The sequence below is a fragment of the Falco peregrinus genome, chromosome 1, assembly GCF_023634155.1.
Source record: "Falco peregrinus isolate bFalPer1 chromosome 1, bFalPer1.pri, whole genome shotgun sequence".
NCBI classification, from domain to species: domain Eukaryota; kingdom Metazoa; phylum Chordata; class Aves; order Falconiformes; family Falconidae; genus Falco; species Falco peregrinus.
The window spans coordinates 96,393,136-96,463,998 of record NC_073721.1 but is presented as its reverse complement, the minus strand read 5'-3'; the positions used below and the strand labels follow the sequence as shown (position 1 = coordinate 96,463,998).

The following is a 70,863-nucleotide window of genomic DNA, read 5'->3' as shown; positions in this document are numbered from 1 at the left end:
AGGACGGAGACTGCACCACTCTTTGGGCAACCCACCCCAGCACTTGACTGTCCTCATGGTGAAAAATGTTTCTTTGTTGCTGGTCTGAACCTCTCACTTAAACTCCTGCCACCACCCAGCTTGCAGCAATAGGAGCTGGTGTTTGTGTTAGGACACAGTCTCCACCACCAGCAGGAAGCTTTCCTCTTTAAACCCAAGCTGTAATTTCCCCCTGCTTCACACAGAGGATGCCAGCTCCAGCCTAAATACCACTGGGAGACAGTGAGTAACAGAGTAAGGCACAGCAGGTACCCGCCACCTACCCAGCCTCCCCCCAGCAGCCAACCCTGAACCACTGAAATAGCTCATCCTCCCTAGGACACCTCTCCTAGCTCAGAGAAACGAGTCATTCCGCAGAGCATGACATTAAACGCTTACGGCAGACACATGCTCCAGCTCCTCTGGATGAGCTTCCTCCCACCACAAAAGCCTAACGCGAGTGTCTCCTCGCCAGGGCCACTGTCCCGTTCACGCTGCTCCCCGCGGCAGCAGCAGCTTTTTTCCTCTGCCCCCTCCAGCAGAACTCTGGGGGATGCACACGGGGCTGCAGCAGAGAAGTTATCTGGTTTAAAGATAGGGAAGCGATAGGGAGATGTGTATTATGCCACCATTAATGCCAAGCACAACAATTCCAGTGATTGATGGCACAGCTTGATGCAGGAGTTCTAGGGTTAAGTGCTACAAGAACTCCCTCCCCTAATCACCACAAGAACATGAATCTGCGAGAGCAGGTAAGATCTTGCACAGACAACAGAAGTAGGACCTGAAATGAAACCCAAAGGCGTGCTGGCTGACTTCTGAGCACGGCCCTTCCCTGCTGAGTGCCATGAGAAAGTTGGAAAGAGGACAGAAACACAGGCATTGCTATTTTATCTCCCAATCTCTCATTCAGCAGGGAGGGTACCCTTTGGAAAGTGATATTACAGAGCCGAAGCGTACATATATATATACACCGACTATCCCTTTTTACTTATCTAGGTGTAACTTAACTTTACCCTAAGCTATGATCAGCCGCACAGGGAATACAAAGTCGCCATTCTTCTGCCTTCACCGTCATTAAATGGGTCAACTCAGCCGGGAGATCACGAAGTACTTGCTCCCAACAGCGCGCTGCCTCGGTGCACACAGCTTCCAGCGCTGCATCTCCCACACACCTGATTCTGCAGGCGAGATGATCAAAAAAACTTCACCCTGCCATTAGCAGCTTAACGAGCGTGTGTATGCACGTGCATTTCTAGATCAGTTAACTCAAATCCTCCCGAATTGTGAGAGCAGAGGGAAAAGTTATGGCTGATCCTCCCACTGCAACTACCTTGGAAATGGATTTGGGAAACCCGGGCTGATACAAAGCGAAGCGCAAGCGCCGTGTCTATATAGCCATCGGCCCTCTTCCCAGCATGACCTTTAGAACCACAGCCTCTGCCTGTGCACGAGCGTGCATGGACCCAGGGGTGGGTGACGCCTGGGGAGCAGCCGGCCAGCGAGCACAGAGTTCCCCGCTCTCAGCCTCACAGATACCTGCCCCCGCCCACAGAGTGCGTCCCGACACAAGGCCGCTCCAGATCTTTCTCCAGATGTCTTGGGGTAAGCACCCCACCTCGTGTCATGCAGTGACAGTTAACCTGGCACCATGCTCTAGCTGATTAGAAGCTTCTGTTAAAGTTGCAACTTGCATTTCTTGATATGGAAAGGATATCTTGATATGATAAGGAAAAATATTTATGGTAAGTTTTGTCCTTACTTAGATGCCTAAGGGCTCTTACTACACACAGGCTCAGGACTATCAACATCTCACCCTCTGGACAGCGCAGAGAGGCTGGAAACGGGCTGGCCAGTGAATCCATGCCTCCACACACAAGGGGGCCTGACCTTGCTTGGAGAATTGAGCCGTCTGCCTTCAAAACAGCAGTCCAGAACTAACATATCCTACATTGTCGATCTACCTCTGCACATCCTCCCCGCTCTGCAAGATCCCTGGAACAGTTTTTCACAACTACTCCCATAAGAATTATAGAATAATGTAGGTAAGTATCACTTGTTGGATTCTGGCCCCCCCCCCCCCCCAAAAAAAAAAAATTCAAATACATTTTTTGGGTCTGCAGGGCAGTCCACAACTAACATAATAGGATCAGCACACCCATGTCTTCATCTCTACCAATGCAAAACAGTTGCAAGAGACAAATCATTCGAGAAATCCAGAGGAGAAGACAACCCCCTAGCCAAACACGTAAGATAAAGCACTGGCCAGACATTGTATCATTTCTTCTATTAACAGATGTAAGGATTCCATTTGGTGTGCAGTCTAAGAGGAGCTTGCTTTCTAAGCCTTGAAGTGGATAAATATTTTTGTTTCCACTTGTTACTGCTCACTGCTGCCATTTTTACCTTCCTGGAAGGCTGAAGGTGTGAGCAAAGGCAGCAGCACTGGCCAGCTCAGTGTGAACCATTCTGCAGGCCACTATATACAAAGAATGTAAACATCGTGATGAGCGATGCCCAAACTTTGTAGTTCACGCAGCTGCCAAGCCCTGGAGTTTCTCAGTTATCCACCCTGCCCCATCAAACTCCTGACAAGCGTATGAAAACATTGGTTTGTGGGTCACTTACCACATCCACGAGTCAACCCAGCACGGGAATTGTCCAGAGCCAGGAAAAACGCACACCACACTCTTCACAGGTAAAAAAAAATTAAGCCCCATTCCTCCTCTAGAACAAGCAAGATCACATTACTTTTTTTCCTCTTAACAGGGCATTTATGTGAACAGGCAATACCCGAGGCTGATATGCTACAATATCGCAATGGTCGCATCCACATTTAATATGACTTATGCACAAGCTGCAAAAATTCACAAAAGGAAGAGGAAAAACACTCACAGAAGTCAAGTAATTCTGATTTTATATTCAGTCTTTGCAAATCAAGGATGTCCTATTTTTACTATTCATTCAAGGCAAAAGTCTACACAAGCATGCCAAAAGCAGTAATTGAAAAACAGTGAACACCACAGTCTTGAAAATACGTTTAATGTCTAATCTTATACAAAAGTGACAGCATTTTCAAAAAAATATCAAATCCTGTATTTATAGCTTCTCACTATCATACAGCAATATTTGTTTCATCTAAAGAAAATACAGCAGCAGGTGATAATCTATACTTTAAAGATGTGATTGCTTATATTTCATATTGTAAACAAATGCAGTATGTCAATCTCAAAGCACAAGTCAAAACGAACTTCTCAGCAATTTAACTCAAACGATGCATAGAAATGTACAAATTCCATTGCAAAAGCTTCAGGCCAGAAGTTGCTCACACTTGACATAACATGTGATAAAGTTACTACACGGTATATAGTGACAACTTGAGTTTTTACACGATAGATTAACAGGTATACCCTTTTCACTGCTATGCAAAGAACTTTGCTCACAAAAACAAAGGGGTTATGAAACAGGTTTTATGATCTCAAGAAATACGAATATACATTGAAAAACATCCCATATATACTGAATTTTAGCCTAAATGTTCCAGTAATAAATCCTGCCTATTTCAGGAAGAACCTAGAAGTCTAGTTACTTTTACAAATCCCCTTGCCAAAAATCATTACTTGCTACACTTGCTTTATCCTTTCCTACCTCTTCCCATTCCCTGCAAAGACATACGGCCAGTGCAATTTCAAACTGGAGTGCTGCTACTGCACGATCCGTTCATTTGGAATAAATGTTTTTTCATTACATTGATTTATCATCTAAGGCTGCAGGTATCAAAAAAAGCACTTGAGCAAATGTAGTCAATGTTCTCTTGTGTTAATTTTTAATTAGTCTTGCCAAGATCTAAGCCAAGTCTGTTTGGGGGGCAACTGGGGCTTATTTAAGGTTAGTAAAGACTCACTTTTTGTTCCTATTTCTAGGGTTACAGATGCCAGGTTTTAAGCTGAAACGTTAAGTATTTTTGTTCAGCTTCAGTACTGTCTCCCTAAAACAAAAAAATACACATACTTCTGCTATTAGCTTTCGTGACATTAGAGTAAAACAGGCACAGCTAAGATGACTGCCGCCTTCTGCAAAAATATTGCAGGACTTTGCCGTAAAGGCTAGGACTACTAACACGCATCACCACCAGGTCACCCCATTTGTTTTTAAGATAGTCCATCACATGCATGCAGGAAGCCACGATAAGGTACTGGAAGAGAATTAACTCGCTTTCACAGTTCCATGATACAAAGACTCCCATGGTAGTTAACAAACTACCATGTTAAGCAAAATTTGTTCTTAATTCTACTTACAGCGGCTAAGTTAGGATATCCCCAGCTGGGGATGAAACAAACTGTCCATGGTCAAAGCCTAGGCTATGAAGTACCACAAAGAGTGCCAGAACTTCTCACAGACACATGGCTGTGTGTCTCAATAACACTAAACTAGCATTGCAGCAAATCCCTTGCATGCTCTTTGCACAGATATGGCAAGAATATGAAAACTTACTGTAGTGTCCCTTCAGAGGGGGGAGGAGGGGGGACAGCTACACAGCAGTGCACAGGCTTTTAAACATTCAATTACTCCCAAATTACACTTACTCAGTGAGGTATGCAGACACACAGCTGAGAACAGAGGACTCTTCCCCATTATGATACTCAACAGAGCCCCAATGAGACCTCCTCGTTCTCAACTGTGGCAATAAGGATCTTTGTAGCCGATGGAACTAAACACCATGCCAGAAACTGCCGGGAAGGGAATTATGAGGTTGGGTTTTTTGATCTTTTAAGCTCAAGTTCAGTTTCCAGGGACTCTGAAAAAGTCTGCTGAGTTCACGCAACTCAGCAGCAAAGTCAAATATTAAATGACTAGAACCCAGGTTAGAAATAGGGAAGTACCTTACCTAAGTGGGAATCAGTTTCTCTTTACATAGACCAAGCCAAACTTCCAACCACCACAGAATGAGAACTGGCAAAATGATGTCCTCATTTGCATGCATAAAACTCACATTTGTCGATTCAAAGTTAACTGCACATTCAGGTTATTAAATTTGCACATAAATGCCTGTTTGTGAACACGAACAGTGTGCTGACAAGTCAGACCAAGTATTTCAAATGCGCATCTTCTCTTCCGTAGTCCCAGACTGAGCAATTGTTTTAAATATATACAAAATGCTGAGAAAACCTTCAAGTTCTCATGCTCTGTCTCTTTAGTTTGAATTACTGTAGCATGTTCAAAAATTACATTTCTTGAATAAAACCTTGAAACACTTTTTATTGACATTTTAGAATAACCTGAAAACAGACAAAATATGACTATCCATCCATTCAGTGACCAGTACAAGTCTGGCAACAAGACTTAAAGCATCCATGGAAACTTAAGAATTAACTTTTTTTTTTAAGTCCTTGGGCCAGATTCTTTATAATCCTTACTTGGCAACTCCCGTCTTTTCAAGGAATACTTGCCAACATAAGAACTACAGATGTTAGTTTTATGTATGTTCTTCGTAATTCACTTTGAAACCAAATGATTATGCCAGCATATGAGCAAGGTAAATTTACGCAAACTGCTCCTTCATACCTCAAATGCACATACAGAAGGCAAGTATTCTTCATAGCCCCAAACATTACTGAAACAAAAACTGTAAAAATCTCTGTAAGTAGTGGATGAAGGTGGAAAACTACAGTATTTTGTTGCCCAGAATGTATTCAACGGTAAGGCTGCAAGAGACAATAATTCATGGTCAATACAGGCTTTTCACAAAGCAGTTAATTCACAATTACAGAAGTTCTTAATTAAAACCAAATTAATCTTTATAATTTATTATTCCTTCCCTATGTGCCTTAGAAGCAATCTCACTAGATTACAGAGAACAGAGTATTTTCTCTTTCAGAAATTACTACAAGGCTTCCCCTCCTGCCCCGCCCCCCCCTTTCTTTTTGGCCTTTTAGAGAAGGCTTTCTACAGAGTGGAAGACCACTGTAATGTGATGCTTAAATTATATCAAGTTGGAGTGTGTCTAACATTCTAGTATGTTTAGTTAAGCATTTAAGAAGTTGGCTATTATTCCACTCACTACAGGAATAAACCAGATGTGCTGAAATCCCTTACCTGCACTAATAGGTCTTATGCTACTCAATTTCCACACTTAAAAGTATTACATTTTAGAGTAATTTGAGACCAAAATTAATACTCACATGGGGACCGCCAGGCATTGATGGAGCACCAGCAGGACCAGATGGCACTTGAAAAGGATTAGGGGGCGTAGGATAGAGTCCTGGAGCTGGATATGATCCTGTGGGTGGAGGGAATGGACCCGGCGGTGAAGGTCCCCATGTTCCAGGTGGGACCGTACCCCATGGTACTGTCGGTGCAGCCCCTGGAGTCTGGGTAGGAGCGGAATATGGCCCTGGGGGTGGATATGGCATGCTAGGTGCAGGATACTGCCCTCCCATTGTTGGTCCCCATGCTCCAGAGGGCATGGATCCCCATGGCCCAACCGGAGCAGGAGGTGCAGCTGGCTCTGTTGGACCACCATAAGGTCTTGGAAGCTCTGGAAAGGGCATATTTGGTGGAGGATACTGCCCTGGTGGGACAGGACCTGGCACAGTTGGGGGTGGATATGGACCACCAGGAGGAGGGCAAGAGGGTCCAGTAGGAGGAGGAGGAAATGGAGCAGGCGGTCCAGGGGGCATTGAAGGATACATTCCTGTTGGTGGAGGTCCAAATGGCACACTGGAAGCAGACGTATTTGGTGGCAGTCCGGTTGGCGCCATAGGGGGAGCACTTGGGTTGTTCCAAGGATTCGAAGCTGGCCAGCCCTGCGGTGGCTGACCAGGCTGTTGGCCAGGTTTTGTACTGCTCACTTTGGAGGTTTTAGCAGGTGACTGATCTGGTAAAGCATCTGCCAACTAAAAGATAAAGCATCAGTGAGAATGTAAAATGTTTACTGGACTTACTAGTTGCAGACATCCACCCACTACGAGTATATGTTTCAGTTGCCAAAACGGGAGGAGAAGAGCTCTTTGTTGCTGCACAGACACGATTACATTAATTTTTGTGCAGCTTCTATCATTAAGGTAGAAGAGGCATTCTGACATGCTGCAGTTAGAAAACCAAAGATAAAAGGCAAGCGACCACACAAAGCAATAAGCAAGTTCTGTGCAAATCTGAAAAGATTTTCATAGATTTCCATTACAGCTATTCTGACCCTATTAAAGCACAACTCCTTTGCTAATAGCACAGCAGGAGAGACCACAAGGCACCTAGCAGCTTTGTATGTTTAACCCAGACTGCTATATCTGCCCAAAAGGAAAACACCACAACTGCAGTAGTGGAGAATTAGCCTCTCACACTGTAAGCTCCCCTTCATCTTGAAAAAGGTTGTCAACTTTTAGAATGAAGTACCAGAACTGGCTGACCTTCAGGAAAGAAAAACTGTGACTTACCGAAAATTCATCAGTTCCAGACATTTTGCTGAAAAGTAAGGCAAAATAAAGTGAAAATTGTTGAAAATAATAAAAGTATTTCAAGCAAGAGTTCATGAGACACTCTACATTTGTCTCAAACCACAGGAAGTACTGAACTGGCAGTGCCTCTTCGCAGTGGCTTGTTTTAATGACTCTGGCCCACACAGGTACATGCCACCCATATACTTTCCTCTTGATAAAGTTCTCATGAAAATGAAAGTCTTCAGCCTCTACCCATCTCAGACAGGACCAACACATAACATAAATGGGTCACATTACACTAAAAAAATATTTCAAGTTTTCATACTGAGTAGGCAGCCTACCCAGACAGTGACGCCTGTAAAGCAGTCACACTTTTCTAAACTGGGACTCAGAAAAGGTACAGCAGGCTGCTTGCAGGTGAAGTTAACGCATCAAAAGCAAAACATGATTAAATCCCCATGCAGACCTTATTGTCAGAAATAAAAGAACTATACTTGGCTGATGCTTTAGCCTCCAATTACTTCCGAACATACTAACGGTAGCGGAAGCTCTTACTTATGTTCACTGACTCCAGCTAGCTAGCCTTAACTGAACGTAGACATTGCAAAGGTGTCATTAATGTGTACCTAACTTCTAACCTTTCAACCCTTACAAGAAACATCGAATATAGGGACCAGTGAGTCATGCTATCTTTTTATGAAGGCAACTACAGCACTTAGAGCTTTCCAGAGCTTCACCACAATGAATGTTGACTGGCTTTGTCATCCATACAAAAGGGCAGCTGAAGTTATAGTCAGTTTGATTAACAACAAATACTGACTAGAGGTGAAGAACTGTTAACAGACAACCACAAGCAAGTGAAATAGGTGCACATGTCCCAGGGCAGCCAGAAGGTTTTAAGGAAGAGCGTGGGAGAAGGAGAAGAACATAAGAGGAGGAAAAATACCAAATATAAGTCAAGAGTACAAATACTACTGTCAAGCTGACCCCTATGAAAAACAATCCTTGTTTTTTCTTGTTGAAGGTGAAGACCTCACTTTTAACACAGAGATCGGTCTCAAGGACAGATGTTTGTATAGATAGCCTATGACAAACAAGTGTATAAGCTTCATTAGGTTATAAATTACATAATGCAAATAATGCACATGTAAACTAGAGTAATAAACTTGTACAGTTTCAGGGAAGACTATCTACACCATTTCCTAATCTTAGGACAGTACTGATTCAGAACAAGGGGCCATTTAGCTCAGCATCCCATCTTATCTTCAACAATGACCAGTAGGGAATAACAAGAACTGATACTTCAACAGTTCCAAGCTCAGAGTCTTCCAAAATTGTAGGCAATTTCTATGGAATAATAAACCTCAAATAATTTCTTTTCCACAAACACATCCAGTTGTACCACTCATACCTACAACATCCATTAGCAAGGAACTCCGCAGGGCTGCTATCTGTTATACAAAAAAGCACCTTCTTTCTGTTCTAACCTGGGATCTTACTAGTTTCAGTTGTTGCGCCTTCATTCTTGCAGCTGAGGAAATCAGTAAGTCTATTCTTATCCACACTGTCCATGCTGATTATTATTCTACAGATTTTTACCATTTTCTTTCAGCTGTTCCTTCTCCAAGCTGAGCTCTATCTTATTTCATTGACCTTTGTGCAGCAGCTATTCCATACTTTTGATTACTCTCACTGCCTCTCTGAGGCTTTTCCAATTCTTTTATACCTTTTGAGATGAATGACAAGAAGAACCACGCAGAATTCAAGGTGCAGGATAATCACTGATTTATACAGTTCCACAATTATGTTCTGGTTCGTCTTCTATTTCCTTCCTAATACTTCTTAATGTTTCATCTGCTTTTTGATGACTATCAAACTGACACTTTTGTAGCAATATCTCACTCCTCAGTGTTAAGGGTCAGCCCATCATTTTATATATGAAATTATATGCACCACCACTATACATTTATCTACTCTGAATTACATCAGATTTATCAACATTGAATTGTACCTGTCATTTATTACCTAATCCTTACTTTCCTGAATGGCTTCATATCAACAAGACACCACTCATCTCATTTCCCAAGTTATTTATGACCACACTGAGCAGCCTAGACCCCGGTGGAAACACAGTGAACTTCGACGTTACACTTAATAATTTAAATAAACCTTTTAAGAAATACGTATCTACAAAGGTAGCATCCTGGTGGAAATCACTGCCTAACTGTATGAATCTGAAGGTTAGTTAAAGCTTCAACATTAGCTTACAACAGCAGTAGTTCCTTCAAGTAAGTACAAATACCTAAGTCAGATGGGGTACACTGATCAAATTGGAATCATAGATTGGTTTGGTATGGGGGGGGACCTTAAAGACCATCTAGTTCCAAGCCCCTGCCACGGGCAGGGACACCTCCCACCAGCCCACGTTGCTCCCAGCCCCATCCAGCCTGGCCCTGAGCACTCCCAGGGATGGGGCATCCACAGCTGCTCTGGGCAGCCTGTGCCAGCGCCTCGCTGCCCTCACAGTAAAGAACTTCTTCCTACTGTCTAACCTAAATCTGCCTTCTTTTAGTTTAAAAATATTCCCCCTTGTCCTGCACTCCAGGCCCCTGTAAAAAGCCCCTCCCCAGCTTCCATGTCGGCCCCTTTGGGCACTGGCAGGTGCTGTCAGGTCTCCCCGCAGCCTTCTCTTCTCCAGGCTGAACAGCCCCAACTCCCTCAGCCTGTCTCCACAGCAGAGGGGCTCCAGCCCTCTGAGCATCTCCGTGGCCTCCTCTGGACTCGCTCCAGCAGGTCCGTGTTCCCCTGATACTGGGGGCCCCAGACTGGACACAGCACTGCAGGAGGGGTCTCACCAGAGCGGAGCAGAGGGGCAGAATCCCCTCCCTGGACCCGCTGGCCACGCCGCTGGTGATGCAGCGCAGGGTACGGTTGGCTTTCCGGGCTGGGCCATGCTGAGCTCCTCGTCCACCAACACCCCCGAGCCTTCCTCCTCAGGGCTGCTCTCGATCCGTTCTCTGCCCAGCCCATTATTTGTGCTCAATGATCAATGACTACTTGTTTAAAGTTGAGAAACCAACTGATCTACTTCTGGAAGGTAGATTTTGCTCCCATTATTAACAGCTCAGCTGTTCAAGAGACATCTACCAAAATAAGTTCAATTTCTCATCAATAGATACCTCTTACATTAAAATTCATTATTTTTTGCAATGAACCATACTCAATAATAATCACAAGTTGGTATGTGCTTTTTAGTGGCATTGTACTTCAATTTACCTATACAGACACAGAAACTAATATAATCCAAAAATATAGGTAATCAATCATTAATATAGAGACAAGAACAAAAATAACTTTTTACAGAGGTATGCATGTAAATGTATTCATAAGAAAAAAGAAAAAAAAAAACCACAAACCCAGGTTAACAAAAAGTAACACCAGAACAGGCCACAAGAACCATCCTTTTTTTGGGCAGATGGAGAGATGGGATAAGACCAACTGAAAAACAGATCCACAAGAGATTGAAAAAAGCCCACAGAAGAAGTTAGAACATATGCTGCAAGGGACAGAAGGAAGAAAAGAACAGACCTACAGGCGAATGCAGAAGAAAATCCCATGATCTGTCAGAAAAGTGACAGGGAGTAGTAAATCCAAGTCAAAGCTGTGAATGAATACAGTTGAAACAGGCCTGCTTACAAAATATCAACAAATAACCCCAATATTTGTCAGCAGATTTCTGTGTCATGAAAATTAAGGAGACAATTCTGCTGCGCGACTTATTAAAAAAAAAGCGTAGTTAAGCATAGCTTATAGTGAGATTTAGTGGCTTTTTTGCTTTGGCAAGCAGACAAGAGCAACATTTGTTGGCAACATTTGGCATTACTGAGCCAATGCCAAGCATGTCAAGGATCCTCTCGCAGACAGGATGGCCTACTTCAGGGACGTTTTTTAAGCACACATTTCATCTGGGTACTGCCACCTTCAATTAGTAAATAGGAAACTGAAAATTACCATTAGACATTTTCAGACAATATATGAACTAATTTGTACTTAAATCCAGAATCTACAACACTAGTATAAAGAATTTCAATCAAAACCTTACAGAAATATCAATTATATTTGTAAGAATATTGCCGAAGGCATTCAGATGCTTGCAAACTGGACTTGAGAGACACTGTCAGACAGAAGACCTCCAAGTAACTCCATTTTAACGTACCTACTCATCATGCACGGGCTCAAGATTTTAGAAAAATGTACTGAATGGCTCTTGACTAGAGTTTTAGTGTCAGTACAGTTAACAAATCGACTCCCATTTTCTATTCAAGCTTTCCTAGAAGCACCGATACAAGCAGAGAAAAGCTGATTCATGTCACAGACGTCTGTTTTGCCACATCTAAACTTTACTTCAAATTATTCTTTCCTGGAGCTGAGGGAAGTAAAGAGTGAGTGGAAGGAGAAGGCTTCAGGAATTTAAGTAATCTGGCAGGGAGTAGAAAGACTACAGAACTGGCAGCACTCAAACCGAAGTCCTGCTCACATCCACTGTGCCGTAAGATACGATTTCCTTTGTTTTCTGAAGGCCACCGCCCCTGGTAACATCCCCTACTTTCCAGAAGTGCAGAGCCTGCCAGCTCCCAACCACTGGTCAGGGCACTATTTCCCAGCCACCTCTGAGAACGCATATGGCCAGAAGTGTCAAACTGAAGCCAGGGATAGACAGAGATCACCGATGTCTGCAAAAAAGGCATCCAGGAGCAGAAACTCTCTAATCCTTTATCCTCAAGAGTGATGAAAGGGCATGAAGGACTTCCATTGCACCTACCCAGAAAGCACACACAGCAAAATCTTCAAACCACAGTCCAGGCTCTCCTGGACACATGAGTTGCTCCCAAAAATTAACAGCAGGTAGGTGAGACAAGCAAGTGTACCAAGCTCCACGCCACAGGCTGGAGAAAGGTTGGGAAGCACCCCTCCAACACAGCACCGGCTGGCTAGTTCTACCAACAGGGTTCAAGACCAACTGGTGATTTTCAGAGAGGTCTGTGAAAGCCCTGGAAAGTTTCTGGAAGTGTGGTGTTACGTGTGGCATACTAAAGCTGTCCTACTAAACAGCTTCCACAGTAAGACAGCTCCACAGTGTTTAAGCTCTAAACTCTCCCTGATCACATCCAGCCCAACTGAAAGGGATGGATGTAGTAGTACTTTTTCTCATACTCTTGCCTTTCCTGACTTTTATCCATCATCAGTCCTTAGGGACCCTCATTAGAAAGAGCTGTCCAAATCACTTTCTTTTAATAAAGCTCTCCAAAACTAAGCATCAACTGCTTTCATTTTTTTTAGTTGTATGACATTTTCCAAACACTTGATGTGCCAGATTTAGTTCCCGTCTCCAAGATCATTTTTCAAACACAGAAAAAATGCTTTTTAGATGCAACAGGCTCTGCTGCATTTCCACTGGGTGGCATGGCTCTATCAGGAAAGAGGTTCTTTTGTCACTCTAACATGACTAATACCTACCAGCATAACCTCATCTACAAGATTTCTGCCCACATAAGTATAACTACCCAACATAGCTATACAGATAAAATGGAAGAGAGACCAAATCTTAGACAGCTTCTAAATGTTTCCTAAAATATGCAAATTCCTGCAGCTTCTACCTTCAGGCATTAAACATCAACATTTTATAGCTGGCCTTTCCCTATCTTTAATGCCTTCTCAGCAGCCACACTGATGCGCTTGCGTACCACGCAATCATTTAATTTGACCTGCATGTTTATTCACTGGGAGAATAAAGACAACTGGTAAACAGACAGAAGGAGGGGAAAAAATAAACAAAATAAACGGTTATATCATTAGTAGCTAGATGAGATTTGGTGATCTTTTTGCCCCTTCCCATGTCTGTTTTGACTAACAAAAAGGACAGTAGTCAGCTTTTTAGTTTTCACGTTTTCAGGACAGATTTAATTATGACCAGACAACTAAAATGTTGCATTTGCTATAAATTATCAACTACCAGAAAAAAAAAAAATCTTCAAAATAGAAGTCTTATCAGTTTCCAAGACCTGTAAAATACAAAGCCATAAAAGACTGTAATCTGTTCCAGTTTTCCACCCGTGACAGGCCATTCAGTTTCACAGCTGCCTCCCTACCAAGACCAGACCTAATCACTTCAGATGGTCACCACATCACAAGCAGATGGTTCTAAACCCAGCAGACATATATCACTTCTGAGGTGGATTGTTCATGTGCCAGCTGTGATACAGAATCAGCGGAGAACAGTGAGTCTCCACTACGCAAGATTATTCCTGTCCGCACCATCCTACCCCATGAATCTTGCAAAAGATTATTACTCCAGCAGCTCAGAACAATTAAAACATAACTTCCATAGTTGCCTCTAAACTTTGTTTAGCACTACAGACCCCATGCTCATCACGTTATCCAGCTTCCAATTATCAATTCTTACGAAGTCTTCCTGAACTAGCTATAAAAACTATTTAAAGAATACCTGTGTTCTCCTCCTATCAAAGCTATATACTCAGGAATTATCAGCTTACTTACTTTTATTTGTTTTGGATGAAATAAACACACTGACCCCAAGAGTAAGTGACTATCTGCTATCTTCACTGGAGGGTTTTTGGCGCATGTGTGCCCCCCACCAATAAAACCACCAAAACTGCATGTCATATTCCAGTTCTAGCATCAATGTGACAAAGTCACAAAGCTTTTTGCTTCTGAACAGAGGCTCAGAGCTTTTCCAGGATACAGTAATAACTGCTTTTCAGGCTCCAAACCCACTGCATGGATATGGCTGGCATCTTTCACATGCTGATCTGGCACTGTTAAAACATACTTGAATGAACTCAAGTTTCAAGAATATCAAAAGAGGTTTCTAGGCCTGGCTTGATATTTACCTCAAATTTTTGCATCAGCCACTGGTCTCCATAGGTCTAGGAGAGGGTAGTTTCAAGGTGTATCAGTGTTTTTTTTTAAAAAAGCTACCTTTGGTTTTACATCCACTGACAATAAGGTTGAACAGCATCAGAGCAACACTGTCTTCTATGGAATCTACCTAGAAACAAGTTCCCTCTCAGAGATAAAAACCTGTCAGATATCTCTCCAAGCAATGCGCCCTTTAATACCACACAGTGCTAGCTTCCCCAGTAAGTAGCTACCTTAAGTATATTAACATTTGATAAAATGAATCAACTTCTCATAAACTATGAAAAATCGACTTGCCTGAGACCTTCTTTAACGAAGAACCTTTGAGTTAAACAGTCATTTATGTGCGATCCGCATTCATTTTTAGTCATTTACGGATGACGATCATCTAGCATCAATAAAGCCAACAAAACATTTTGCCCAGTCAAGACACAGTAGCTACCACTGTTACAGCGTAAACCAGATCTTCTACAAAGGAACCTCCTTTGCTCTGCAGCATCAGCGAAGCCAGCCCCACGGCACGGAGAGCGGCGGCAACCACTAGGCCGCCACCGGCCCCGCGAAGCGATCGGCCCTCCCCAGGCGGCGGGTCTCCGGGCGGGGAAGGCTACCTGCTGGGAGGCCTGCCACCCCCCGGTACCACCCCTCCGCAGCTCGCCGGGGCCGGGAGAGGAGGCGGCACCTCCCCACCCGCCTCTCCCGAGGCTTTGAAGGGGGAAGAGCCAGCTGAGGCCCGGCAGTCCCCGGGGGACGGCCCCGCCGCCGAGGTGGGGGATGGAACCCCCTCCCCTTCCTCCCCACACAGCGGCCCGGCCCTCCCTCCCGTTGGCTAAGGGGCCGGGCGGGCAGCAGCCCGCCGTTGCGCGGCGGCGGGTACCTGGGCGGGAGGAGCGCGGCGCGGCGCAGACCAGGAGCGAGGCAGCAGGCGGCGGCCCGCAGCACCACCGCCACCCCGACGCCCAGGCGGAAGCGGAACTACGTCACAGGCCCCACCTCCCCGCCGTCCGGAAGCTCCCGCGCTTGGCCCCACCCCCGAGGAGCGCCCGCGCCCTCCCCGCCCGCCCCGCTGCGGGCCACGTGACACACACCCCCTACCCCCCCCCCACCAGCCGCCGCCGCGCGGCCTCGCGGTCACGTGGAGCTTTCCCGCCCCCGCGCGCCGGGGGTTGGCAGCGGCGCTGACAGGATCCGCCCGGCGCCGGCCACAGCCCGGGCCCCCGCAGGGACAGGCGGCCCCTCCCCGGCCCGGCACCGGCCTCGGGGCACCGGGCGGCGGGGCCACTTGGCAACAGGCGTCCCACCGCCCGCCGAAAGGTGTCTGCAGCGGCGGGAGGGTGACCTCGAGCCCTTTGCTGGCTTGGCTGGCCGCTTTCCCCCTCAGCTAGCACAAAATCCCACCAAGGTTTATGTAAAGTTACCCAAAACGTACAGTTTTAGCATTAGACCTAAGGGTTGGGCGGCACACCTGATAACTTGGCGGGTTTTCGCAGATAACGACATCTCCCTGCTTACCTTCATGTCCTCAGACCCTTGTAGTAAGGAGAACTAAATATACAGCATCGTTTTCCTGCCCTGCCCCTCCAAGCTATGACACTAATCCTGCAAGCGTTTGCATACACAGATTATTCCGTTAAACTCAGCAGAAACGCGGGCATGGGCGATGCCGAGCAGATGCCAAGCACATGCCAACGGTTATGCCCCATGTGCTGGCGCCCTTCCCCTTGTGACTGCACATCTATTTGTACTTCTCAAGGTCGTTATTCTGCCATTTCTGAAGCAACTGGGAAAAAGCAGCAGCAGGGGCAGGCCCCAGGCAGCTATGGTAGCTGCAACAGGCATGAAACTGTAACGTTTTTACTTATTTCTTTGCATAAATCATCACTACTAAAACTAAATGGGCGTTCACTACAGACCCAGTCCCATGACGGCATGGTAACTTGGTTAATCAGCTCCCTCCAAATTTAATTAAACACCATGGAAAATTTAGGCTGATGTCACAACCGCCTTCCTGAGCACAGCGATCACTGGGAGTTTGTGTAGAAACAGCATATCTTGTGTGGCCCTGTTGGAAGAAACAAACAAGTAAGAATGAAATCAATCTTTCTCACACAGCAGTTCAGCTCACCTTCACTTTTCCATCCTAGAAAGGGCTCCACCGCGGGCAGTTGCTGCTGGGTCCTGGTTTGCCAGCGGTGACAGCAGGAGTCCCCAGAGCATGATGTTTCTTCCTGAGCAATCTGGTAGTTAGAAACCTTAATTAATGAGCAAACATACGGCCGATGACGGTGATGTTGCCTCACTTTAAATCTCAAACTGGGACGGCAATAGCACTTTTAATCAATAACCTTACCAGCCAGCCTTCACATTAGGATCACCTGATGTGTAATAAATGTCACCCCCCTTTCTGCAGAAGCAGAAAGGATGATGAATTTTTGCACAAACATTTATTTGTTTCACAGCTTTCCCCTCCTTCGGGCAAAGGCAGCTCTTCATCTGTGTGTACGTATATACTTAAAGCTGTAAAAAGAGCTGCAGACATGACTTTACATAATTTGTGTGCAATTGATCCGTCTTAGTGCCAGGAATTGGACTCAGGGGGCCTAATGTCAAGCCCTGGCCACATCCTATTGGAAGACATTACTTTGCACTCTGAATTATGTAATAGAAAAAAAAGTTGGGGTGAAATTGCAAATTTAGAGCTTGTATGTAGCTCTTAAGGAAGACAATGGAAGTTGTGTGAAAGAAATTTGGCTTACTATTAGTAAGAGGCATTATTTTCCATGCCTCTATTGTAGGACCTGCTGGGGTATTATTTAAATTACTCAGACAGGCTGTTTGGTATAATAATGTGAGGACAGTTCTTTATTACAGGTCTACGTTGCAGGGCCTGCACTGTTGCCTGTATGTTACAAGTACAGGCCACTTTGTTTTCCCTTCAGCATCATATAAATATTTGGGTTGGAGAGAAGCTCCGGTCTAACCTGCATCTCAAAACAGGGCTAACTTCAAACCTTGTCAGTTTTGAGTGTCTCCAAAGATGGAGATTGCACAACCTCTCTGGACATCCAGTGCAGTCCCTAAATACAGTCACTGTGAATGCTGCCATTATTCCTTGCATCTTGTCAGACTTCCCTTTGCTGTATCTTGTGACTGTTGCTGCTTGTCCTTTTGCCACGTACCTCTGCGAAGCATCTGCCTGCTCTTTAACACCCCTCTGGGTGGCTGGAGGCTGCGGTGAGTTCCTCCTACCCTCTCTCCTAGCTCAAAACCGCAATTTCTGCAACCTCTCTTCATACCCTCTGGCCCCCCAGCCACACCAGTGGCCCCCCTCCGAACTCCCTCCAGTTTGTCGACATCTCTCTCATCTTTCAGTGGCAAACTTGAGCATAATTGCCTGCCTTAGCCTTTACTTCGGGGTGGAAGAACAACAGACAATACCCAAATTGTCTGATTTAATACTTTTCAGGGACAATAACACAGATCCTGAAATGTGACAAGCATCAGAGTCAGGAAACTTTATCGCACCCAGAGGGCTGTACATGCCACAAACAATAAATTCAGAAGAACAATAACAGTATCTTTTTTGTACCTCCTGCTCTTACATGAGCTAGTCAGAAGGAGGAACTGAGACACAGTGGAGGCATCCCTTTTTTATCCAACCAGAAAATAAAAGGATTAGGTTTTATTTTTTGTAATGAGTTTAAAACTATGGAATGTCATGTCAGTTTTAGTTAAAAAAATGCCAGTCTCTGACGATGGGCTAGAACAGTGAGATGTAAGATATTAAGCTTCAGTTACAGTGTTGATTCTTCCTGGGCGATGTCACTCAGCTTTTGTATTCATGCTTCACTGTGCACTGTGAACATCATGTGCTCTGAAGAATTAGCTGAGCCACCCTGAAGCTAGATTTTAAAGGATACCAGATGGTATGTTCAATGCATGTGGTAAGCTTTTATATGCTTTTCCCCTATGGCCAATCACTGACTGATCATTTATTTCAAAACCCTCATAAAATAAATCACTTTGAAAATGACGCTGTCTCTAGTTAATAAGTGCTCCTTCTCAAAGCAGAGGCTTGTTGCCATGAAGATAAAATCATAAAACTGGTTCAAAGTGCATTGGGATGGCAAACGCACCCTATTGAGGACATGAGATAAACTGGATTGAACTGGGAAGGAAGCATTGCTGTCTGCTTGTTGTGAAATGATGAGCAGGTGAACTGTCATTGAAGACACTTCAGCAGTCACTTAGGTACTAACAGATGAGTTTTTTTGTGACAAGGAGTGAATTTCCTGGGTACATTTTCTTTCCACAGTGGTGGATATGTAGAACCTTGATCATGTGTCAAGCTACTGCATGCATTTGTTTTCAGATTTTGGAGCTAGTGATTATGTCAGGCAGCAGAAGACAGAGCTCTCTCTACTTCTTTTTGTTCTTTAGTGAGTAAGAAGTAGAAAATTCCTCTCTGTGTGACACCAATGAAACTCACCTCACAGTTTCTCAATGAGTTTTATGACATTTGCTGTTTGGCTTACAGCCACGGCTTTGACAAGCAGATGATAATATGAAATTATGGCCCTTCGTTCTCTGAAGGATCATGTTTCCAAGTGCTCACTGCTGTGGAGACAAGCTGGAAAATGTCTTTTTCCAAAAACTTCAAAACAAATCAAAGAACCCCTTATTTTATTGCACTCTTATTTTGTAATTGTAAATTGAGCTGGTTTTATAGTGAGGGAGAAAGAGGTGAGGAGTAGCTTGGGCCTGGCAGTGAGGGGAGAATTGATTTTCCCCATGGCCCAGATTCTCTAACGCATACAAACACGCAGGCACACACCCGCATCCCTGCTGGAGAAACTTAAGAATAGTCATAGTGGGACAGACCAAAGGTCTGGCTGGCCTCCAGTCCCATGTGACTGCAGGCAACGCCAGATCCTTAGGAAAAGGAGAAAGACAAGAAATGTGGAATGATCCCCCCCTCGCAAAGCCTCCAAGCCCCTGGCAGCTGGCAGTGTGGGGTTCCATCTCCATCCTCACCCGCTGGGGACCCACCAGAGGCAAGGCCAGCACTGTATGAAGGTACTGTCCGTGCCAAGGGATGCCTGCTGCGTATCTCTGTGGTCATGTGAGCAGCTCCCAGTGGGGAGAATGTGCCTGGATTGCTAAATCTCACTCACTCAGGTTTTTATCACTTCCCTATGAAGCCATTTGTGGCTGTATCATAGAATCCTAGAATCGTTTAGATTGGAAAAGACCCTTAAGATCGAGTCCAACTGTATCTTTGTGCTTCATTTTACCTTTATGTGCAAAGCAGTTGAGATCTGTTTGTTTATTAAGAAGACACTTCTCTGCTTGGGCACTTCTCTCTGTACACTGTCTGAGGGCCTTTGAGATCTCTGCTTTTTGCGCAGCCACTGACGTATGTATTTCTATATGTGAAATTAATTGTTCAGTACCAAGTTGCTCGTGTCTCTACTTCAGATGTATATTGATGGTGTAGCCATGCTGCTAAGGTCAATGATCCACTGATTGGTGCCAGAGAACACATTTACAGTGAAATGGCTTGTAATAATTCAGGGAATGATGTGTGTAAGGATCATTTGAGCTTGTGAAGGATCTGTAAGCCACTGATATGACAAAGGTGCTACCGAAGGGTGTGTGATGAATTATTGACAGGAGTATTCAGTATAAAACACCATGTGGAAAGCGTTACATCTAGAGCTGAGCCAGCGGTGTGTGGCAGTGTGGGCAGAGCTGCCTTCTCTGCTTGCATGAGGTTTGGTGGAGAGCCTGGCTCCAGGGGTGCTCTAGTTTTACTCACACATCTGGGAGGTTTATAGCAGCTGAAGAGATGCTGGCACCTGACCGAAAATCCTCCAGACAAAATCCAAGTCGATGCTTACCTGTTAATTACAGTAGTTTTAGGAATCTCTCGGAGTGCGGGTATTTTCCCCCAACATTTCTATGCTGATCTGGAATGGACATTTTCCAGGTACCTGGTGCAGCTGAGGGAGTTCACTCCATGCCAGGACTAAGGTTTTGTGCCTTACCTTCCCCATACCTGCTCCAGGTAGGGACTTCATGGCTGCAAGTGCCTTGTCAGTTTTGGGCTACCCCATTAAAAGAGCACAAATTTCATCCACTGCAACTTTAATACAGTAAAATCTTGCCATATTGGCTAATAGTCATTTAATGCTCTGAGAAAATCTGTGGGAATAACACCCATGTCATTCCTCCTCCCCTTCAGCTTTCAGGCCCTTATTCAGCAAATAGCTTAAATGCCGTGCTGAAGTGGTGCCTTTTAGTTGCTAATGCCATGCAAAAATGCCCTGAGAATAAAGCAGTTTTCATGATCGCTGCTAAGAATCCACTTCCTTCTCTGGGTCTTATTTTTCCATCAGCCTGATGGAAGAGTACAGCCAGAAAACAGATTAGCCCAGGAAAGACTTCTGAAGTAATAAACATACCGCAAATACACTTCTTAGTCATATTTTAGGTCAAATGGATTTGTCAAGTCAATAGTCACCCAAGTGTGAAGGATTCCTATAAATAAATGAGACTTAAATATTTTTAAGATCTGTCTGACAGAGCTCCTTTAAAGTGCAAATGTAGCTGGAATTAACTGAAGTCAAGATCATTTCAAGAAAGAGTCATTTAAAAAAAGAAAACAAACATCTGAACTTTTTAACCTTGGGCTTGTTTCCAGCCACGTCCCTACCAATGTTAACAAATTCAGAAAATTCCATGAAAATCTCTATTCTTTGGACTCGTAAGGCATTTAGCATGATGTTCTGAGTTCCTTTTCTCTCTTACAAAAACAGGAAGAAATTATGCAAGGTAGTAGCTGTTTAAATACTAGAAAGTCTCCCTGGGGAGAATTACAGACATTTCAGTGATAAATTGGAAGTGAGATAACGGAAGGTTTGGAATGAGCCTGATCCAAAGTTAATTTCAAAGCTTCTTCATTGATTTCGGGGCTTTTTGTATGAGGTTTGAGCTGAGAAAGTCTCAGCCTGGCTAAGTTTGGGTGATGGGTTTGTTTTCGTGCAGGTTTACCCTGGGGAGTTCCCACTGAAGGAGGGCAAAAAATTGTTAAGCCAGCACTGGATTTTTTTTATGGAAGTCCTACATCCAAACTTCATCCCAAGTCTTCCCAACAGTCAGGCTGCTCTTCTCCCCACCAGGCCAGAACCTAACCGCTCCAGGCTGTGTGAGTGAGCATTATATGTTAATCTCAGTTCTCCCTGCCTGGGGGCAAGTACTACTCCTCCCCGTAAATGTTTGTACTATTGTCTGAAGAAACAGATTTCAAATCTCCACTGTAAACTCTACACGCACACATCCCACTCCCCCACTCCACCCCCGGAGTAAATGCATCCTAATTAATTAGCAGAAATACTCCTCCTATACTGCCACTTAGAAGGAAAAGGAACTGACTATTGTGATAAAGTACATGGCAAAACATTCTGCGCTCCACTCTAACAGTATCCGAGGGATCGGAGGACGTAATTGCCTTGTTATTTCGCGTTCCCCAGGGCTGTGCTGGAGGCAGTTTAGCAGCATGGGCACCTAAAAACTGCCTCCAGCAAACTCCACGCCCTGCTGCTTGCTTTCCCAGGTCCCCTGTTGCCTTTGCTTGGCTTGGCAGGAGCTCATTCTCCTCCTCCTCTGGGAAATTCCCATCCTTTAATTCCCCATGCCATGACTGCTGTCCTGGACTTCATTAACAGCACTGTTACAGAGCCCACTCCCCTCCACCAGCTCTCCTATATTCATATATTGTTTTCCATTTTATGCTTAGACTTGAAATTCTTAGGACGTGGAGCATCTCCTTGTTTTAGTTTTGAGGTCAGCAGTATCAACCTGCTGTTGCAACACAAATAATGAACATGAATAACACTTCCTCAGTCATATTTCAGCCTAGCGTCACAGGGTCCAGGCCGGTTGGTGACCTGAGAAAACCAGTCTCATTCTGGACCGTGTCACACTCCTTCCTTGGCACTACTTCAGCTAAACACATTCTGGGAGAACAACAAGATACGCTGCCAAAATTGCAGAAAGAACCAACTCCCCAAACAGGAGGCCTTCCTCCAGCTCCACTATTTGAACCACAGGTTTAATGAAGTAACAGGAGGTAAAAACAAGTGCAATGCTCTTTAAACTTATAAATAACTCCTAATCACACAAGTTGTTTCTAAACAACAAGTAGGGAGTAGCAAGGATTGCAGGATCAGACTCCAAAACGATTACGCTGAAGTGTAGTAAAAAATGGGCACTCTCCCTTCCTTCTCAGCAAAAATTTAATAACCAGCGCTGTAGTTAGGTCTGATACTGCTAGAAATTGCTTTTCTTTTAGATGAAGTATATATTTTATCACATGCTTGCTAAAATGTATTTTCATAATTAAAAATGAAGTATAATTGGCAAATAAATGAAGTATACTTTTGTGGAGATGTACTCTCATTCATTCCCCAATTTGCTCTCAATGGTTTGCAGTCAATCTCCCTACTGTTAGAAATGAAGGCACACTGTCATATTTAGACTGTAAAAACACCAGCACACAGTCATTTAGCACCTCATTCAAAAGAACTTCCTATAGTAATGCTTATTTTGATTCTGAGACAAGCAAAGCACAGGTCGCTGAACTGGGCTGGCCACTGTCTAAGCTGCTCTTCCTTGAGCCTTCACTTATGGCCACTGTTGGGGATGGGCTACTCGGCTCGATGGGCTTATATAAAATAGGTAAGTCAGTGTATAAGTCTTGTATTAGAAGGCAAATATGATAAAGCTGGAACTGGCAGAGGCAGTGAAAGAAAGAATTTTGGATGCTCGTGACAGTACCCCAGCCAGCGGGAGACGGAGGGAGGTGTACATCTTTTTGCTTTCCTTCCTACCACTGTGCATTGCAGGTTAAGGTGGATAAGCTACACTTGTCATTTCAGCTGTTACAATATTAAATTTCATTTGCTAATGCCATATGTTATTTGTGTTATAACAAATGAGCTGGTTTTAGCTCATAAAGCATTGAAGGAATTTATCTGGAAGAATTTCTATGCTAACATGGCCAAATATTTGACAAACAGGGTTCTAAAATGTGGGTTTTGGAGCGCTATTTGATTACAGTGTGCAGGTATCAAAGCAGTTCAGAGTACAATGTGGGGGAAGGAGGACAGGAGATTAAAGAGCAGAGGCACAATGCTTCGCTTGGGAAGCCCTTGGAAAAGTCAGCTCGGGTTCCCCGGTTTCCCTGCCATCGCTTTCCCTCCTTTTCGGTCTTCTCCATCCCTCCCCCTTCCCCCTCAATAATCCTGTCTGCCTGGAATCACAATAAAGGAGTGCATCAGATAAAGCAAGGGATTATTTCCTTGTGCTTTTTTCGCTGTTAAATGAAGCCCAATATCAAAGTATTCAGTGCATCACCCTGGCTCATGTGAAAGAAAGGATCCTTTTATACCTTGGCTAGTCTTTTGTCTAGCCAGGAATCTGCCGCCCACTCAGGTAATTTGTACCAACAGATTGTACCTGCGGTAGCAGAAGATCCTGTCAGAAGGGAATATCCAGCAGAAACCAAGCACTGCTCATGCGTGAGAAAGGCTGGCTGGGAAGGGGGTGAGAGCTGTTTTTTTGGGGTTTTTTTTGACTCATTTGGAGGAGAGGAGGACTCGGGAAGAGGCATTTGCTCAGACAGGGTACTTTATTATTTTTTTTGGCTTAACTTAATAAATGTGTGTGTTCTTAGTGAATCAACAAAGGGCAAGTGCCTCATATGGCTGGTGTACTCAAACTCGCACCCTCCCACTCACCACCACCTTTGAATATATCTTCCCCAATAAAATCTTCTCCTGTTTCCCCTTCTCATTTGCTCTGTCTTTGGGCACAGGACCAAGATTTCTTGTGTACAAGGATACGAGAGCCAGCAGCATCACACCGAGATATAATTTGGCTTGGAGAGAATAAAAATGACAAGAGTATAAAAATGACAGGATGTCTCTCTCGCCAACCCTGTGTTACCTTGGCGGCGGCAAGATCTCAGGCATCTTCTAGTCTAATGCCAATTGTTTTTGCTGTAAAGAGATGGACGAGAAAAGCCTTCAGCTTGCCCTCAGCTTCCAACTTGCCAGGTCAAAGATGTCCTGAAAAATGAGGAAGTGCAGGGGAGGTTGAAGATCACAGAGAGATATTCCTTGCCAAAAACACCAGGGTGGAGATTTCCCATTCCTACTGACTACTGGTCATAGCCAGCTACACCAAGACAAGTCTCTGTTGCACCCTGGCACTGCTTCCTTCCTCACCTCAGCTGTCACCCCAACTTCCTCTTTCTTGCTGCACTTTCCCATGCAGGTTATCCTTCCTGCTGCTCCAGACACCCTTCCCTCGGGCTGACAGCACCCTTTGCTTGTTTCAAGCATTAGATGCCTTTGGAATAACACTAAGGTGATGATATAAAGAAATCCAGTTGGGGGGGCTGTTAATTACCATCAGAAAAATATCCGCAAACCTGAAATTATCTAATTTTGCAACTGTGCTGGTGGAGAAAAGCACTGTGTCAGATTTAGTAGAGCTATTCCCTTCCCCCTGCCCTCTCTCCCCCAGTATTTTCCAGAGCCCTTTCCTCGTTCCCCTAAGTCAGAGGATGTGAAGTGTTGGATGGCTCCGAACAAGTTGTGCAGAAGCACAGCCAGTGCTCAGATTGATTTTTCTTGACTAATTTTGCTTGATCTTTTTTTTTCAGGCTTTGGATATCAATTACAAGAACACTACTCTTTTGTCTTGTGTGTTGCTCCCCTACAAAATAATGAACTGTTTAATACACTAGAGGCAATTTCAAATTATCTAGTTTAATGAGGAAGGTTGTGATGGAAGATTTATTACCCTTTCTGATCTGCTAATGTATTTTCCCAACCATCCCTGCAGAACCAATCACCGTATTTTCATTATACACTCTATTTTCAGGGGTTCATTAGTTGTAGACTAAAAATAACAGTGAAGGTCTCAGTCTGAGAGCTAATCCAATTTTTTTAATTGGAAACAAAATTTGATTAGACAACTTTCTAATCATAACAGCATCAAGCATCAAGACCCTTACTGAGCGTTTTGTCCAAATTGAAACTTCATGTGACTACACATAAAGACCTGACCTAGAAATACAATCATGTAACTGCTCCGAGGAACAAACCCAGCCTTTTCCTTAAACAAAAAATCCCACGTTAGCACAAGCAACGGACTGCAGTCTGTTCCAGCTGACGTGTATGAAAAAGAAGTCTGGCCATGAACCTGTTCAGCTGAGACAAACTCTGAGATGCAATGATGAAAGTTCAGCACTGGTGGCTGAACAGGAGCTTAAGATATAACTAAGATCTTTTTTTTCTCCCTCAAAGAATTAAAATTAAGGAAAATAAGATGGAATTGCTCCCGGATAGCCAGCAGGGCCTGCTACCTTGAAGCTGGACTCAAATCTTTCTTAAGTTGGCACTTCCCAGCAATGGCTTTGTGCTGTTGCGTTACAGTCCATAACACAAGCCCAGTGTTTTTCCGGGTGCATCATTTTGACATGCAAGAGCCACAGGCATGATGAAGGAGACAGGGAGAGAAACAGTTTGGGATTTTAAAGGGCATGCTCTTTGCGAAAAGGCATCACTACCATGGCGGGAATGTGGAGATGCACTGCTTGTGTGGCAGCTGCCCCACAAGGCTGTCGTCCTCATATCTCCCAAGGCTGCCATCCTCGTATCTCACAAGGCTGTTGTCCTCATTATCTCGCAAGACAGTTGTCCTTGTTATCTTGCAAGACAGTTGTCCTTGTATCTTTGCACTGGTGTGGGGAAGAGGGACCTGTATTCGCAAGGGCCACCTTTAGCAGAGGGACTCTGGCCTTGGCAGTGGCCAGACAACCTTAAAGGGCCAATGAGCCTGCTATGACTTTTAATTACGTGGCGGCTATGTTGTGGCAACCATGGGAGCTATGCTGTCTGATCCAGACATCCCTCTGACTGGTCCCACACACCATCCACGGGATTCTCCCCAGCAACACCACAAGCGGGGTACTGTGGGGCTCACGGTCCTTTCTAACTCTGTGCGGATCCCCGCACGAAGGTGTCTGTAATGACCTGTCTGCAGGGAGCCTGGGCTGAGGACATGTGGCCAGATAACGCATCGCTCACAACACCCAGGGGATTTTTAAAATGGATGTAGGGAAGAGGGAAGTTATTGCACCTCGCGTCAGCCCCATGCTATAGATTTTAAATGCATAAATTATATATTTACATTCAAAACTCTATTATTCATAGAGTTGAGTAAATAAGTATTGATTTTTACACTGTAGCACAGACAAGTATTTCTAATGATACAGAGGCTCCTCTTCCATCCTCGGCAATTCTGACCTCATTGGTGCTTCCTGAGAGTAGTATTTAACAAGGACAATCAAGTTTAAAACCAGTTAGCTGCTGCTGTTCGGAATGGAAATCAATGTGTATTTCTTTCTGAATGGACAACTTCTCCACCCACACCATGTCACGTGTGACTCGTCCTATGACTGCTTTAGACGCTGAACCAGCCAGATGCAGATGGAAAGCAAGTGAAGAAAGGATGCGTGAAACCATCTCAGCTTGTACAGAGTAACCTTAGCTCTCCCACGTTATGGGAAGAGGCAAACACATACTGGCTGTGTGAATATAGCAGAAAAAGCTTAGATATATTTTAAAAAGTGATACTAATGCAGAGTTCACATTAAACCTTTTGAGAAAGGTCCTACTATCAGTATGTGAACTTGTGTCAGGATTTCTTTCTATTAAGTATTTTTCTCTATTAAATGTATGATACTACCATGCACATTTAGCGATGGCACAAAAATATCCTTTAACTGCATTCCCCAGTACTCCGTTATTTCAGAGGTTAACCAAAATCACTTACTTCATAGCTAACTTTGCTATATTGAATCAATGTACAAGTTCCTTATTGGATTTTTATTGTAGATAAAATTGACAGAGAAAATCACTAGGATATACTTAAAAATGGGAAGGAAATGTACATTTACAATAAAAAGGTCTCTGAAGGTCTCTTGTTTCATAGGAAGGAAGCTGTCTTTATATTGCATGAACTATAAAAAATGATTAAAACTGAAGAGAGACAGGAAGCTTATAATTTGATTTATCATCTTAATGGCTATGATTCATGAATAAATAATATAATGGTTTATGTCTCTCTTGTAAAAGAAGGAGAGGAGAGCAATTTGTCTAATAAATGACTTCAAAAATTACAGCCGAGTCTTGTTTGCCACGTTTGTTCTATTTAAAAAGAATGAGCGAGTATCTTATTTCTTATTACTTACTAGGACATTTGTTGTATTATTTATAAGAGTCAAAAACCTTAACTAAAAGCCACTCATCTCTGACCACAGTCTCCCATTAGCTTTAAATTCAGGAAAGAGAAAGGGATTGATCACTAGATCAATAAATCTAACCTTAGAGCTGACTAAAAGCTTCCTTTAACCTCCTTCCTCCAGCATCCTTTTTCAAAATTAAAGTATCCCCCTTTTTAATTATTTAAGAGCATGTCAATTTTACAGTAAGGCCATGTATGACTGCATCATACAAGGATTTCTTCTTTATATTGGAAACACACCAGCATCTTTAAAAGGAAAGCATTCAAATTATGATCACTCATTTATTTTTTTTAAGTTGGATATGCTACTATATAGATACACATATCCTGTTCCAAATGTGCCCTGGATTTCATCAAGGCAAGTGCTGAGAATAGGAAAACTGAGAAGTGTGTACTCCCAATTATCGGACACACAAACCACCTCAAATCCATCAATGGTTCTGATGGAGCTGAAGTTGCTCTGTATTGACGGCGCTGGGCCAACAACTGTCATTACTACAGAGCTGCAAAAAGTCACTTCAGGCAAAAGCAAACTCCAGAGAACCTAATTAGTGGAAAGAATGTTTCATGGTTTTTTAAACCATCCTGCAAAAATAGCTTGTATATTTAGTTTGCCCAGCATGCACCAAAAGCCTGACCTTTTTTCCCCCCTTGTATCAAAATAATTCATCAAAATCAAATCTTTTCTCTTACTAGAAGCTGTTCACACCGATTCAATACTGTCCTCCTATGGAACCGCCTTCAAAATGATACAAAACCCGTCATGCAGACACAATTCCTGATGCAAAGCTGGCTGGGTGCCCCGAAACAGGAGGAGGCTGTGGCTGGGTCACCTCTGGATTACATCCTCGCTCCACCACTGACCTGCTGCCGTGTCTTGAGCATGTCTAGTCCAGACTAGCTGCCTAGTCTTTTTCCAGACATCTCCCTCTTCCACATTTAGTCTTCATCCTGAAGAACTTGGGAACTCTGTCTTGCAAGAGCTTAGGCTTAGAAAATTGAAGTTCTTACCCTGTTTCTGAGGCTAATTTTTTAGAGGGCTTCAACACTGAACTTCAAGACTTGGTTATCTTCAGATCATACTTCAGATGCAAGGTGTTATAAAGTATTACGGGAGTGAGCAGCACCGGTAAGACTGGTAAAGCAGGGGGAAAACTTCAGGATGACAATTCCTGGCATACTATAAACACCCTGAATTTCTACAAAGCTTATTAAAAAAAAAAAAAAAAAAAGAGAAAATTTAAGCAAAACAGACCTTTTGAGATCTCATGTTTCATAAAAAATGTATACTTCATGAAATGGATCTTTCTCTCACAGACTGCACGTGTATACACAACTCAACATCATCAGGTATAAATGTCACACGGGTATGACCTGGACAAATAAACCAGGAAAAAATAGGGTGAACTTCCACAAACCCCCATTCCTCAATGTTTTCTATGGATTTCTCTAAATAAATGCAATGAACTGGCTCACAATCCAAAGGCACTATTTTTATGTGCCACACCTTCTTCCTTCAACTGCTATATTACATAGATCTCCTAAAACTGGAGCATTCAAGACATTTTTTGGGTAAGTGATGCATCAACTAGTGTCAAAACAATGTAGGCTGCATACAGAATGACACTGAAAACACAGTGTGTTGGGGAACTATACCCCAAAAAAAGGTTCTTCATGGCCTTTCATTTTGAAGGGACAAAATCTTTGCTGATACTGAAAGAGGCGGTGGCCTCCCCTAACTTCCACAGCAAGTACAACTTCTGGTCAAAATGTATTTTTCTGTGATCTTGCAATAAAAATAACAACAATGTTAATAGCTATCTAAAATTATGAGCTTTATGCCCTAATTAAGAGTTTCTGAAAGAGAATTTTTATCAAGCAGCCTGCAAACATCTCTTATGTCACTCTGCAAAGTCAGATTTTGAACCAGATACTATGACTGCATACTGCAGCCATGCACACCACAGGCCACCACTTCACCGTGATGAGCCCCACATAAAAGAGCAAAGATGATCCCTGCTGCTCACTCACTTTGTGTTTGGAAAATGGCAGGGATAGAGGGAAAAACAGATTTACTAGTAGGAAGCTGTCCCTGATAAAATACAGTTTATGCAAAAGGCAATGTCAGTTGAATGGAAGCAGCACAAGGAAAAGATTACAGAAAAAAAGGGTAATTTTTCTGACATCAGTCATACAATTACATTTGCATATGGAGGAGGGAGAATCTCAGCTGGTATAAGCTGTTATAAGCGTATCAATAAAGCCACGCTGATTTATAGCAGCTGAGAGTTTGTCCTGTAGTGTATTCATCCGTGTGCAATGCGATAGATTGATGTGTTAGCATTTTCTCCCTGGAGACTTTGGTTCAAAACCTATTTAAAACACAGTGAAAACAAATGGGCTGGTCTCTAAGCAGATGTCCCTGGAAATCTGTTTACATCATCATAGTGACAGCAGTTCAGTGGAAAGGGTTTTCTCTGCTCGAGGGCTGGGCAAGGGCAGGGTAGCAGGTCCCCTGTGGAGTTGCATGGCAAAGCCTCCTTGGTAACTCCCGAGTACTCAGCTTGCAGGACGGATTTGATGTCCACAAATCCATAGGATTCTGTACAAGATGAAATTAAAAGATTCAAATAGAAAAACTGCTTAATCTGAGTCTACAGTCTCAGAGTGAGACTCTACAGCACTGCGCTCTACTGCTCCTAGCCTGCACACAAACATGACCTCACGCACACGGGTAACTACTCTTTTTTTTATAAGATCTTTTGCATGCATGAGATTAAACTTATTTTTAATTCTGCAGGCTTGGGGTCTCAGTTTCAAAAGAATTTCAAGAGGAGACAAACGCTCCCTGTGATCAAAGGAGAGGAAGCAGTGCAGTGGTTGTAGTTCCATCATCTCACCTACTTTTGGCAGAGTTGTTATGGCCCCAGTTTTGTGAAAGGAGATAAAGCACATACAAATGAAGACCACAGAGCCGTAGGTCACTCCTGCACCTCCCGGAGCTGCACCCTGAAGCCGGCATGGAAAGCAATGGAGTTTCTTGCCTGAACCCAGATCCACTGAGTCTCGTGGGGATTTCACCAATAATTCAGCAGCAGATCTGCCTATCCGTGTAATGTAAGTAATGCTTTTAGAAGCATTATCCATGCATGGGTTTCCCGTACATGGAATTTGGCAGGAGGCCATTCGACCAAATGCTTCACGTTGTAAGAAAAATCTGCACACTTTTTTTTTTTTTTAACTATAGTTATTAAAAAAACAACCCTCCCACTAACAACATCGGAAAGTTATTAATCATCACCTCAGGATCAACCATGCAAGACCAGATAGTTTAATACGCAGATTTTTAGGGAAGTATCTTCCTTCTCACCCTTCCACCCCATGCTGTATCATTTAAGAAGCAGCAGGTCCTAGAGTGAAAACAGAGTATTTCATATAATGAAATAGTAACACAGAGTTACCAAGTCCAAGCCCCATCTATCATAAGTATCTATATCATTCTCCTTTCCAGGCACGGATCAAATCCCAGTTTATGACTAGTTTGCTTTTTACTGCTAAGACACAAAATGAAAAGCTGCTCCAGAAGCCTGCTGCTCTGATGATGATGAGCCTTCCTCTCTTCCAACCAAAATCTTTTCATGACCAGTTTGTACATGTTTGTTCCTGTACTGAGTGTTGTCCTTAACTTGAATTGTTTTTCCTCTCCCTGGTGTTTAAGTCCCCTGATATATTTATAGAAAGATCATATCCTCTTTCAAACTTCATTTTGCTAGGAATAGTAATGTTAGAAATAGACTGATGAATTTACTGTATTAGAAATGGACGGACATACGCACACACAGAGGCTAGAGCACTCATTTTAAAAGAAATGCAGAAAATACAGACAAGTCAATCTTTAGTTAACAGTGCATTATTTCAAACATGTCAGCAACATATGTAAATTACAATATAGAAAAGACAGATCAAGTTCAAAACTGATTTTTAGATCTAAAGACTATCCATCTATAGAAATACCAGAAAGCCTACCTGAAATTCTGTAAAACTCTAGTCTGGGAACAGTACCAAAAGCCCACAATGAATATAATTTCTAAAAAAAAGAGAGCTGGGAAGACTCAAAGTACATTTGGATAAAAAAGCCTTAAGACAGAGGCTAGTTTGGGTGGTAAATAATCTGCAGAAAAAGAAAAGAAAATCAAATTGCTATTAAAAAAAAACAACCTAGGAGGAAGAAAGCCTGAACATACTATTTGTCTGTTTAGAGACAATTTCATTCTTTCATAAAAATATTTTCTAGTTTTGCTGCTCTGGTACATCAATCCTGAGTACTCTAACTTTTGACTTATAATGATATTCCTTCAGGTACAGCTTCACCGATGGAGGAATGGGAAGCGCGTCAATACCATCGTAAGTTGTACAGTTGCAAATAACCGTTCTACATATATGCTGAAGAGAAAAAGGAAAAGTCCGATTTAGTGGAGTGGATAAAAGTGGTTCAAAGAACATACAGGAACTTGGATCTTTGTAGTGCTCTAGGAGTCCTGTGATGTCAGGAGAATGGAAGACACAAGGATCATGGGCATCAAAGCTGAAGTTGTGATTCCACTGCTCTATCCGCGCATGGAGGGAACGACTGTAGCGCCTGAAGCTCACAGAAAACAAATAGTCTTCTTGGGCAGAATCTCGTAACAAAAATGTTCCCTCTGGCTTTCCTTCTAGCAGCGCCTCAGCTGCATATTTATCCATGACTCCCCAGTAGCAGGGATTGTTATTGATCTGGAGGAGGTCTGGGACTAGGCAGTGGACATAATCAATCTGCGTATGGTATTTTGGAGGCGTTTCCATCCGTAGCAGCTCATCATCTGTTTCCCATTTGGGCTTGTTTCTTTTTCTAGAACTTGTGCACAGTGTTATAACTTCGTCATCGGAGTCCATATCGCTCTCATCTTTACTGCCCCTTACCACCTTACCTGTAACCAACTCAGACCTTGAATCACCCCTAGAGGAACTGCTGTCAGTAAAGTCGCAGGACTGGGAGGGAGAGTCCGCTCCTCCATTGGCAATCCCATCGTCTCGCAGCTGATCCTCCCTTTCCTCATGCTGAGATAAATCAGCAATAATCCAGTCCTCTGCTTTTGGACTTACAGGGGCTGTGTGTCTTTTGATCAAGTGCCACCGAAAAGCTAGGTCCGAGCGTGGAGGGAAAGGACACTTATCTAGCATTAACTCACTGATATGAATTTTTCTTTTTGATGGCAGTCCTGAGGTGTGCCGACTGCTACAGTTCTTTATGGGAAAGCACTGACCCACAGCATCTTGCAGCTTCTGTTTGAGAGACCGGCCTAAAAACCTGTGGCCGCACGAATGGTCTAGATCCAGCTCAATAGACGAGCAGCTATACTTCCTCTCTTGGCTCCTTAAATTAGTCCCTGATCTTCCTGCAGCACTTGCTGTTTCAGCATCAGAACAATGCTCACTCTTTTTTGACCAGGAGAGCTTCTTTCCACTCCAGACATAACCATCCTTTCTGTCTGCACTTCTGCTCCGGCTGCTTTTGGGTCTCACATCTGCGTTTTTAATATTACTGTCCTTATTTTCTGCCATTTTGACAGCTTTACTTCACAAGTTGCCAGAAAGCACACTGTGTTTCTTGTAGGGTTTTTCTACATATGGAAGCTTCCTCAAGGCACTTTCTGGAAAAAAAAACCACAGCTAAGTTAACAGTTGCACACAACACAAGACCAATGCAGGTGTATATAGGACAACAGCGACAATTGAAAAATAATATGATCAAGCTGAATTCACTAGTACACCCCATAGATACCAGTCTGATCCTGGACAAGGGTCTCTCAACCCTCCCCTGGAAAAGCATCCTCCAGAATAAACCATCTTGCATATTTTTAGAGTATCCATTCTGACCACATATAGCAGAGCAGTTTTAGGTGTTGGCAGTCCTATGGTACTAGGGTCCATTTTAAATGGCAGCCCTTCATGTGGCAGGTGATACTGCTTTAGCTGTTTATTGAGCACATTCCGCATCTCTTCCAAATAACCTTTCAAGAAGGAACAAGCCAGAACAGAAACAAGTAGGTCAGAGTACAAAGAGCTACTGTACCTAGATGATATGCCTGTTTGCTACTAATCCACAGGGTGGGATGCCAGAGATCTTTTTCTTAACTGACACTTTTGGGTCACTTTCTGGATAAAAAAAACATATAATTATATTATATCAGTCACAGATTCCAGCAATTTCTGAAAGCTGTTTTCCTCTGCCTTTTCAAATGGAGCTAGAAAATACTGAGCCCCTAAGGGATTGAAATATCTGGGGCTTTACATACTGAAAAGGATTAAAACAATCCAGTCCCTTACTAAAAGCAATTTTAAAAGGCCGTGAAAGATGGAACTGCTTATTACTCATTAGAGAAGAAAGTTTACATTATTAAAATCAGTGTTGCTCTGAGACCTACAGTTGCTGATTTCATTCTCTTTTGTTTCCAAAAGCGTACTGAATTCTCAAATAGATAAGAAGTTTCCTTTTGAATGTTACGCTTTGAAAAAGGAAAAAAAAATCCTTTGATTACTCAGTTGAAAGCAGAGCAGAATTTTTTCAAGGTACATAGATAGCAATATGTTATGTATGCTATGTTCTCCTGAGGCATGGCAGAATGTAGAAATATTTCCCATCATGTACCATGATGCTTTTACACCAAAAGGAAGTACAGCTCCTCTGTTTCAGTGGGTTTTTTTGGCTGTGGTTTTTTTGTTGTGGTGTTTTTTTTTGAAAAAAATCCTAATTGACATGGTAAATACTAAGCAGGAAAAGAAAAGGGCATCCACTTCCTTTTTCCATTCAATCCATTCTCCTCATCAGGATTAGCCATCATGACACAACCTCTCTGTGGTCCCCCGGGGCTGCGCAGGCCGAGTTCTAGCCTCTGCTTTCAATAAAAGAATAAAACTGCCGTGCCAAAAGGCTTATGTGCAATCTGTGGGCCAAATGCATCCCAGATGTAACTTTCACCCAGGAATTTTTGACATTGTAGCCCTTATAACAACCTACAAACCTGAGAGCTGTGGGGGAAAAGACAAGGGAGGGAAAGAAGGGAGATGCAGAAATGCAGAATGAGGGTAAGATAGGTTAAATATTGCAAATATGTTGAAAAAAAATTGGCATTAGAGCAATCTAGATGAAGAGTACCTCACCAGTACCAAGTGGAATCACAGAACAAGGTCTATATTCCAGCAATTACATATCAAAGATTAAAATAAAAATTTCCTTTTCTTCTCTCAGTATGTTGCAAACCACTTTTCAGTGAAAACATTGCAGGATGCAATGCAGATAGGAGAAAGGCAACATTTGTATAGGAGACCCAATACACCTTTATTTAGACCAAGATTCATTGATTGCTTTTGTAACATCGATATTTTTCATCTTCAGCCAAAAACAACTGGAGCACTGAATTTTCTCCACAATTAAAAAAGTGGGGAAAAAGCAGTCTCATTTACGCTGGTGATAATCCGAAGACAAAAAGTTATTCTAGATTCACCCTGTGGTAAAATACATTAACTCTCTCTATATGGGATTTTTAATTGGACAGAGAAATATCATTGAGGCTGCCAAATCAAGTACTTAAAAGTTAGGATATGACAGTTTGTAATTGCTTTTGAAACCTTCAATTATCTTATTCTGCACATCCAGCACATATAATGAATAAGAATATGCAGAATATGGGCTTTTAATTAAAAACTGCAAAACAAACAATACCAAAAGTGCTGAAAAGACCTGTTATCTCCTAACTTCAGCCTTGCAACTGAAATATGTTTAACCTTTTATGTAATTTCTGGGTTGTTGTTGTGTTAACTGTAAAGCCACCTTCTACTTTGTACCTTTCTTCTATTGTGAATCATTAGTGGTACCTGAACCCTGAAACTTAAACTAGAGAAACAGCACGTGATACTGTAAGACATGCACCATTAGCCAGCAACACAGAGAGCTGTTTCCCTGGGGTCTGAAGGCTGCTGGAACCGAGGCGCCAAGTCTGCCACGTCAGAGCAGTAATTGCTAATCCGACATAACACTAGACCTGTGAAAAAAGCATGGAATAAATGCAGAAAAAGGGATGTCATCCTACTAAAGCCAGGTTTGAACTTGACCTTGTGAATGAAGAGCAAAGGATGATTCAGTGGTCAGCTTGTGACTCAGAAGACAAAATCTCGGTTTCCGAATGTGTTACAAACATCCGCGTGCTCACGGGCAAGCTGCCTTCTGAAACACGCATCAGCCACAGCGTAAGTAGGTGCTCAAATCCACTGCTTGCCATTACAGTAAGGGGTCATGCCTTCATATCCTTCCGAGTCTGTGATTCACAGCCCCATCAATAAAATGGGGACCAAAAATAATTTAGGTGTTGGAAAGAAAAAGGCATAAAGGGCAGCAAGGCATTCAGTGCTGTATTACCACTTAAGGCTATCCTAAACCATAAACCAGCTCTTCCTTTCACTGCAAATGTCCAAGGGAAACGCTGTGTACTGCACATCCATTAATGGCTGAAGCACAACTGAAAGAGCAGGAGAGCAGGGCAAGGATAAAAGACAGGGATGACAGAGTGTACTTTTCCCTACAGGGCAAGGTTAAATGGAGGAATCCAGCATGGTGCAGCTTACACACATCAGTTCTGAGGTCCTTTTGGTAGATGTAATTAGCCTCCTGCTTACAAAAGCCGCCTTCTACACGGGGATAGCTTAAGCATCTCAGAAGCAGGCAGATTTGACAAAACCCTCACGCTTGAAACTCTTCCCCCTAAGCAAAAAGATAAAACATCGTGCAGGGATAAGCAGGGTTCACTTCAGGCCATGGGATCCAGCTTGTAGTTCAAGGTTATCCAACACTGTCACAGCTTACAGTCCCTGAGGACAAGCAGAGAGCTAGGTGGTTTTTGTTTTTGTTTTTGTTAAGTGCACAGCTCCTTCCTTCAGAGACCTGTCTCTCAGAGGGGGGGTGCAGACGGCTGCACAAGATGCTTTTTCTTTCAGGCACTGATGCCTCAACACTAAGACTTCAAGCCCAAAAGAAAAGCGATCCCTAGTAGCTATTTGGAGACAACAGTATTACCTCCTAGCCAGAGGTGGGCTGCAACCAACAACTGTGATAAGACAGTTACAGCCTCACATATGCCTAATTAAATCAGCAGCAAATACTCTCTAACTTCAACAGAATCAAACACGTAACTGGACAGACCTTTTTAATTTATTCAATAAATGCTGAATTGCTTAAACTAGATGTTTAGGTCCTAAGCTGCTGGATCCTTGCCCCTAGCCCAGTACCTCCAAGTCCTCTTGGTCAAGCTGCTTCCCTTTTAGTATAATGAAGAAGCAGATGGTGGGGGGTCTTCAGCCCTCCTTCCCGCCTGGAGCAGGACTGCTGCCAGTGTGGGCTCAGGGGAGCCACAGCATGCTCTGGTCACATCCTGAAAACCTCTGAGGACGGAGGTCCTACCACCTCTCTGGTGCTCCCACACTGCATGAGGAAGTACTTTGGAAGTTTTCTGTCCAAGTACACAAAAGCCAAGACATCGCTGTATTATGCCTCCAATTAAACAAGAAAAGGAGACTCGCACAAAGAACAATAAATCAATTTTAGAATTGTTATTGAAATTGATATTCTTCTAGAGCTGATAAAATCTTGACAGAAAAGAGCAAGCCACAACAAACTGGAGTCCTTTTTTCTTTCAACTTACATAGAAGTTATTTAAAATAAAATCTCACCAGTCACATGCTGTTTTCATTAATTTCACCCAATTAGATTTTGGCCACAAGACCGCATTTTAAAACTTGACCTTCCACTGAAGTTGAGCTGTTACTGACTTATTTTGGAAAAAAGCCCAACCTATTAAGGATAACATTAAGTCTCAATTCCTCCATCCTAAATTATTTTTCTTCAGTTTTGACTATAGTTATTTTGATTTATGATACCGTCCAAAAATACCTAAGCTTGACTCCAGAGACATTTCCAGCAAATTAAAGCAATAATCACATAGACACAAAAGAAAGTGACCATCTAAAGGTACCAATGGCAACCTACAATATCTCTTCCTTGGAAATATCCCTGATTCAGCCCGGGTCTGTATACCCTCAGAAGCGTAGGAGGAAGGGGGCATGCAGCCATGCCCACAGAACCCCAACACTGGAGCTATTTAACTCACACCCCGGACGTGGAAGTGATCTGCAAGCAGGTGCCAAAGGTGAGGGCTGCTAGTGCCTATCGCTTTAACGGAACTCTGCTCCTGTGCTGAAGGAGAGACAACAGGCAGTGCTTGGCAGCCCGCAGCAGCCTCTCAAGGACTAAATCAGTAAAAGCGTTATGGTCCATGACCAACACTTTGTGCTCCACCCTGAAACGGACAGGAGAGCAGTGCGATTCCTGGCTCCCGCCCTTCCGCTCCACTCGCAGCCGCTTACACCTATTAATCGAGTCAGCAGCAGGTTGAGTTCCCGATCGGATTGACAGAATAACTGCATTTGACGCCATGCCACTTTGGACATGACAAAGCCACAGGGCCTGCAGTCCCTTGGCCAAGTGACCATGGGATTCCCCCCACTCCCTGAAAAACCTCCCCCCAGTTTTCCCATGCTGTTCAAAGAATCATCCCAGCAGGCAGCACCCCCAGGCAATGAATGTAACTGTTATGCGGAACTGAACTTAAAACAGCTTTTATATTGTCAAAAAATTTTAGGTGCAGTTTGTATGACAGTTTCTGCAAATTAAAATAATAAAGAAAAATAAATACAGTTGACATGCATTTGTCTCCATCCCAGGCAGCAGCTTGCAACAAGGCTGCAGTAAGAATAGCTTGGTCTTCCCACTCAGCTGATAAGCGGTTCGGCTCGAACCATTTTGCTAGAACACGTTATCCTCACCAGAAATCACGATTTACTGAAACATGTCAGGATACACCCATGGAAAACATGTCTCCACACAGCTTCCAGGAGGTTTAATAATGAAATCTGGGCTTTTATTTATTTTTTTTTTAAAGAAGTGTACTGCTTTGGAATCCTGTCACTTACTCATTCATGAAAGTACCAACAATGTGACTGTTAAGAGAACCCCACCACATTCCCCATATAAATACATCGCTCTGCTCACCCCAGCCACCGATCGCTGCTGCAGAGCAAAACCAAACATAAAAGCGTTTTGCCTGGAAGCAATTTTTCTTAGAAGCAGGAATAAACTGGGCCAGATCATTAAAGCTGCATAAAGGCAAAACAGATAAATAGGGTTTGGTTTTTTGGTTTGTTTTTTTTTTTTCCTCCTTATTTCAGGTACGTCGAGCTCTAACATTTTTTGTCCTTCAAAAAACAAACCACGGTGTTTTCTTCCTATTTTTCAGCACACGAAAGCTTAATGATTTTTGCAGCGCCGTTTCTACCTGCCTGACTAACAACCGCTGTCAACTCTATCTAGCACACGCATCGGGCTGGCTGTAATTACCGAATAATTCCGTAATTACCAGAACGATCTCCAAGGGGCCGGGCCCCGCAGCCGGCGCCGGGCAGCACCGTGCCGTAGCGGGGGCCGAAGGGCACTGCCCCCCGCGGGGGCTTCCCTCGCCGTTCCTCTGCCTCCCGAGGGACTGCCATCGAACAGGCACGCGCAGGTATATAGGGTGCACGTATAGGCACGTTATACGCGAGGCCAGACATACAGCGGGCGCGCACCCACGCGTAGGTTTCCACTGAAGCGGCGGGGCAGGGGGACCCAGCCCGCCCCCGGGCAGGGGCGCAGACCCCGCCTGGCACCGCCTCAGCCGCCGCCCGCCGGCCCGGCTCCTCCCGACCCCAACTTACTATCGTCCGGAGGGAGCGGCCGGCGGCGCTGCCCTCCCCGGGGAAGCCGCTCCCTCAGCCGGGCAGGGCGGCCTGACCCGCGGCAGACGAGGCGCGGGGGTGACGGCGGGAGGAGGAGGAAGGTCGCCGGCACCTCCGGGGCCACCGGTGCGCGGGCTCCCGCAGGCGCCAGCCGGGGTGAGGCGGCGGCAGCCCCAGCTCCCCTCACCCGCCGGAGCGCAACGGCTGCAAGGCGGCCCCGGCCGCCCCTGCCGCCGCCATCCTCGCTCTGCCGGCCGGCCGGGGCCGGCCCCAGCCCCGCCTGCGCGCAGCCCCGCCCCGGGCTCTGACGGGGCAGGCCCGGCCCTGGGGGCGGGCTGGGCGCCGGGGCCGGGCGCGGGAAGGCTCGAAGCGGGCGGCGGGAGCGGCGTGGTGAGCGGGCGGGAAGGCAGCGCGGCCCCGGCCTGCCCTGGCCTGGCTTGGCCCCGGCGGGCAGCAGGGGGGCCGCGGCCTCTGACGGGGAGGGGGGTCCCTTCCAGGGCCCGGCGGGGGCCTGCGCTGCGCCGCGTTGCCTGGCCTTGCTCGGCTCGGCTTGGCTCGGCTCGGCCTGCCTGCCTGAGGGACAGACCCCCGCCTCCCCGCTAACCCCCTGTTTTCCCCCTTTTGCTTCCGCCGTTCGCTTCCACGGGCAGGCCCTCCGACGTGAGGAGGTGCCGGCTCTGTGTCCAGCCCCGGCCCGGCTATAATCCGCTTAGGCCGAGCCAGGGGAGGCCAGTGGCTGAGCCCCGTGTGCCCAGCCCAGCCAGCGAGTGGGTGGGTGAGGGTCCCAGCAGCTCTGACCTCGCCCTGCCTCTGAGGCTCTTTCCGAAGCTTCTCTTATTTCTCCTCTCTTGTCCACCATAAACAGGTGAAAGCGAAGATGCCGTCCACACAAAAGCCTATGCGGTACGGCCACACCGAGGGCCACACGGACGTCTGCTTCGATGACACTGGGAGGTAAGTGCCTCGTTCCTGGGGACCAGGGTAAGGCCCAGCCTGGTGGGGCGATGGTGTTCCCGTCTCTTGCTTTCCCGGGACTTTCCGTACCAGCCACTGCGGCAGGAGGTACTGGGGTGGATTCATGGGCTAGCTTGGTCTGGGAGATCCACTGGGTTTTGCCTGTGTTGAAAACTGGCTGTATGACATGTTTTGGAGTGATTGATATGTAACTTAAACGTAAGCATATATACATATAAGTGCATATATATATAGTATGTATGTGTATATATAAAAAATTCATGTGCACTTTTTATAAGAGTGACTTCGTATAATCTAGCAGTAATCAGTGCAGTCAGTGTGGGAGCACGTATGTTAACATACACACTACGAAATTAAAAATATAGTTGAAGAAATCCAGTATTTGGCTTGTTATATTTTCTTCTTATTCTTGCACTTCAATGTTTAAATATAAAATACATATTTGCCGTTACCTTTTCATTGATAAACCAGAAAACAAGCCCCTCAAAATGAGCTCAAGGGGTAAGTCTTACATATTGAGTATGGTTTAAGTCTGTCTTCTCCTATTCCTTTCTTTAGTTCGTTAGCCTTGGTACAAAGACTACTTTCTAAGAGTTAGTCTAATAACAAGCCCTCGAAACCACAAAAAGCTTTGTTTACTGTTACAATGTAAATGTTTGAAAAAGGATGCAGACACCTCTGCCAAGTATCATTGGTCCACTACCGCTGGACTCTCCAGCATCAATACAGTCAATAACAACACAATGTTGTGTTGCTGTCAAAGTACAGGCCTTATAGAACTAAGAGCAGCAACATCACAGCTTCACCACTGGCTTGGTAACATTTTGTTGTATAATTAGAATTTTTTGGGTCTGCAAAGAACTTTAGAAAAAGAAATACAAGGCTTGATGATGTCATTAATTAAACTTCTGTGACTTCAGGTTATTGTTTATTGCATTAAAATTGTGAACGTTAACTCCAGCAAACTTGAATTCTGTATTAACTGTTTTTAAGGGTTCTGTGCGCCCAGTCCTACATGTTAAGCCTTTTAAACTTCAGTCAAGTATGTATTAACACTCTTAGTTTTGCCCTCAACCTTGTAATCAGCTGGAAGGTAAGTTTTCGAAGTCTTAAGAAGCAATTAAATGCCCCGTTCTTAGAGAAATTGGTGCTGATTAAGTCCTTTGAAAAATTCGCTGTAGGTCCTGGATCAAATGGATTGACCGGTAATATCTAAGGGTCAGTTCAGATGAGTGCCAGGCCTGGGTACTTATCAGAGACTCAAGGTACTGTGTTACTCTACCAGACATTACTTTTTTTCCCCATGTTTTGTAGGTTACTCACCTACATCAGTTATGTTTATTTGCTGCATTGCATAGCATGTATTGTGTTTCAATTTAAAAAAAAACCCAACACTTAACACTTGAGTAACATGTTCGTTTTGGGATGGAAAGGCACAGTGCCTGTCATTTCCATTCCTGAATGCTAACAAATCCTGTGTTTTTCTACAGCTGCATTGTAACTTGTGGCAGCGATGGAGATGTTAGGATTTGGGAAAACCTGGATGATGATGATCCAAAGTCCATTACTGTGGGAGAAAAGGCCTATTCATGCGCTCTAAAGGTATTGTCATTAACAGAACTCCTCAAAGTTGTGTCGTGCTGGTGGTGATATACAACGTGACTGTACAGATGCTGGATTTTCAAGCTTAGGAATGCTGCTTATGTGGGCAATGTTAAACATATAGTGGGATAATATGCAGAAAAAGGCAAGAATAATACTGTATGTAGCACACTTCAGTCTGTATGTGGAATATGTCGATATTTGTCTTCAGATTAATGTATGGAAAAAGTAAGTTGAATGCTGTTTAATGAACAGCAGGTATTTAAATTTGAGCATATGAACATATTCTACCTTTGTGTCTAAGTGAAAACGTTGAAGTAGTATTGAAAACATAATTTTCTGAAATACATGGAAATTTAAATAATTAAAAGTGTCTACAGATTTTTTAATATTATAACTAAATTAAATATTTTATATAAATCAAGAATACTTCTCACAATTCATTTTATCCCGTACAGGATTGTAGGGGAATTAATCCTTGCACTATGCTTCTGTAATATTCCTCCCCCCCCACTTCCTTCAAATTCAGTTATACTCATTTCTGACTTTGATCTCCTTTCTGAGGAACAAATCCAGCAGATTAAGCTAATTATACAGTGAACTTTTTAGGCTGTTTCAGTGTTTTCTCACAACGTGAGTTGCAGAATGTTTCTAAGAGTAAGATGTGATGATCATCAAGAATTAGGAAAAAGAGCCATGAGGCTGTTTTATGTGCGCCTGTTTTAAGAAAATCCTAATCTATGTTAATCAAAAATTGCTCTCAAAGTCTGTGTCTGGTGATGCTTTGGTAATACGTTTTTGTAGTTGATCGATATTTTGCTCTCAAAGTCTTCATTTAGCCCAAAGATGCCGCTGACCCACTGTCCTAAAAGTCAGAAGAGAACAGGATTCTTGCTTACATAAGTTGTAAGAGTTTGTGAGAATGCTGATTAGAGGCAGTTTTGTAGTCCGACTGACTGGTGTTTGAAGCATAACCTGCTCTGTTTGTTTTCATGCTCGAGCAGTTCCTTTTACTATATCTTGCAGAAGTCATTATTTGTAATAACAGGGCAGATAAGTTACCTATATGAATTTGTATAACAAAATAATTTTTTTTTACTGTGCATGTTCATGCATTTAGCTTGAGGATTCTCACAGTATTTCCTTTATGTACCATTATTGTTATCTTACATTAGTAATAGATGGTCTAAAATGTTGTCTTTGTGGTAATTGTAGAAAAAAAGAATTCCAGAAGTCTACATCAGTTCTTCAGATGTAGTTAACTTTGCAGTGATAAAGGAACATTTTAAAACTGTTTTTCAACTACTTGTGATTTTGGAGAGCAGTATGGGAGAGGAAATAAATGAGAATTAACATACATGTATTGGATTTTAAAAATAATAATATTTTGAAGCCTTATTCAGGACTGCTGCCTTAAGTGAAACCTCTTTCTTATATTCCTCTTAATATACTTCATATATCTGTTCCTCAATACCTGTATGATCTATTTTCATCATTGATTCTTAGGGTATTCTGCTGTTGATTTTCATTGTATTACTTATCCTTTCACAAACCAAGCAAGGTGACTTGAATGCGTTCTCTTAGCAAATCAGTGGCAGAGCCAGAAATTGCTAAAACTATTAATGAATAGACAAGGGAAATCCTCGTTTTAGTTTTTGACACCAGTAGGAAAAATCCTGTGCTCTTAAGTTGATTGTAAAGTGCTTTTAGTTTTGAGAGATTTTTTTTTTTTTTTAAACAGTGAGATTAAGAACACTGTGTGAGACTTCAGGAAATCTTATTTCAAAAATTATTCTTCTTTACTGAAAACTCATGAGAAACTGATCTGAAATGTCAGTGTAATCTAGGTAATAAATCTCACCTTTTATTCAGTTAGGTTATTTAGCTAGCTGCTGCTTTGTTTATCTTCAGGATTTTTACTGTAACTTTAGGCAACTTAAAAAGCAACACCTGCATACCCTGCAACCCAAACAGTAAAACCCTCAAGGAAAAAAGGCATATTTTTTAATATATTTAAAAAACTACAACTGAGGAATAGTATTGCCACTTGAAGTGATATTACTTTTCCAAGTATGGGATATTTATTTACACTTCTTTTAATCTGGATTCAATTTTAGTAGACATCTGCCTTCTGTTTTCTGAAAAGAACTAAGCTATAGTTCATGAACTTCTCCCTGGTGGCATTTAACTGAGATCAGTCCAAGGGTGCCCTCTCCTGATACTGCAGCGTATTAATCGAAATAGGATGCAAGATTCTTTCTATTGCAAGAGCTTTCTTGCCTATGTAAGAGGAGTGAATTTTTTTATCCACCAGAAGAAGATCAGACAGTTCTCTTTGAAATTTGTTAGTGACTTAGAGCATTCATTATTTTAGGAAAGATACAAATAGGGAACATCTTGATGCAGTAAAATTGCCATAGAGTTAGCATAATGAGTTTTAAATCTGCTGAAGCAACTGGAGTTGTATTAAATCTAGCAGTGTGTTTCTGCAAGATTGCAAGTAAGAGCACAATTTTTCTAGTTTTTAATAATTTGGTTAAAGTGATAAAGTTTTAAAGTCGCTGTGCTTGTCTGTATTTTGGAGGAAGAAATAAAAGTTAAAGAGCATTTTCCCTACTAGTCTGGCTGTCAGACCTCCTTTGGAGCTGCTAAAGTTAATCTGCCCAAATATTTGGAACATTAGAGCAATTTTTTTGGCTCCATGGGCATAAATGTGTTAAAACTAACAAATTTTATGATGGATTTTCTTTTTAGAATGGAAAACTGATCACAGCAGTATCGAACAATACTGTTCAGATACACACATTTCCTGAAGGAGCTCCAGATGGTATCCTTACTCGTTTCACCATGAACGCAAACCACGTCATCTTTAATAGTGATGGTACAAAAATTGCTGCTGGATCCAGGTAATCTGTGCGTGACAAGGGAAACCATTGCTGTTGTTCAAAATCATGCTGACTTTTACCAATGGGGTCATTAATCCACATACCTCTGAGGGTTTTCAAGTATTGCAGAATGCCTTCTGGGTTGGAGGGGAAGAAAGCAATGAAAAGGACTTTAGGAAACAATGCTCTGAGAGATGTTTGATCCACCAAATAATTTTAAATGGAAATCAGGTGTTGTGAAATAATCCCATTTCTTTAGGAGCCGTGAATCTTTTCAGCTTTTAGTCCTGTAATGCATAAACATAAATGTTCACCCATATGGATCTCATTGCATCAAGGATTTTGTTACTGTGTGCTAAAGATGACGTTCTGACTGTTCAGGATCATGGTGCTGCAGAGTATACACACATGCAAAAGTTAGATGGGTTCTAATATGTGTGAGCTTTGACTCATTCTCTGGCACAAGTATCATCACCGTTCTGCCAAATGATAACAGATGACAGTTGCAAGACTCGCCTGAGGGAAATTAACTAAAATACGCATTTAATTTCTTAGGGCAGCATGTTTGTTTTTACATAATATGTGCTAGTCCTTTAACAAAGATGGCAAAAGAGCAAGTGGGCAATATTTTTTTAATCTCAGGGTTTTTTAAGGCTCAGGTGATTCTTGACTGGATTTGGTGAACTCTTTGGGCAGCTGTAGCTAACTCGGGCTGTGTGCTTGCCTCTACTGGAATTTGTCCTCCACAGTAGAGATGGCAGAGCATTGCATCTGGTTCCTGATTCTTCTAAGTGTGGATTGAACTAGAAAGTTTATGGATGGATGAAAATGCTGGACTGTGAACTCTGGCAGCTGTGGAGCAGACATACCAGCCACACCAAAACTGGGAGGCTGGAAGCTGGGGCAGTAACCACTGTAATCTCTAAATCTGACAGGAATCATGAGTTTGGGCCCTTTGCCAGGACTTGTTTCTGAGAGAACAGCTCTGCCCCAGGACCTGACTTTGATTGGAGAGATTAGGCAGACAGCAAACTTTACTGTTTCTAAACCTTTTACAAAAACCCAGTACTTCTACAGCCTGGCCAGGGCTGTCCTATTAGAAAAAAGGGCTCAGAAGGCTGTGACGCCACCCCTCGATGAGGTCTTCTGTAACATTGGAGGAGAAAGTGGCAGCCATGATATGAAGGAATGCAGCTAAAAAGAATTGCTTTCAGTTGTCTCAGGTCTATCCATTTTTTGCATGAAGTCTGTAAACTTCAGTTTTATATGAGAGCTTAACAATTCAACTGGCTGCCAAAGTTCACATCAACTATTTGAAAAATAGTTGTGTGGCTTCTTAAATAAGCAAAAAAGATCGTATCACCTGGTTTCTCTTTTCTTTAAAGTTGTATTGCATTGTTTAAGAGTCCTAACGTAATTGTAGTCGTCTCACAATATAGCTTATAGACTGCCTTTTATAACTGTTGGGTTAGCATTAGATGACAAAACTGAGGCTGTGTTTCTGACCAGTTAAAGTAATGGTTAACTCTACAGAATTAGGTCCTAAAATTAAATTTCTCTCTGAGGGACTTGCAATGAAATATGGGAGGGAGTGGTAGTGAAAGATTGTCTGGGGAGCTGTTTGGCTTAGAAGTTTAGCATTGATATTTTGAGTTAAACTGCAGTAATGTCTGTAATTTTGGAGGAGGGAATAAAGTTGTAAGAAATCTGTTAATGTATCTGATACACTAAATGCTCTTAAAAATCCTGTTAAAAATATCACAGAATAAACTACTTGCTCTGTCTTTTTTTAAACCACAAGACCATATAATTATAGTAATGAATATTGGTCCCATTCAACAGATAGTTCTTAAGTCAGCTCTCTGGTATCTAAGCAGAGGTTTTCATTACGTCATATAGAATACTATATTAAACAGGTATATGGTCTATGTGTGCGTAATATAATCTCCAAAGAGCAGCCATGTTTTATGAACTTTGACATGAACAAAAATTAGGTCCTGATAAAAAAAATAGTGTGGTCTTGCTCCTGTTGTAGTAGGCCTCAAGACTCTCATTTTCCCTTAGATCATACAGTGTTGAGAGCCAAACTTCTGCAAAAGATAGTTAGTGCCCCATTTTTATTGCCATAAACACATAGTTTGTCATTGTTAATTAATAGCAATGTGAATACTTTTGTGTCTGTGCCATTGTGATCTGCAGTGATTTTATGGTCAAAGTTGTGGAGGTGACCGATAGCAGCAAGCAGAAAACTTTCCGAGGACACGATGCTCCCGTTTTAAGCCTGTCTTTTGACCCCAGGGATGTTTATCTGGTAAAAACACTTTCTCAATTACTTTCTGCTTTGAATCTCCTTTTTCCTGGGGAAGAAAATGAATACATACTTTTTACAAGAAAAAAAACCAACAAAACCACAAAAAACCTAGTGACTGGGCACTTGGGTCTACTTTGTTTCAGCTGGTCTTACTGATGATGGAGTGTGTCACAACTTGCTGCTACCCAGGAGAACACAGTCTTCACTTTAGTACTCAATTACTGTCTATGTTCTTCTGGAATCTAATACTGATCTGATTTTAGAGGTGTAAAGATAGCTTACTAAAATAATAATTTTGAGCCTCTCTTGCAAATAAGCAGCTCAGTTGAAGTATGAGGATTTGTAATTACAGTAGCTTGGAGTCAAGTAAGGTTATCAAGATGACAGTGTTATTAAGTTTATAGTTTAAAATGGTTTATACAAGGGAGGCTTTGTTTTTAAAATTAGTTATATGTGTCTAGCATTGTTATTGGGATTTTGTAAATTTTGTAGCATTAATTTCTCTGTCTTTAATTACTGACTTGTTTACAAAAATCTCTTACATAGGCATCAGCGAGCTGTGATGGTTCTGTCAGAGTATGGAAGATCGCAGATCAGGTAAAAGGCCTGCCTTTCTAAGTTAAGTGTTTTATAAGAAATCCAGGATTTCACACACAGCAAGAAGAGCTGGACTGAAATAACCCTTCTGGAACAGGGTTTTCTTTTTGGGGAAGAAATCTAACTACCCTTTGCAGAATACTTTTATCTACTTCTGGGAGAAATTCCAAAGCGTGATTATGAAATGTTGCCTGGGTAGCTATGTTCTGTGCAATCCCTGATTTCTTCTGTTCATCTTTCTTCACTGGCCAACATTGTGTATTTTGTCCTCAGCCCATTCAGAAACAACATTTCTGTGTAAAGATAGCAAATGACATCAGATTCCTTATTTCACAATTTCAGCTCACTGCTTTCAGGGTTAAGGAAGGATTTTTATTCTGTTAAGCAACTATCTAGGTGCATTTTGGTTTTATTTGTTTTTACTGATCTTCCTGCGGAAAAATCCACAATCCTGAAAATTATTTGTTGAGTGGTGAAGGTGGAATAACACTCTGAGGTACTACGCAGTATTTTCTTTTGTAAGAGATCTGGGTGGTTAGTCTTGTTAGGAACACGATTACTTTGACCTGAGATGAGGAAGAGATAATATTTCATGCTCCAGGATCCCTGAGAACGATGCCCAGTGATAACGTTTTGCTTTGATAGGGGACTTTGGACACTGTTGCTTCTGTGTCTCCTGCTCTCTATTTATGGCATAAGTACTTGAAGAAGTCGAGGTTCAACTCATTGTATTTCAGACTTTTAGATTTGAATGGATTTCAAGCTATTGACAAAGGGCTTGCTATTCCTCTTTTTTGTGACGCTTGCAACAAACAAACAATTTCTCAGGAGGACCACGTAAATCACAGTTTGAAGAACGTAATTTGTTAGAAATGCAGTCTTAAGGCTCATCTTGGCAATATTTGGCTGAAATAGTTCATGGCCTTTATGAAATCAGGTTTAGTGAGAGGATCAGATTTAGTCTCTGCTTTGGAACTCTTAAGGAACTTGAAAAGGGTTTCAGGTGAAGGCTTTAGTAAGGCAATTCTGCATGTGTATGTGGGATTATTTTTGCTAAATGCCATTGACTGGATTAAGAATCCATGTGGAATTATTCTTGTAAGTATAGTTGAAAATGTATCCCTGCGCTTGTGGATTGCTACTTTTTTAAAAAACATGCTTCTAATGTGAAATCTGGTGTTCCAGATTGACAGTCAGTGCCTTTTGGGGAAATTACATTAACAGTGTCCTAAGGTGGTGGCAGTATGATATGTGTACCTGTGATGTAATTTGAGAATATATCCTTTCATTCTTTATACTGCTGTGGGGAGATTCAGGCTAATGTGTGTCACCTTGCTGTAGTTGATCTGGGTTTGTCAGATATATTTTGGCCAGATTTCTCTAACCAAAAAACATGAGAGCTCATTTGTTCTGTACTTGATTAAAAACAGATCAGTTCTGTGATCTTATTTCTGTTAGAAGTAGTTGTATTGTCATTAAAATAGATTCAGTTTTATGTTGGCAAGGTATTTTCAGTTTGTTTTTTAAGGCAGTGTTGTATTTGGATGAAAGAGATTATTGCAGTTCCAAAAATGATATATCTTTTAGCCTTTGTAGTTTTTTTCCACACTTTCCTTTAAGAATTTGTACTGTACAGTAGATTTTCACAGAGCTAGAAAACTCATTTTTTTGATATTTTGCTTTTAGACATGCACGACAAGCTGGCCACTGCTGCAGAAATGTAATGATGTGATAAGTGCTAAATCAATATGCAGGCTTGGCTGGCAACCTGGCAGTGGGAAGGTAAGTGACATTATTTTAGCCACATCTTAATCCTTCTTTTCTCTTTGGGAGTCCAGCAGTAGAATTCGATCTGGGCAAGCCCAAATTGCAGCTCCTGGCACTAAAGAAAATATTTGGGGTGAAGTTTGTTTTTAGGACAAATAAAAACCTGGAAATGGTTACTTGTTTACGCTCCAGACTCTGTTTGGCAGTAGTTCAGCTGTCAGCCCAAACCAACATTAAACAGTCATGTTTTGCTGAATAGGAAGGAACATTGTACATGAGGGAGATAAAATTGCTCACAACAGAGCATCAAAGGAGTTCAGTCCTTTTCCAATTTAAGTAAACTTTGCCCTATTAGTGATCTTGCTCTGTAAATATTTCCTTAGGAAGTTTTTCCCTTCTTTTTTCACCTGAAGAGCAAAGCTGGTTGTTGCAACTCAAGGTGGTGGTGACACATACTAAAGTCTAGTGTGCATGTACTGCTGCAATAGTACTGTGTGTGAATCACTAACCAAATGAGTTGGGGAGTTAGTATAGCTGTATAGATGTCTCTAGCGTGTAACCTAGAACACCTCTGCAGCATCTGATGATGCGAAGGGGAGAGGAAGAAGGAGCAGATAAATACAAACCTATATGACATGAGGCATGCCCTGCTATACTTGAAGTAAATGACAGGGAATTGAGTGAATATTGGCCATTTTTAATGGCTTCTGTTCTTGCCTGTGATAACGTGGCAGAACCTATTAATCCTTTATTGACATTCCAGCATACAGGTTCTAAAGAGTATTTTCCAGTGTTTTTCACAGATCGTACCTGAATAATCTTGTTTCCCAGACTTGGCCTTTGTGTCTGTCTTCCTGTGTCCACCCTTCAAAATACCTGGCCACTATGATAACATGTATAACGTTTCTGTGGAAAAGGGAATGTCGCCTGCAGTACAAATTGTTTCAATATCCATATTGCATAAAATCAAATACTTTAAATTTTTAGCCTAATTCTTTACACACACGCCCCTGTTTGAAATTTAAGTAGTTGTTTTGCTTCTCTTACAAAGCAAATTGTTCCTTAAGTCTTTAAAAGAAATCCAAATCCTAAAATATAAACAGGCAGTAACAATTATGTGGTTTTGTGAAAGGTGAAATGAGCTATTTCAGGAATCAGATATTCAAATTAGATTTATTGAGAAGCTGTGTCCTGATCATAAGAGGTTTGGAGATGAAGGGAAAAGGAGAATGTAAGCCTTGCGCTCAGAGCATTAACTATTTTTATATGTGTGTTAGCTGTTCCATAAATAAGAACTTCTAACCTTATAGTGCAGCTGTCGTTATCTTCGGGTTTCTGCCAGAAAGAAATGAAGATTAAAATAAAAACAGGCATGCTCTGCTATGTTGCATGTGGAAAGCATTAATGTACCTTGTAATTCGAGTTACTTCAGCTTTCTTTACTTTCTCAATTGGCATTGCTAGGATGCTAGAGAACCATTAAAATGCTGAGGCAGTCACAACTGTAATACTTCTGAATGAAGGAGCTGTACTATTTGTTCTGTTTGAAAGGTAACTTGTTCGAAATTGTCTCATTCTTGTTTCCTTTAAACAGTTGCTGGCAATTCCTGTAGATAAAGTTGTTAAACTATACAGAAGAGGAACCTGGGATAGTCAACTCGATCTATCACATAAATCCATCACACAGGTAGTTATATTAGCCAGGTGCTTGCTAAATCTTCTATAATTATATGTTAGTTTAAACGTTACTCTGTCAGAAGTTATCTTCTGGACAGTATACTCCTCCCTACCACTACAGCTGTGCCCCCCCGCAGCTTGGTTAACGATTGCTCGCATTTTCTATTTCATTTCTGATCCTGCTACTTCATGTTGGAAAACAAGGCAAGAGATACTAGATGAGAGTCAAACATCTTTATGTGGCTCTGGTTCCCCTCTTTCATTTATAGTAACCCACTAGATCTTTAGGGTCTACTGGTGAGTCACTAACTGCAGCTGAGGAACATCTGTTTTCACAAATTGCTCTAAATATATAGGTTTTGTTCACTCTCTATTTTATTAAACTGAAATTTAGCTACTTAGTAGCCCTAACTGTGCCATCTTCTTTACTTTGACCTCATTATATACTCAGCAACCTTTGGGTTAGAGAGGACCACTTTCCTAGTGTTGTGAAGATACAGAATGCAGTCTTGGATTTTAATTTATGGAAATGTATTAAGTTCAAAATAAAGCTATTTTACTGTTGAGTTTGTAAAATACCCTATGCTACTGTCTGCGTGTCTAGAATAAGGTTTTATTCAACCTCATGGCAGTGTTTAATGACAGAACATGGATTTTCTCAAAAAAAAAGTGCGCTCTCTTTAAAGAGTGGTTCTTGCAGAGAATTAACTAAAGCTAGCTGTAGTACGGGGCGCTAGATATGATTTGTTAAAGATCATTATTATTACTTTTTTTATTCCAGAATATCTGTTTTAAGCTCCACAATATGAATGCTGTGTGTGCATTGGTGGTAATGTTTTCCTTTTTCCCCCCCCTCCCCCCCCATCCTAAGTCCTTGAATGTTGTGGCCTGGTCTCCTTGTGGGCAGTATCTGGCAGCTGCAAGTGTGGATGGGAACATACTGGTGTGGAATGTGGAAACCCAGGAGTGCATAGAGAGGTATTCAGTGTTGTTCCATAAATCCCCAAGTACATGTTTTTTCCTGAAATAGGATTTTTTTAATCTTTTCTGTAAAAGTTATTTTTGCAAATGCAGAACGCTGCCTTTTGAAAAACCTTAATGAGATTTACAGGGCAAATCTGTGAATTTTCTGCTAAGGTTTTGCTGACAAAAGGCACCCTGGAAGACTGCATATGAAGTCTCAGGTTGAAGAGTATGGTTTACCTGGCTTCATAGATGGTCTCCCAGCTGGTGGTGGGGTTGGGAGTATGCCCACAGAGAGGGAGCCGAAGCACACGGGTCAGAAGGACTGTGTTGGATCTGGGTGATGCTGGGAGGCAGGGCCACTGCTCAGTCTAGGTTTGAGCAGAGGAAGCAAGCAGAGGGCTTTTCTCTTGTGCAGCCCAAGTGAAGTGTGGAACTAGGACTGCAGTTCACATGCTGAAGGGAATTCAAGGGCTGCCATATCATTTCAGTGTTTACAGGGAAGCAGTTTTTACACGAGTGTAACTCTTGGGGGTAGGTAGAAATGTGGCATTGTTTTGCCTTCCCCCACCATGTCCAGTATGCATAGAAATATGTTCTGATTCATGTGATACGCTATCTTCCTTTCTGCGTAGCTAGAACAGTCTGGAAACATTACATTCTCAGAAAGAGAATAGGGAGAGGACATGAATGTGGATCTTGTTCAAATTCCATAGTCTATAGTTTTCTGTGTGCAAATGTATTTTATTACTTTTTAATCTAATAATTGATTAAAGGATAGTTTTGATGGAAACAAACTTTTCTCACGTCCCAAACCAAGATCATTGGCAGTAAGATGTATTTTCTAGAGCAAGAGGGAAATGCAGAGACATTAGTCAGCCATCCTCACCTGTAGGCAAAACCAGACAAATTGACAAATTGTACTTTATTTTGGTTAGTTAAAGCATCTCTCTTTCACAAAGGAAAAAAAAAAGTAAAGTATGATTAAGTGAGGTAGAGAAGAAGAGAAGGAATGATTAATCTGTCTGAATATTTTGGGTAAGAAACATGATTGTTACTGTAGCGCCTCTGTTAAGAATTGAAGTCAGATTCCGTAAATAATTAATGGGAGGATTTTTTGTGAGAATAAAGGGTGGAAAAGATAGAGGATTAACTCATCAGTTTGGTACAGGAGAAACAACTGAATATTGTTTTTATATGGTTCTGGAATGGATGACTGCTGGGGAATTACTTTGTCTTTTCTACATGTATAGGGAAGCTGTTGTTTTAAAAATCAAACAAAATCATATGCTTAAAGCTTAAATGATTTTCTCCATACAAAAGTTACATGTATTACTACTTTTTACAATAACTCTTGGGGAGGTTTCTGCACTGAGAAGCTTACTGAAAATGCATTTTTTTAAAATATTCTTTTCAGGATGCAACATGAGAAAAATTACACAATTTGTGGGTTAGCGTGGCACCCCAAACACAAGCAAATTGCTTATGCAGATACTGAAGGAAGTCTGGGGTTGTTGGAAAATATCGGTGATGGAAAGAAACCAAATGACAAGGTGACCAGTACCAATTATTTCTTAAATTAACGTTATGATGTCGGTTACCAAATAACACTGAATATTCACGTGTGTGTGTGTGTTGAAAGGTCCCTCTTGTGTGTTAATTCATTTTTTGAATTCTATGTCCAAAAGAAGTTCTATGATGTTTCTTAATCTGATTTTAGGTTGCTGGTGCAAAGACAAAGGACTATAATGATCTCTTTGATGGAGAAGACGACAACTGTTCAAATGGAGATATGATTGAACCCCAGTCTTCCCCAAAGGCTGGAGCTAATGAAGATAATGATGACCTTATTCCAACTTTAGGCCTTCTGAGACGGGCAATAATTGATGATGATAACTCACTAGGTACAGAATGAATTAATTTTCCAGAACTCTTTAGTGTTGTTATTGGGACGATCTCTTAGCATCCTCTACTCAGATATGTTCTGCCTTATTTTTCCAGAGAGGTCTTGACTGTTAAAATTTGTATCTATATTCTGTCATAATAATGTGTGTGAGATACATTTTTTTTTTTTTTTTAAACTCCTAGACATTGGGATGATAAAAGCTAATTCCAGTCTTCTTGAAAAGGAAGATGATGATGATCAGGCTGGTGGCTTTTCAGCTTTACCATCATCTACACAACGGCCTTTCTATGATGGGCCAATGCCAACCCCCCAGCAAAAGCCGTTCCAGTCTGGCTCCACTCCTGCACATCTCGCGCATCGTTTCATGGTAAGTCTCGCTGCTGTGTGGTTATGCAGATCTAGTTGCTTAGTTAATTTTGAATATTGTCCAGTTCTTGCTGTGTCTCAATTTAATCTATTCCAAGATATTTTTTTTTAATACTTCACAGTGTGAAGCTAAATACTGGAAAGTAGCTTTGTGTTAATACAAAGACTGCAAAATATTATGGTTTACATTTCAGTTTGCTTTTGATGTAGAAAGAAATACTTGGCTTTAAGACAGAAGCAAGCTATGCGGTTTATACCTGTGGTATTGAATTCTAGCAAATCTTTTTTAGCCAGAACTAGTGGATGTTTTACTACTGTTAAAGACTTGTATGTTAATCATCCACTATTTCTTTCCAACTGCAAGTTATTCACACTTAATTTTGTAAGGAGAAAGATGGCTAAGCAATGAGAATGAAACTAGTTTCTGCCTATATTCAGCTGTTTCAGAAACTGTAAGTCCTGGCTACACCCATCTTCAGTCTTCCTTCAACCTCCCACCTACTGTTGTTTCAGATGACAATGTTATAGCTGGCTGTTTTAGCTCAGTGTGATTGATTTGGGGGGTCTCTGTGTGTTTGGTTTTAATAGGTGTGGAATTCTGTTGGTATCATTCGCTGTTACAATGATGAGCAAGACAACGCTATAGATGTAGAATTTCATGATACCTCCATACACCATGCGACACACCTGCCGAACTCTCTGAATCACACGATGGCTGACCTCTCTACTGAAGCTATTTTACTAGCTTGTGAGAGTACAGAGGAGCTTGCAAGGTGAGTCATGGCCTTGCTCTGCAAAGCCCATAGTATGCAATTAGACTTAACTTGTTTCAAATATTTCAGCTTCTGTCACTCTGAGGTTTTTGGCTTTTGATCATGCTTTTTATTTATGGGATCAGAACACTTTCAAGGAGGATTTTCACATCCACCCACTTGAAGACTTGAAGAGTATTGGAAGATGTATTATGGTTACTGAGGATTTTTTTTTAATCCCTTTTTCAAACATATATATGTGTACATACTCACTGGAAACTTCATGCATTGCTAGCTCAAAGGAAATTGTAAACATGAACAATAGGTTTTCAGTCTGCTCAAATCAAAGATAAACCATAAGGTCTGTGCTATTTCTTTTCACGCTGTTGCTAAGGAGACATGTTTGGAGATACCTGAATGATTCTAAGTGTGAAGAAGACAAGTTTGTGAAAACCACAGAAAGATTTAAGCAGCTGGGCCAGCCAGGCTTTCTTCTTGCATTGAAGAACAATGGCAACAACATTTTATTGCCAGTTTCTGTGGAAATATCTTGAAGAAAGAACCTTCTTCTTTTCACATGTAAAGCATTGTGATGAGTTGAAAAGCACCCTTTACCTTTAAAATTATTATTTGTATGTATTGGTTTTCTGACTCTGAAATTTCAATTTTTTTTCTCAATGGAAGCGGGTAATAGCTCAAAAGCTGTGGTGTCTGTGAATTGGTCATGGGCAGTTTTAAATTATTAAGAAGGCAGAACTGAAGTGCCTGATGTATTTATTTTTTTCCTTTTAAAAGATAGCATAGTATGACAGACTTGTAATGAGAGCTGATATTCAAGGGGTATTGAGCACCTTCAGTTTTTATTAATGTTAAATAAGCAGGACACTTACCTGTTTCCATCTAAAAAACCTCCCCTCAGTCCTTTAAACTGTCTCTGCCTTGGGCTTGAGAGGCTCTGAATCTACAGTGTGGGAGGCTGAGCTGGCTGTTCAGTTCTTGATAATAAGAGTAACAGCTCTGCAAATGACTGCTTTTAATTTATAGTTCCTTTCAGTGACCATTGCAGATTCCAGGTCTCTGGGAAACATGTCATATATATTGGTGCATGTTCAGGTATTGTGTTTTTCTTCATGTTGATATATTTGACTATTGTTCTTTTGTCTCTGCTTTAGCAAGCTCCACTGCATTCATTTTAGCTCATGGGATACAAACAAGGAGTGGACAGTAGATATGCCAGAGGATGAAGACATTGAGGCTGTCTGTCTAGGTCAAGGCTGGGCTGCTTGTGCTACTAGTGCCTTGCTAGTTCGCGTGTTTACAGTTGGAGGAGTTCAGAAAGAGATCTTCAGTCTCCCAGGTCCAGTGGTGTCTATGGCGGGACATGGAGAGCAGTTGATGGTTATTTATCACAGAGGTAGTTTTCTCCCTTCTGTCTTTTTTTGAACTGGGGTTATGTTTTCAATCCTCATCTGTTACTGGCTCCAAACACTCGTTAATTTGTGCATAATTGCCAGAAATGTTTTCTTACCTTCTTGATGATGCTTTTACAAGCACATCCATCACAACCCACAGATTTCGGACTTTTGACAGCAAAGCCTACACTTCATATTGGGATGCTTAGATTAACCTGTGGGGAAGGGGAGAATTTTATAACATGACATTAATACATTAAACCTGGATTTCAGATATGCCAGAATGAATTACTATGGGAAATCAAGGAAGCAGTTGTAATGCATGCTTTGTATGTCCAAAAAGACAAGTAGTTGTTTGTCTGACAGTGGTATTTGTGAATAGCCCTGCATTAGAATTAGGTTTTGATTCAAAACTTAAATTTAGCCAAGAGACAAGATAATTCTTCTGTTTTCTAACACAGACGTTGAACAACTTCTTCCTAGGTACTGGGTTTGATGGGGACCAGTGCCTTGGAGTACAGCTGATGGAGCTAGGAAAAAAGAAAGAACAAATTTTGCATGGAGACCCTCTTTCTCTTACAAAGAAATCCTATTTGACGTGGGTTGGATTCTCCGCAGAAGGTATGAAATACCAGCATGAATGATACTGAGAAATCTTGATGCTATAGGAGGAATTCTGGAGGACAGTGTGGCTAATTATTGTCCTTTTAATAATGGTGATCTTGGGGTCTAGACCTTCTTCTTTTTTTTTCCCAGTCTCCTCAATGGCAAGCAAAAGTCTGCTTTTCTGTTCTTTTAATATATTTACTAAAACTTTTTTAATTTTTCCACTATGAATAGAATACACTTGGATATTATCAGAACTTTTTTTCCTGATTGGTTGCCCTGCACTGCAAAAAGAAATAAGCTGCACTAGTACACTGTAATAGTCATGTTCAAATATCTTGGCAAAATCTCCCTCATCAAAGTTAGTAGCTTGGGAGGGGGTTTTATGATAGCCAGAAAAAGTAATTGTAAAATAGCTTATTTTCTTTGGGAATCTACTGAAGTAATAGGAACTTGATTTCTTCATAAAAAGTTTGAAATTTGAACTTGTCAGTTGACTAGCAGGTGTGTTGACTGTCAGAAGGTGGCGCATCTTTCTAAGGAAACTAGTTTTTCCCAGCTAGGTAGTACAGCTTGGGTGAGAGTATGTCCTATTTGAGCTCAAAACCGTCGTTTCCAAGCTGTATCCAACAGTTCAGACTTACTCGTGTTGTTATTAGTTGCTTGTCGGAATAATTGTTTTCATTTGTAACAAACAGGTACCCCTTGTTATGTGGATTCTGAGGGAATTGTACGGATGTTGAACCGAGGAGTTGGGAATACTTGGATTCCAGTGTGTAACACGAGAGAGCATTGCAAAGGAAGATCTGATCATTATTGGGTAGTTGGGATCCATGAAAATCCCCAGCAACTCAGGTCAGATATTTCACAAGGAAGTACTTTGCTTGTCTTGGTTTTAAATTACAGAGGACTTCCTACTAACACAAGCTAGAAACAACTTTTACTAAAACAGGTGGCAAGTAAATATGCACAGTGAATGATCTAGTTCATAAATGTAATTCTGCATGGATGTTTCATTACTAAATTGGTTTTGAATAAACTCATTAATGAGTTTTATAATTTTCAACTGACTAATTGTGGCTTTTTGGTGTGGCTAACAGGCATGAACACTTTATTATGAAATCACATGTTTCAGATGCAGACACATTCATAAGACTGCATTTTGCTGGAGAAACCTACTAAAAAGTTATGGCTGCTGACAAGAATCTGCTTCTGCTGTTGATGGGTTTGGGGTGGTCGGGTTTGGTTAGTTTTTTATTATTTTTTGCAATGTTTTCCCCTTTTGTCCCTTTGAGAAGAATGCAATCCTGTAACTGATCTTCATCATTAGGCACAGATAAATCAAAACTGTCATTATTTTAATATTTAAACTGTTGCCATGAAGAAGGATTTTGTGTGTAAAATTGCTGAAATATTTAGCTGAGAGTTAGCCATTATTGTATAAAATGTGATACTAGTGATGTTCTGTTTCTCTTTATGGTAACACACCTCCTGGTTGTTTAGTTGCTGAGCTTTTTTTGTAGTCCTCTTTATTCAGTGATCTCTGTCCTTTTCCTACAGGACAGAATCCAGGAGCTCCCATGTTTTACTGAAATTTATACTTTTCTACTTTGCTAGTCATATGCAATTGTGGAGGCTGGTGGGAGATGGCATTTTATTTAAATTTATGTGACAGCCTTTTGAATCCTCTGGTTTTTTTGTAATAAGGGAAATAATTTGATGTCACTGGTAAATGTCAATTTCCTGTCTGTTTCTTCCTCCAAATCATTAAATAATGTTGGCCTCCAGAAAATTCACCAAAAATGTGCAGTACATGTGACATTGTGAGCCTGTCATCATGGGGTTTTTTTTCCTTCTACTCCTAGAAAGAGGGTGCTACTCTGAGTTGCAAAGAGCATTTTATTCCAAGCCACTAGCATATTAAAAATAAGAAGGGGGAGGGTTGTTGTAGAAACACATTATGCCTTAATACAGATAGCCAGAACACTAACGCTTCCTGTTCGTGGTGGGTTTTTTCCTTCCCCCCCCCCCCCCCTAGTGTCTGAAAGAGTAGCTTATAAAACCAGACATTTTTGTCAATGCTGCATTGGTGCTGCTGGAAATACAGCTCTTCCCCAATCAATGTTTTGCTTAAGTGTTTGTTACCAGAAAGTGCTAGTCTAAATATAAAGAAACAATAAGCCTGTTCTTTTAGTATATGCTTATCTGTTTCACCCCTCCCTCCCCCCTTTTTTTTTTGGCCCCACTGCGTGTCTGAGCACAGCGCTCTCCTTATGAAGTGTACAACCCCTCATCAGAAAAAATGGTAGACATGACTGCACTTATTCCAGTGGTCTTAAGTTGTTCAGTAGTTTCTGATTTTAATAAATTGCATTTACATTTTGTAGTAGCTATTAAGTCCTGTATTGCATGAGATGGAGAGCTGTGTCTGTTATGTGCCACATTTGCAGTTTCTAGTGTGAACACGAGCAGCATGTGCTTTGCTGGTTTTAAAATATTTTTTTGGTTGCAATGCATTATAAAAGGTTATTTTTACAATCTTAGATATTGCTATATTTCAGTAATTTAATTGCTACTTTTTTAAAGAACAAATCCTCTTCAAGTGTCTTGCTGCTTAGGAGACATGATTTAGATGTAGAACAACTGGTGACTGTGTTTTGATTGTATGTGGGTTTTGTTTCCTTGCACAGGTGTATTCCCTGTAAAGGAGCCAGATTCCCTCCTACGCTACCACGGCCTGCTGTAGCAATATTACCTTTTAAACTTCCTTATTGTCAAGTTATGACAGAAAAGGGACAGATGGAGGTATGGAATAGTGTTGAGTCCACAGCTGATAGTCTCAGATGTCCCCATAGTAGGGTTTATACAAGATTCCTATTGATCATCTCTACTGTGAGGATAGTACAAACTCTGAGTAAGACAATGTGGTTAAGGAGGTTATTTGGGTTCAGTGTTTTCTGTAGCTTGTTTGATTTGGTTCAGTTCACAACTGTTTCTAGAAGAATACAAGATAAAGCTGCTAGAGCTGATGCAAGGTCGTATTTCCATAGTCTGTTTCTGACCAATGAAGTCTTTCTCACCCTTTTTTATTTTATTTTTTTTTTTGTGGGTAGCAGTTAATGTTCTAGTAAGCACCAGATTTTGGGATCCAGATCAAGACCACCTTGAATGTGCCTGTTTTTTAGGCATAACAAAGTTTCTGGAAGATCTATTTTTGAATTATATACAAAGTACTCAAATTCATGTAATCACTCTGAAAACACAGGCCTTCTGGCTTGGCTTATTTTCTTAAGGTAGAGGCTGGCTGAAGCAAGATGTACCTGCAGAGAACTTCTAAAAGAATATCTGTATGTATTCTTCAGGGTTTTTTTAATAGATTTAAAGATTTCAGTCTTGTGGTGTTCGGGTGTATTGCACAAAACAGAAATGAACACAAAATTCTAACCTCAACCTTAGAGATGGTTTAATGGTGTTTGAAATTAATTCTCTTTTGGTTGAAGTGTAGATAAAAAATTTCAATAATAATACTTTGTAATTTTTAATTCTCGTGAATTCAGTTCAAGTCTTTGTGCTTTATCTGATGGAGTATGCCTTCCAGCCCTGCCCACTACCCTCCCCACCACCACCACCACCACCCCCAAAAAAAAAAGAGGAAAATGCCAAGAACTATTAATTTTAGCTTGAGGGAATATGTATTTCTGTGTAGGTAAAGCAGCAGATTATTCCAGTACATCTGATGTAAACGTACTGGTTTTGAGTAAGTTTATAATTTTTTTGTAACAAGGCTAACCTGGTCTAATAGCCATACCAGCATTTTGCTGAACAAGAGTTATATTTTCTGTTTGCCTGTCTCACAGATAATGTGTACTCCTGCAGTCACTGAGTTACTTCTAACTTGCTGTGGGACAGAAGTTATAAGATAAAATAATCAACTTGTTCTAGAATTGTCTGCCCTGCTAGCGTACTAGTGAACATGTAGGTCTCATCCTGCTAAAAAGCTGTAATATAAATGGAATTTGACATATATGGTGACCATCCGTATACAAACTGATCCAAACAGTCATTAGTGTGGTCTGTTTTTTCCTCAGCAGGCATTGGCTTTTAAAGAGAATTGTTTACCCCTCACCCTCATTGTAACATGGAAGAAACATTTAAGAATAAGTGGATAAAATATGTTGTAAATTGTTGGGCATTATGTTGTGGGCTGTCTTGTCCCCTCTGATCTCCAGCGCACATCTTTCTCCCTTTTTCAGGAACAGTACTGGCGTTCTGTTGTATTCCTTAACCATGTGGATTACTTATTGAAAAACGGCTATGAAATTGATGAAAATGCTAAAAGTCAGTCAGTGAAAGAACAGCAGGAACTTCTAATGAAGCTCTTTGCCGTAAGTACAAATAAACAAAAACTAGAAAGAATTTCTGAGACATTATTTTGATGTAAATTTTGAAGTGATTCCTCATATTAGAAGTCTGGGTAGTGACTGGCAATCTGGCTAGTTCACAGACTATGATGAAGTGGACTGCAGTTAATATTGCTTATCAGTATAAAGGATGGAAGGAAGAAGGAAGAAAAAAAAAGTTTTTCTTTTGCTATGAAGCTTGTGCTTGTTGGTGGCTTGTCTTTATTCATTCACTCGACCAAGACCATAATATTTAGGTCCTAGAGTCTGGAGAAAGCCATGTAACTGAAGTGTGTAACTCCCAAGGCTTCTTTTCTTTCAGCTTTCTTGTAAGCTGGAGCGTGAATTTCGTTGTGTGGAACTTGCTGACCTCATGACACAAAACGTTGTGAATTTAGCTATCAAGTATGCTTCTCGCTCTCGAAAACTAAATTTAGCTCAGCGACTTAATGAAATGGCTGCAGAAAAAGTGAGTGAGTTGGCAACAGCACCAGAAGATGAAGAGGATTTCCGAAAGCACTTGAATGCTGGGTAACACAAACTTCTATGATTAAAAAACTGGGAACATTTTTACAGATCTATTAATATTTTGGTCCAGTTGATGCACTTTTTTGGACCACAGTTTGTAATTTGTATTTGTTATGAGGTGACAGTCTGTGTTGCTCTGCTTATAAATTGTACATATAAAATAGTACATCCCTGCTGATATCCTGTGAGACACTTACATACCAGGTTACAAACACAAAGGGAAATATCTCCACTTTTTGCTTACTGTATATCTGTGTTTAACGGCTACCGAGCCAAAGCAAACTCCAGTCAAACCAAGTTGCTCTGATTGGAATTTTTTTCATGTCATGCCCCCCTGCCCCTTGTGCTGGTTAGGTTATTTGACTCTGACTCTGGCCTGGTTTTTTTCCTCTTTGTCTCAGTCTCTATCTCACTTCATTCCAAAACCATCTAAAAATCCTTTTATCTTTCTCCAGCCCTCCTCTCTTTCAGTGTCCCATCACAGTGTATCCTATTTAGTCTTACTCCCTCCTAACTAATCCCAGCTCTTCAAAGCTAAGAAAATATTACAGGTTTGCTTTGCGTTTTTTCTCCTCTGTATCTGTGCTATCTAACTTTCCTCTCCTACTTGCATCTGCTTTGTAAAGCATGATGAGGCAAAAGATGTGTGTGTGGGGGGTGTTTGATGGTGTTTTGGGGTTTTTTATGTTGCTTTTTGTTTGGTTTTGGTTTTGTGTATGTTTTTTAATATAGACCATGCGGAAGAGCTGTGTTCTCACTTGGCCTCTAGGTGGTACAGCTATAAAGAAAATAGATGCCAGCCACCAGTCTGATAGTGCAGAAATGTCTTCCTATAACAATTTCCTGTATGAAGTTTGGAACTTCTTTAAGCAAGAGGAAGTGATAAGTCCCTGAACTTCTCTAGCCTTTCCCTTATTCTTCTGTATGAAATGGCACATTCAAAACTCATTTCTAAATGCTCTAACTTGTTCTTCTGGATCACACACGAAAGCTGTAATCCTGTGGCTGCAACTTCGGCCACTCTGAGGGTTAAAATTCATCACAATGGCTATATTGTTCTTGATGCCAGAGTAATCGAATACTGATGTTCTGGTTGAAAGAAATTAACCTTTTGTTTACGTATACGCAGATTTTAGTGATCGGCAAAGATTAGGAGGAGAATGCAAGAAATGTAGATGCTACTATACTGGGAATTTAGCAAATAATCAGATTAAACAGTAAAACTTGCTGCCCAGACTGAAAATATGTATCCATGATACCACCTGTGTGTGTATTCATCTATGCAGAAAAGTAATCTAGCATCACTTATGATGTTGGAGGTTTAAATGGAAATTACAGGAGTTGTTTTATGCTTGCGTTTGTATTTGCAGCAAAGTGTTCTGGCAACAATAGCAATGCGCTCTGAAGGCTGCTGCTTCTGTTCAGGTGCTGGCTTTTGTGTGTGGAGCTGTTGGAAGGCCAGTGCAGATACTTTTAGCTGAGTGTGAATTTCAGGCGGTTTCATAGCCGTGTGCGGTCTGTCTTAAAACTACATCAGTACCACTTCAGGTGACTGCAGTTGGTGTTTCAGAGTGAAGTGGTTAATTAATCTTAATTTTCTTTTTGTAATCATCTCAGTTTAATCAGGGGTATAATGCAAATAGATGACAAATGTTGTTGTTCTTATTTCCTAAATTAGGTAAGTTAGCTTTCCATTGTTCCAGTTTTCTTTCTCAATGTGTTGACCACTTTCTGATGAATTCCTTCCATTTAGTTACAGGAGCTCTGCCACAGAGTGGAGTCAGCTGCCAGTCAGAAATGTTCAGCAGGACCAAGAAATGGAAGATGCTGGGGAAACTGGTGCCTATGAGGAAGCAGAAGAAACACCAGAAGTACAGGAACAGAGTAAGAAAAATGTGTTCTTAGAATAGGCTGGAAGCTATCTAGATGTCTCTTTCACAGACTTAATAAGGAATTCTGGAAAACTCTCAGATAACTTGTCGTTTGGATAACTTGGCTATGCAGACAAAGGGTTTTCTGTCTCTGGTTTTGGTTTTGTTCCATTGACTTAAAATTTAGGCAAGACAGGCGCCGCACCTGTCACAAGGCACGGCAAGTGAGCTACAGGAGGTTTGGTTTAGAAGCCATTTAGGTAAATAATCCTATTTATTTCACTGAATTTTGAAACTGCAGCTGTAGCAGTGACTAGGTTTTCTGTTACCTAGTTAGAACAGGTATGGTAGTTTCTGATCTGTCTGTCTTGGTGTTGACATGAACAAATGCACAGGAATAATGGAGTGACATGCAGTAATCCTGCCTCTGAGCTTCCTGTTACCTGGAATTCCCTGTGGGAGATGAGTGGCAGTGCCTACCTGAGACAGGGGGTTCATATTCCAGGTTGTGCCTGCATTTGCTGCAGAGATACAAGTTTAATGTGTGTCATCTGCTCTGTTGCAGTTTGCTTATGCGTTGTACTTAGTAACTGTTTGAGGGACCCTTGGGGAGTTTTTCCTGTTGTCTGTTACTATTTATAATGGACTGGGTTACCTTATGAAATGGTTACTTTTTCAGCTCAGATCTTGCAGGAGTTGAATGGATAGACAAGTAATTTGCTGGGCACACTTTAAGGAATAAGTATACAACTCAAGTTAAGTCTAGGTAGAGAACAGATGGTTTTGTAAAATTATGTACAATTTGAAAATGAAAACACATGCTTTAAAATATAGATTGCTTTACTATAACTTACTTGTCTCTTTGGGGTTTTGTTTTTAAATAAGTTATGCTGTTAGATTTTATGCACTTAAATATGTACCCCTTTCTTTTTTCTGAAGGGCCAAATCCTTTCTCCAAAGGTGTCACTTCAGCAGAGGTGACTACTCCGAAGTCTGGTGAGTAAATCTCTGTTTATTCCAGGAGGAGAACTTTGTGCTTCATGACATCTGCTCCTGTTTTTATGCTCTGTTCTCCTGTTATTACTAAAAACTGGTGCATAACACTGTTGTCAAGTGGTAGCTTGCACTGACTGTTGTTTGGATGTTTTTAAGAGGTTCCCTATTCCTGCTGATGTCTTCATTACCTTTATGATGTGGCATAACACTGTTCTGATTGCCTTAGCTGTGCCAAATGATGAATTGGCTGTCTGCCTGGCTGCGTCATGAAGGCATTCTTTAGGAGAGGAGAGAAATGAGACAAATCATCAGTTGATTTGTTTTACTAACTGCAGGCACATTTACTGGTTGCACTTACAAGGCAGAGTGGGTAACTGTCTTCGAACTGTGAGTTTGAGCAGGCAGGGGCAGAATGCGACCTCTTACTGCTTCTTGCTTCTTCCCTCCTGCCAGCCCCCTAGCAAGAATAATAGGAGTGGAAACGGATTTGGGAGTGGAGGAAGTGCTGTGTCTTCCTGTAGATTTGTATTTTAAGCTGTTGGTTCTGTGTGGCATTTCTGATGACTAATAGTAGCTGAGCATGTACAGTATAACCTTCACAGGGCTATTTAAGTGCTTTCTCTTTGTCCGACCACTTTCAAGCCTGGTGGGAACTTCTCTTCTTTGGGGTGGAATACTTGATGCCTTTGATGTAGTTGTCCTCTTCAATGAAACACGCACAATGAGCGTTAGCCTTGTTCTTTGGAAATTAGGCTAATGTTGTTTCATCTACTCATCTAAAATGTGCACATTGCTTCATAGATTTATGGGAGTGTGTGTGTACACATGCGTGCATTTTTACGTTTGTGGTTTTTTTTTATTTCCTATTAAATAGCTGTAATTGTGTCAAGCAGCCAAGGACGAGTGAATCCCTTTAAGGTAAGAATTTTGCAGCTGGTTTGATCGCGGTGTTCTTAAAATTACGACAGATTACTATAGCTGAAGTTTACATTATAACTATGACTGATATCTTGGAGGGACAGAGGAGAGGAGAACATGACGCAAAAGAAATGAAGTGTTTATTTATTTGTTTTCCTAGGTGTCACCTAACAGAAAGGACCCAGTGGTCCCCTCAGCAAATGTTCTAGACACTATGAGTAAATACCCAAAGAAAACTTCTTTGTCTAGCAGTCGAGCTGTAAACAAGCAGAACCCTCCACTTATAAAGCCTCTGATTCCCAAACCTAAGTCCAAGCAGGTAATATTTCTGGTCTCTTTACATTGTTTCGGTGAGCAAAGAACAGTAAATTGAATTTTACAAGCTTTTGTCAAGTATGAAACCCTGATGATTGAGTAAAGCATCTTAGATGGCAAAATGCATTTAAACATACCGCCAAAACTATAAAGGTACATAAAAGAGCAACAAAAAAAAAAAGAAAACCAGTTGTGGAAACTACATTCTGCACTAAATTGTGTGCTTTTATTTTAAGTAGTGTTAACAAAACATCTGCTATGCTGAAATTGAATGGATTAGATGCTGTATTAATGCAAGTGATTATTATGTCTTTAGGAAAGGCTTGGGGTTTTTTAGGGTGCATGGTGTCTGAGAGTGAGGTGTTCTTATGTTTTTGTTTTGTTTTTTTTTAAAAAAAAAACCACCTTAATTTCTATAGGCTTTAGCAGCTTCCTTCTTCCAAGCTCGTACACCTACATCTAGTGAAAAAACAGTGGAAGAAAGAGAAGAAAAAACAGGAAACGAGTCCCATCAAGTCAAAGTCACTGCACAGCAGAACACTGAGAATGGAAGGTGAGCAGACGCTTGCATCTCAGTGCTGTATTTCAGTTTTGATAGAATAACAAGTCCAAAACCTACTTCATTTCTGACAACATTGGACTGGCCAAAGTAGCAGAACATCAACATTGAAGTGTTAGCTTGCAAGTTGTCACATCTGTGAACCCACTTCAGAAATCTAGTAGACTGCTACTTATACCACACATATTATCAAGGAAACCTGCATAAAATGCATTGGTTGAATTTCCAGATTGCCTCATTACAAACACAGGGAAAAGCATTCTGTCCGTTAAATCTTTCCCAGTGTACGTGGCAGTGTTATTCAAAGTAGAAGTTTTGCATCAGACTGAGTCAAATGTATAAGTGAATAATAAATGAACAATGCAAAATGTGATTTTTGGGGCTCTAAGCAATGATTTTTGCTTTGATACCTGTTATGCATTTGATAATAATGACCTTTGAATGATAAATGAAACCATGCTGCTGTGCCAGTTCCAGGTGTAGGAAACACTTGAAGTTTAAACATCTCTAGCAAATCTCAAAGGAAGCCTGAAAGCTAAGGGTTTTATGTGAAAGTGTAAAAGCTTTATTTTAGTGTGTTTTTAAAAAAAAAAAACAACAAAAAACTTATATGACCTTAGGAGCACATCTCTTCCCAGCTAAGACTCTCATCTGTCTTGTTCCTCTGGAGTAGATGTATTTTCTAACAATCCAAGTCCTTATGAAACTTGCATTATTATAATAGTGTTACATTTAGACTTCTTTTAACTGAGGAAGATGAAGGTAATTATTATTCATTTGGACTAGCGTTCTTTTCATTAACATTTACAGATAGTGTTCTAAAACAAGTGGCAAGGAGAACTGTGAAAAGGATTAGCTGAAATATGCTAATACATGCTGTATTTTCAGGGTGATGGGACCCTGTCAGAAAGGAAGAAAACCATTATGCTTTGTCATTCTAAAACTGAAATGTTAATCTCCATATATATCAGTTTTAATAAAAATGCCTGACTTAGTCTTGCCTTGTCAGCATCTTGTCTGAGCATACTGCAGCAGAAGAGAGCTGACCGCTGACTATATATGTCTTTTTATTTCAAGAACAAAAAAATCCAGTTAGGTGGTGTTTAGAAATGTTGGTTTGGGGGATATGGTTTTCCTATGACCTTCTTAAACAGACAATCTCTGTGTGCTTGTTTTAGGCCAAAGACAGGATTCCAGATGTGGCTAGAAGAGAACAGAGCAAACATTTTGACAGATAATCCTGATCTGAATGAAGCAGAAGTAATAAAAGAAGGCATGAGTCGATTTAGAATACTGTCGTCAGAGGAAAGAATGGTAACCCTTGGTTATTTTCGATTAGGATTTTTTTTTCTTTAAATTCCACTGTTCTCCATCTTCATGGGCTTCGATTTTGAGTTGGGCCAGGCTCTACAACATACACTTTATGAAAATATAACTGTCTGAATAATAAGTAATAGCAGAAAGCAGCTTTTCTGAAGTGAGGCATGTGAGAAAAATGTAACCAATGAAGAAATAACAAAAGAGAAGGGAAGGAGTTAAAAGTGATGTAGCCAAACTGAATTCATTGAGACTTAAATTTGTTCTAAGATTTTTTTGTGTTTCTTATTTGTCCAGAAATACAATTAAGAGCTTCAATTTCATATACAGGCTGAAATATATAGAAGTATAGTTTTGAAGGAGAATGTTGTTAGAAAGAAGGTAAGCGAGGAAATTGTTTCTACCTTGATCCTTGTAAGTTCTTAACAGGAATTATTTCAGTGCCTCCCTAGAATCAGAGAAATAAGGTGTATGAAATGAAGTGGTGAGTTTTGTGGCCTAATCTGTAGTTTTCTGTTTAATTATGTGCTTTCTTCAAAGGTGTGGACTGAGAAGGCAAAAAGAGGATCAGTTAGTGATTTGGCAGAAGATAAAAAGCGAAAGCGTCCCACAACTGATGAAGATGAAATGAAAAAGGACCAGGAACAGAAATTGGAGGACTCAAATATATCTAAAAAACCAAAGCCTTTAGATCGATCTACCAATGTCAGATTGTCAGCTTTTGCATTCAAGCAGAGCTAAACAATGTGGTACCTTCTCAGTGTCTGTTTTCTGAAAATATTAGGTAGCTCTGTATCGAGAAATTTGCTACTGTGCTCAGAGCACTAGCAAAAGAAAAAAAGTGCCTTGCTCCAAATAGTCTTTTAGAAAGTATTTTATTATCAGTTCTTGAGGGAAATGTTGAATCCACTTTCCCCAATCTTCTGCAAATTACTAGTATGAAGCTTGATAGCAAAACTAATACCGAGGAACCCTGTTACCTAGAAGCACAGTTCCACACAGTGTTGTGTAGCTGTGTGCCTCATACTTGTAATATTTGATGCTAAATACAGATTAATTATTCTGAGGAGGATGAACTACGTCCCAGAGCTGTTCTGTGGTTTTAAAGAGGCGAAGTAATGGCTTCTATGCCTTTCCTCCTGCCGGCTGCAAACACTTGTAAGAGAAAGGTGCTCAAGGAAGTGGGGGCGAGGGGAGGATAGCTTAACATGTTGCTGGTGTTCAGCTGCATTTTCAACACTTGTGGCTGTGATGAGGGCAGAGATCAGCCTGATACAGGCAGGGAGAGAAAACCAGGGCAGAAGCTGAATTAGGAAGGTCAGGTGTGCAAAAATGAGTCCTTCCAGGCTGTGCAAATGTACTTTCCCAGTCTGTGCCTCAGCAGGGTCCAGAAAGTGCTCAGAACTTGAAAATATCTGTATTGTTTCATGTAATATTTTTTTAAATAAAATGTGAATGTTTCTTTGTTTAAGGGTGGTCTCCTTTGCCGTTTTTTGTAATTAAACTGACTTTTACCTACAAGTCATAAGGCAGTTGTATTTACCCTTCTCTGGAGAAAAGGCAGTATGTCTAATAAATGTATTTGAAACAAATTTTGAATTCTTTTTTAAGAAAAGGCAAAATCTTTTAACTCTTTAGCATAACAACTGAGACTGAAGAGTTCTCTTTTTTGGGGGGGAGTGGGGAGGGTTTGCACATCCTTTCATTGCCTTTTTTATTCCTCTTCGTATTATTACTGAAAAGGCCAATGACTCTTCATTTAAAATGTATTCTTAACATTGAATTTTGTAGACTGAATATTCAGTGAGATTTCTATAAAAGCTACTACATCTCAGTCCAAAAGGCATTCCGCTAGACTTTGTTGAGCAATTGTTGCAGGTCGTTTTGGAGAAAAGAGCTCTTGTTTTCACTGTGTGAAGAAAAGAAAACGAATCCCACACCACCACCACCAAAACCTCAAACAAAAACTGGGGGTCATGATGTCAGCCAGGGGTGGTAAATACAAATGGAGAAGAACCTGAGGACCTGTCACTTTGAATGTTTTTTCTCATCCATGGTTCTTTTCTTGCAGGTATTATTTGTTTCATGCTGATAGTAGACAGCAAGTAATAATGAATATAAGTAATTTTTTTTATTGACATCATGCAGGATGTTCAGGAGAATAGTGGCATACTGTAGTGATTTTTCTGTATTGGAAAGAAATGATTGTATCAGAGACTGGAATTCATTTTTAGGCAGTAAAGCATATTTCCACATTCGGGTGTGCTGGAGAAAAATGGAATTGGATTGGTAAGAAAAACATCCTGATAGAAAAAACACCAGGGGCTTGGTCAGCTGCATAATGTTTTCTCTCTGCTAGGCTAGGTGGTTCTGGTGATGACTGGAGCATCGTGGCCATGGTGCTGAGAGATGAGCTGGGTGTGAGTGGATGCTCTTCCTTTTCAACTACATACACATAATCCATATTCCCCTGAGCTGCCCGCCAGGCGCCCTTTCTGCAGGCCCAATA

At 41.5% G+C, this 70,863-nt stretch overlaps 3 protein-coding genes across 6 annotated transcripts; 1 reads left to right on the top strand and 2 right to left on the bottom strand.

The window, feature by feature from the left end:
• Positions 1–3,043: 3,043 nt before the first annotated feature.
• On the bottom strand, positions 3,044–15,381 carry MAPK1IP1L (mitogen-activated protein kinase 1 interacting protein 1 like). Of its 2 annotated transcripts, XM_055814558.1 has the most exons (5): positions 15,271–15,367; positions 14,691–14,781; positions 7,452–7,479; positions 6,201–6,914; positions 3,044–5,723 (listed from the first exon to the last, which is right to left on the bottom strand). In XM_055814558.1, exons 2-5 carry the CDS (start codon positions 14,762–14,764, stop codon positions 5,712–5,714), a joined length of 828 nt encoding a protein of 275 aa, XP_055670533.1. In that variant the 5' UTR covers positions 14,765–14,781; positions 15,271–15,367; the 3' UTR covers positions 3,044–5,711. The 2 variants fall into 2 exon arrangements, with proteins under 2 accessions (XP_055670533.1, XP_055670537.1); XM_055814562.1 differs by lacking the exon at positions 14,691–14,781 and having other exon boundaries at positions 15,271–15,381.
• A 16,234-nt stretch (positions 15,382–31,615) lies between these two features.
• On the bottom strand, positions 31,616–39,879 carry SOCS4 (suppressor of cytokine signaling 4). 2 transcript variants are annotated; one of them, XM_055811332.1, is made up of 2 exons: positions 39,612–39,879; positions 31,616–33,460 (listed from the first exon to the last, which is right to left on the bottom strand). In XM_055811332.1, the coding sequence occupies exon 2, from the start codon at positions 33,369–33,371 to the stop codon at positions 32,061–32,063; it is 1,311 nt and encodes a 436-aa protein (XP_055667307.1). In that variant the 5' UTR covers positions 33,372–33,460; positions 39,612–39,879; the 3' UTR covers positions 31,616–32,060. The 2 variants fall into 2 exon arrangements, with proteins under 2 accessions (XP_055667307.1, XP_055667306.1); XM_055811331.1 differs by having other exon boundaries at positions 39,602–39,878.
• Positions 39,880–39,937: 58 nt separating this feature from the next.
• Positions 39,938–69,825, top strand: WDHD1 (WD repeat and HMG-box DNA binding protein 1). Of its 2 annotated transcripts, none has more exons than XM_055811312.1 (26): positions 39,938–40,022; positions 40,498–40,586; positions 42,098–42,209; positions 44,964–45,115; positions 47,294–47,405; positions 47,952–48,002; positions 49,689–49,784; positions 51,363–51,455; positions 52,317–52,423; positions 53,826–53,961; positions 54,129–54,312; positions 54,497–54,681; positions 55,269–55,453; positions 56,605–56,846; positions 57,328–57,465; positions 58,149–58,305; positions 60,141–60,255; positions 61,704–61,835; positions 62,173–62,381; positions 64,132–64,262; positions 65,189–65,245; positions 66,120–66,163; positions 66,324–66,482; positions 66,898–67,031; positions 68,216–68,351; positions 68,895–69,825. In XM_055811312.1, the coding sequence occupies exons 2-26, from the start codon at positions 40,510–40,512 to the stop codon at positions 69,093–69,095; spliced, it is 3,345 nt and encodes a 1,114-aa protein (XP_055667287.1). In that variant the 5' UTR covers positions 39,938–40,022; positions 40,498–40,509; the 3' UTR covers positions 69,096–69,825. The 2 variants fall into 2 exon arrangements, with proteins under 2 accessions (XP_055667287.1, XP_055667296.1); XM_055811321.1 differs by lacking the exon at positions 39,938–40,022 and adding an exon at positions 40,234–40,403.
• Positions 69,826–70,863: the final 1,038 nt, after the last annotated feature.

Coding starts and splice junctions, on each gene's coding strand:
- MAPK1IP1L (XM_055814558.1), bottom strand. CDS start 14,764: ATGACTAAAAATGAATGCGGATCGCACATAAATGACTGTTTAACTCAA. Junction 7,480..14,690: donor TTCGTTAAAGAAGGTCTCAG/GCAAGTCGATTT, acceptor CTTACTTTTCAG/CAAAATGTCTGGAACTGATG. Junction 6,915..7,451: donor CTGGAACTGATGAATTTTCG/GTAAGTCACAGT, acceptor TTTATCTTTTAG/TTGGCAGATGCTTTACCAGA.
- WDHD1 (XM_055811312.1), top strand. CDS start 40,510: ATGCCGTCCACACAAAAGCCTATGCGGTACGGCCACACCGAGGGCCAC. Junction 45,116..47,293: donor AAAATTGCTGCTGGATCCAG/GTAATCTGTGCG, acceptor TGTGATCTGCAG/TGATTTTATGGTCAAAGTTG. Junction 57,466..58,148: donor GGTTGGATTCTCCGCAGAAG/GTATGAAATACC, acceptor TGTAACAAACAG/GTACCCCTTGTTATGTGGAT.
- SOCS4 (XM_055811332.1), bottom strand. CDS start 33,371: ATGGCAGAAAATAAGGACAGTAATATTAAAAACGCAGATGTGAGACCC.